General features: G+C 42.8%; 2 protein-coding genes and 1 long non-coding RNA gene across 3 annotated transcripts; 2 read left to right on the forward strand and 1 right to left on the reverse strand.

The window, feature by feature from the left end:
* LOC110408358 lies at positions 12,199–25,183 on the forward strand. Its single transcript, XR_002444295.1, has 4 exons — positions 12,199–12,241; positions 12,317–12,422; positions 22,710–22,782; positions 23,479–25,183. It is a non-coding gene; the product is annotated as an uncharacterized LOC110408358 (long non-coding RNA).
* Positions 15,144–21,854, reverse strand: MC3R (melanocortin 3 receptor). Its single transcript, XM_021416984.1, has one exon. The coding sequence runs from the start codon at positions 17,165–17,167 to the stop codon at positions 16,190–16,192; it is 978 nt and encodes a 325-aa protein (XP_021272659.1). The 5' UTR covers positions 17,168–21,854; the 3' UTR covers positions 15,144–16,189.
* Positions 31,298–60,398, forward strand: LOC110408217 (formin-I-like). The gene is made up of 17 exons (XM_021416785.1): positions 31,298–31,793; positions 39,096–39,200; positions 40,187–40,273; positions 42,305–42,478; positions 43,739–43,887; positions 44,991–45,167; positions 45,768–46,194; positions 46,397–46,559; positions 49,796–49,907; positions 50,420–50,510; positions 50,882–50,968; positions 51,753–51,905; positions 53,233–53,362; positions 53,483–53,515; positions 55,280–55,383; positions 56,210–56,293; positions 58,306–60,398. The coding sequence occupies exons 1-17, from the start codon at positions 31,758–31,760 to the stop codon at positions 58,408–58,410; spliced, it is 2,217 nt and encodes a 738-aa protein (XP_021272460.1). The 5' UTR covers positions 31,298–31,757; the 3' UTR covers positions 58,411–60,398.

Consider the following 69,830-nt stretch of genomic DNA (forward strand, 5'->3'; position numbering starts at 1 on the left):
TTAATTTTAACATATTTTGCCATTTCCTCTCAAAATTCATTAACAAGAATAAAACCATTATATTTGCATAAATCAATGACTAAGCACTTATGTTAGCTAGATTGTTAGAAACATCAGTATTATTTGAAAGCAGATCTAATTACACACTGCTTCACATATTGGTTACTATTTCTGTCGGAACTGCAATGTGGCTAAATTATTATTTTGATTAAGCTGAGTTCATTCTCATTTATCTGCCTTTATCTCCTTCATTCACACTTACTTCGTTCAGAAAAAAATAGAAACGTGCATCGCTGTCCTGCTCTGAGCAGGGGTGAGACAATACTGTTCTTCATGAGGGCAGAATTATGGCGAGCAGGGAGGAGGAGGGGAATGGGACAGAATATTTTCATATTTTAAATTTTGATATTTTAATTATTAATTCCCAGATTTGGGAATTACCGAAGAAGCCTATGTTAAGGCAAATCAATGCAATTTAGTTCAGCTTTGCACCTAGAAGCCCAATGGATGGGTTGAACTGGCAGGCTTCATCTTGTTTGTGCTAACCATCGCTCTGATGGGCTGCATCTTCCTGCAGGTCCTCAGCAAGCCAGATATTTTTTTTTTCCCAAGGATTTTTATTTTGCAATATGTGTCATTTCCTGGGGCTGATGTTCTGCTAGTCGATAAGCCCTCTGTCTCCTGAAGGAGGCCCCTGACATATCAACTAGACGTTGCCTAAATGATGGGAAAGATTACACGAGATCTTTCAGAATTAACTCCAGTTCTCAGGGTGGACTCCTGTTACACACAGCAGCAGCAGCGAGGCTAGCAAGGCACTCCAGCTGGTTCTTGTCCTTTCTCTGTCACGTAAGCAGGGGCTTCACGTGGAGGCAGGGAGCAGGGAGTGCAGCTGGGAGCCAGGAGGTTCTCCAATCTGACACGCAGAGCGCGTATCTTGTCAAAGGAAGTGACTCAGCCCTTCATTTCCAGATCCATCTGTAAAGCTTATTAACGCTTTGCCGACTAAGTCATAATAAAAATAAAAGTTCAGCAATCAAAACAACAAATTAGGATTCATGGCAATTGGGGCTGAGCTACAGAACTCATTTTTGTTGCTTGCTTGGACTGTACCCAGTCACCTCCTCATGCTGCACACCTAGTTAGCCTGGAGGGACTATGATTGTGCTAATTAACATGAAGCTTTGCAGACCTTCTCACAGGTAAAGGACAGCTCATGTACTTAATTGCTGTTTGGGCCATATAGAGCTTCCTATACTATACTTCCTATGCTGTGCTGTAGCTGGGTGAGGTTAACAGAGATGGTGCTGGTGGGTTACCTGGGACAGTACTGTGGATTTAAAGGATGCTGGCTCTTCATGATACCGATTTTGTGCTGAGTTGGTGCTGCTCTGCATAGCTGTGCTTTGTAACACCAACAAAATGCCTCAAACATTAATTGCCTCTGAGCTTTGCCAAAGCTTGCTTCTTTCTGGGTGTCTTGTCCAGAGCACCCACTAGGAAGATAGCACAGGGAAGTGGGATGGCTGCCCCGACCTGCCCTTCCTCACTGCACCTCTGACCTTTCCACAACTGATAGGAAAAAAGGAGGGGAAATATGTTCAGTAATTAACTTCTCTGTTTGACATTTGCTGCTATCTTGATGGCTAGATACCAGCAACAATCACAGGTTAAAAAAACCAATAAACAGATTAAAGATGGCATTTCCCTTATGTGAAAACAAAACAAAACAAAACCCTCTGGATAAGCGATGAGCCTTTTGGTTTTGGCTGGTTATCTTGAGCCCAGTCCTGCTCCCAGCATTGTCTGGCTGGTTACAGCCAGGTGCTCTGCTCTTGGAATCTTTCTTTTCCCACAGGAAAACCCGTATGGGGGTTGCACTGTTGTCCAGCCAGTCTTTGTTTCTGGCTTCCTCTCTGCTTGGATGCAAGCTGTGTGCTAGTTCTAGTTCTCCATCCCTTTGCAGTTTGAATACAATACAGAGTAATTAAATTAAGGATGCTCTGTGGGGAAAAAGGTTGAAAAGAGAAGGCTGTGGCAGCTAGGGGACAGTGCATGAAAGCAGAGCATTAGCTGCAGCAAAATGATCAATTCAGTTGCAAAAAGAATAACGAACACTGTAGAAAGCTGATGCAATGCCAGCTTATACAAACGTGCATGGGTGCTGTGCAGTGCTCAGAATCAAGGCACCTCAAGGGAACCTCACACAGGGTCCCCAAAAGACGTGCACATGCATTCTGCCTTGACACGTATTAATCTCTTTTCTTGAGACTTTTATGTATGTGTGTGGCACAGAATAGTGTGTCAGAAGATCACCAAGTCACCACTTCTTTGCATCACTTCTCTAGTAAAGCTTTGTCATCTGCAGGGATGGGGCTTATAGGGCGAGAAAGGGCCTCATAATGACCTTGGTTTCATAAAAGGCAGAAAATCAAAATCCCCGTTTTTCTCCCCACACTTTCTTGGCAACATCAGGGCAACAATCATTGCAACAATGCCGGTGGCAACAAGTCTGCTTCAGACCTTCCTCATTGCAATGGGAATCTGGAGACGATTGTAAGGCTTAAACTACTGTAAAAGGGAACTGCTACACGCTGCTTCAAGAGCTGCCTTAAAAAACTATAATCCAAACTCATTCTAATGTCAATTGCACTGAACTACATACTCGGCTAATTGCAAAGCTTTTACCTATGTTGGTTGTCCATGTACTCCTTACTTCTCTGCCCAGGAGTCCTAAATTACATATAATGGAAAAAATTAAAGCATTAAATGGTTACTGCAAGTGGCTGAGATTGCAGCCTGCCATAGCATCTCTTACGTCACCTGCACAGGAAACAAAAAACATTATTGTCTGGAACGTTTCCATTCACCTATAAGATATCAGGAAGGCCTACCACTTGACTTTTACATGAGAAATTGCTTATCTTTGAATGCTACAAAACAGAAAAGAGGTGTTTTTTTCCTCAGAATTCTTTTGTGGTTCTGAAAGACCTCTGAAACCTATACTGAAGCATTGTGCAGATCAGTGAGTAAAAAGAGGGAGAAAAATAACAGACAACTCAGTTTTGGTGGCTAACTTTTTAAGTACCATGCTTTGTAATGCAGCTTAGGAAAGTATCACTTGGGGGTGAAAGATCTTGTCACTGGAAGGGAACGAAGACAAGGGCTCTTCCGTGCTCCTGGGCTCTTCTCAAAGGAGGGGATCCTTGAAGGGACAGGGCCACAGAGCTGTTTCCAGCTGAGGGAAGGCCTCTGTTGGTGCAAGTGAAGCCGAAAGGTTGTGCAATAGAACAAAATGGCTGCAAACATTTCCCCATCTGTAGTTTTCATAGTTACTGATGTAGTGTTTGACCTGAAGGTGCCATAAGGAATCTTGTTTTCACCACAGTGACGTGACCTGTCTGAAACTCTTTTGGAAAATGGAGTAATCAAATCAGGCTTGTCTTAAACTGATCTCTTGCAGTACATTCAGCATGACATATTCACCTCTTATTACATAGGTCTTTCTCTTTTACCTTACCCATGTCCTGAAGGTGACATCCTGCACAGTCACTTGGTGGTACTGCTGGACTCCCCGTTCTGTGCTGCTCTCAGATGTTGCTGTTTGGTAGCAGTAATCCCAAAGTCCTCCCGCTCCTCCTTGTTAATGAAATGTCATACAGTTCAGGAGACAGTGTAGGAAGGCTGCTCTCATTTGCAGAAATGGCAGTTATCTTCCTTGTCTTTCTTCTTTTAGTTACCTGGAGAAAAACAGAACAAAACAAAACATTTCAAGTGCATCACGGCATACCTCATGTGACAGCAGCTCTGAGACGAGCCTGTTAGCAGGTTGGCACAGTGTAAGAAAATCGGAGCGAGCTTGGATGACCTCCTTCTGCTGTTCAGAAACAACACTGTGAGCCTCACAGCATCTGTTTGGGTTTTTTTTTTGCTTTGTAGGAGCATCCCGGAGAGAAGATGATCATCTGTTGTCAAAAAGTAACACCTTTTCTAACAAGAAGAGTGGAATTAGAAGCACGAACCCGGAATTATGGCAGCATGTTATAAATGAGAGCAGCTGGAGAACAACCAACACACAGATCTTTGCTTCATGAAGAAAGCATGGGAAAGGTACAGCTGATAACTGCCAACACAGTAAAAGCTGAGCAGAAAGAAATTACCGATGAGTATAAGAAATCCTGATGCGTTAAAAATGTCTTTGCTTTCATCCATTCCTCAAGGATCTCTCTCTTAAGGTACTTGGCAATCAGCTGCAGGCAGTTTCATTTGTTTCTGAACGAGTTTTCAGAAATTTGTTGTTGAAGAGCAACAAGGTTTTTTGGCAGTGGGATGGAGAGGCCGTTGGCAGGGAGGTACAAGAGCCCTGACCGCAACTTTTCAGGAGGGGATTTTTAGTGAATAGGACCTTCACTGCTATTAATAACTATTCCTTTTGGGATTAAGTGATGTTCTCTGGCATTTTTGTTACTGTTATTGGGATTATTTGAAAGTCTGAAGCTAGCCACTCTAATGGAGGGCTTGAAGGATCTATTCACACAGCGTATGAGAAAGCCCTGTCAGTCTTTCACAGTATGGTGCCAAGAAACCCTTAATTTTCATGTGCTTGACTGTAAGAGGTAATTGATTTGTATTTTTTTTAATAAGAAATGTCTCTAATTGTCATTTAACGTACAGTGTGGTATCCAATGATTATTACCCTATTCACTCAAGTGTCTCTCTCATGGTGGATTCTGCCTGAACCTGAGCTTTTTGTCACATCTAGGTTCAGGATGGCTCCATAGCCTTCCTGCCTTGAAAGGAAGTAATTATTCAACCAAAACATATACACTTTGGTTATTATGCCAAAATACCCACTTCCTGCTGAGTATTAAATGGTCTTATTTCTGGACTATGCACCAGAAATACGACTAATAACAGGCTCTGATACAGACGATAGCAAATGAAGGCAAAGTAATAGTAATTTTTCATTTAAATTGCAGCCAAATTGGCTGTTTTGCAGTACACGTCTATGGCAATTATATGTTGTTTTGCTTCCTAATGCTGATTTGCTTCCAGAGTTTATTAGCATGAATGACAGGGAAACACTAGCACAATGTTTTTGTCTCTGAGCGCTCCTGGACAGGTGGAGAAGGCAATCTGCCTGAACTGCTGATTAGACCAGCTCAAACGCAGCCCTTCTGCAAGGTGATGCTTTTCCTGAGTGCCCCTGGCCCTGCCGTGGTGCTCATGGCATCACTGCAGTGTGGTGGCTGCGCGTGGCCGAGCTGCGGGAAACTGTGCAAGCCTAAAGATGCAGTGTATAGTGAAAGCTGTTATCCTTGCCAGGCATGCACAAGCAGCACTGGGAGCTCAAACTGCAGGTTTATGCTCTGCTGTGCAGCTGTGCCAAGCTGCTTGAAAGGCCTTTCACCGCTTTTGTTATTGCAAAATAGGATGTTAAGCTCTTCAGAACTGCTGACCTGCTGGGTTAGCTTTGCAATCAAACTGCTGCCGGGGTTTGCCTGGGGGATGCTCAGCAGGTCCAGATTGGTGCTGCTCGCGGTCAAGTTCCTCCACTCTTTCAGGACTCAAGGTTCCCAGCAATCTGAAGAAATTTTGCCCCTGCATGCCTTTAAATACACAGAGATACTCAAACGGAGAAAAATCAAAGAAGGAATTGCTTTGATATTCTGATCTCTCCACTAGAACTGTAGTATTTTGTAGCTCCACAAAATAAGATGATAAAAATTGAATCCGCAGTTGGATTAACAGAGGCTCTAGAAAAGAACGGTTGAAATTTAAGCTTCCCATGAAAGCTAGGTAGTACTAATCTAAGTACATTGTGGTTTGTAGTTAGTACACATTCCATAACTCATGATGGCAGGAAAGTTCCTACCAATGTATTCCCTTTTTTCTTCGGGTGAGAAGCTGATTTCAGCTGCTGAAACACTCGGAATGTCCTCCCTCCTAATGTAGGCCTGGCTTCATTGGGACTGGCACAAAGAGACTGTGGGATTCACAGTGTGGACAAAAAGATTTCTGAAAATGACTTTATTGCAATATTACCCCAGTCGTATAATTATGCTAAACAATATTTTTCAGAAAAACCACCTATTTCTTAATGACAGTGTCTCGTTAATATAAGGCTTGTTCAAATCCCACTCCCTGCCAAAGAAATGACTTCTTATTTTTAAACACATGCTTCCTAATTATGCAGATGGATTAATGGCCTGATATTCTCTGCTGTATAAATGCAGAAACCGTATTCTTCGTTATGTCAGCTCCATCTTCTCCTTTATTCAGAAGTCTGATGGCTCACCGTCCTTTGTAGTGGTGGTTTTGATCATGAAAAGATTCCACGCGCTGTTTACAGAGCTCCCTCGGTGTACTCATCTCCTCAGGAAGAGAAGTGTTACAACCTCCGCTGCCATGTGCCCTTACCAGATTCCAGCAAGACAAAAAAAGTGAGTGGGATATTAGTGAAGTAATCTTCTAAATAGCAATATTTGTGTAGGTGCCTCGGGAACTATTTGCCTTTCCTGATGAGCAATTATATGGCAAGCTGGGAGTAATTGTCACATTAGAAGTAAAGTATTACTTCGCTATATAGGAATAATTTTTAATTAAGGAGAACTACCACAGGGACTGTATTTAAGAAAACAAAACACAACTGTCACACAGCTCCAGCTATCCTAGGAAATGCTTTTCCCACAGAGTCTCTGGGCTGTTCGTATCTCGAAAATACAATTCCTGAGCTAAAATCCTCCCTGCCAGCTCTGCTACCTTCACAATTTCACATTAATTAAGATTTTTTTCCCCATCTCTCCTGAGCCTTACAGAACCTTCAAAGATGGGAACTTCTGGTCGGTATGTTTTGGTGCTTAGATAAGAAATCGTGTTTATTTAGGAGAGGGCAACAGCAGGGAAGTACTCAAAAGATTCTTCTGCCCACGGTACCAATTAAGCATTCTTCTGGTCTGCAAGCCAAAAAGGAGGAAAACAAAGCCTCATCTTCAGGTTTGCATTCCTTAAGCAAACCAAAAGTGTTGAGTAAAACTGACTGCCTCTTCACAGATTGTTTTTCAGATAATTGAGCTGGCTCTGAACATCTCTCATTGGGACTGTCAGTACTTTCACTGCCTTAGGCTCCAGAAGCTGCGTCTAGGTCAAAACGTGGTATTTAAAATCCTTCATATCTGAGATAATTAGTTTCTTTTTGATTACTTTTTTATTAAGAGAGAGTGCATTGATTTCCACTGTACACGCATTATTGTACAGAATTGGGACGGTGGACATTTCTCCCTAAGTAACATCATTATTTGGTCTTTGTTACCTTAAGGATTGAAGTTTTAAGGATATTTTGGGCTTAATTTTCATGTAACCCTTTCAAGTGCAGTGTGTTCTAACTCATACAAAGTAAGGATGCCTAAATATAGAGACCAAAGCCTCAGGGCAGACCTTCCAGATATGCCGTGGGGCTTTTCCCTTCCTGCCCCACTGAGCCAGCTGGGAGCCCTCTCCTGCACAACGCGATGCAGCAGCTTCTCCTTGGAGCAGGTGGGACACGTGCATTCCCTTCTCTCCCAGCACCATTGCCTTTGCAAGAGCACGAGCCTTCCAGCTGCATCCAGCCAGCAAAGAAAGCTTAATGCAAAAAAAGGTCTTTACATTGTGAAGTCCTGGTGCGCAATAATCAGAAGTAGTAGAAACGTACCTAAAACTGTTTACATGAATATTATACGAGATGAGAGAAGAAAGCGATGACTTGAAACTCTGAGAACATCACGTTTTTCCATTGGCTGAATTCATTTTTAATAAGAATATTTAGCAACATGTGTGTGCGCTGATTCCATGCATGAGTGATTTCATTTCACAGGATTTTATAACTATTTACTACCTGCCCTTAGAAATTTAGGAGAAGAGAAAAGACAACAACAAGAGAAGTAGTTATTTTTCTCTTAAGAACATGTTCTCACCTTATGGAAATTACCTTTTCTTTCCAGTATCATTCCATTTCTCCTAATTTTTGACTTAAAATTTAGATTTTCACAGTTATTAATTTTGTAACAGAATTTATGACATACCTGGTTTGTAACTTTCAGGTACCTTTTATAACAACAAAAGAATGAACGCATTTTGGATAATAACAGTGTGATAGAATTGCTAAATCAAATGCCAGGTCATCCGTAATAAAGCGAAATTACACAAATCAGTTACAGAAACAATGTTCACATTGTTATTACTCCCACAAGTCAACTGCTTGTATTTGCTCTCAGTTTCAACAGCTCGCTTAACAGAAAGAAAAGGGCCCATGCTTTCCCATAGGAAGGAAGTTATCACAAGAGAGCAACTCTTCCTTAGTAAAAAGCTTTTTACTGCAGAAATATGCAACCAGCACTTTGTGCACAAATAGACTCATGCTTCCAAAGGCAGCGTTCTCTGTGCACATTCTCTTTCTCTTTTGTCTGTTCCTTTTAGCCCAGTTTTGATCAGCGGGAACTTCTTTGGTTTCATAAATAACTCAGTCTGGTGTCTTACAAATTGCATTTACCTAAGTTGTTTTTAAATACTTGTTCTGTACGCCCTGAAGTACACCGGTCTCTTTGAAGTCCTGCTCCTCTCTCCTGGAATGGGATGTTCAGGTCTTTACATGACATGGAAAAGCATTCTCCTTTGTTGTGGTGCGGTAAGTTAGACCTGCTTCCATGATTTTAATGCTGAGAAGCCTCGTGTGCCTTTCAGAAAATACAGGCTGGGCTCCTTTTCGAAATGGCAATACCTGGTCTCATTGCCAAGATGATCTGCATGGTGTACTCCAGCTCCTGAATGAAAAATACAAGGACAGCTGTGGTGGCAAAAGGTCTTTTTCCTGAAACCTCCAGTCTCGTCCTAATCTAAACAGTTTCCACTTATCAATCAAAATGTAAAACAAACAACAAGAAATTCAGTCCGTCCAATCAATGTCTCCAATCTGTTTGGACACCTCAAAGCTTCTGCTAAACCTACCCAGATTTCCTTCTTTGCCTCCCCCCTCTCCAAACATTTGCCATTTATGTGGCTCATCACCATAAATCAAATCATGCATTGATTTACTTTTCCTTTGACCTCTTAGAAAATCGGGATGATTAATATTCTGTAAAGCTTGTTTAAGCATTAGACTTACATTAACTGTATGCAAATGCCCTTCATTACTGGAATTGTTATTGCAGATTTCTCCAATGAGGGTTATGAAGGTGGTTAATGGAGCTGCGATAGCTTTTGTGGAACACAGGATCACAGTCACTGATTACACATCCATGGCTCAGTAGGAAATAAAAAGCTGTGTAGTCATGAAGTGGGAAAATGAAGCAGCCTTCCCCCTGCTCATCCATGCTGCACTGCAAACCTGGAAACGCAGTAACAGTGTCTATGTTCTTTTGCATTTTGGAGCATCTTTTGAATGCCAGAGAAGCAACCTTTTGTTATGTGATAAGCCTTTCAGATTGAAAACATGATAAAATGTAATACAATATACTTTATTATGAGAGTAGTAAGATATTCTGTTGGATTTTTGTATGTCAAGTTTTATAAGCAAGCCCATGAAACTCTTTTGTACATAGGAGGAGAAGCGTACTGCATGCTTCGTGTTTGGTCTTGCTTCCTAAAATATATGTATATACTTTTTCTCACCAGAAGGTTTGAATTCTCAACTCCCCTTAGGCTGATTTTGTACAGGGAAATCTAAAAAAGATGGAATATCTTTGTTTACTGTTCATAAACCACTCAAGAGCTTCAAATGCTGAATCCTTGATTTAGAGCTCTTCTTCAAGTACATGCCTGTGCGATTTTATGGCGACTAAAGTCAACTAGTTCATAGCTATCAGGTAATTGCAGTGGAGAGGTAAGCAATAAAAGGCTGTAAGGAGTGCTCTGGTATTCTGCCCAAATGAAGAATGTGTTCAGCACCAATCTGAGAGTCAAGGATGTCGTGAAGAGCTGCTTTGCTCTTACAGGCTGAAGACGGGAGTAGCACTGGGGCTTTGTGAAATAAAGCAGTTAACGACGATTCAAAGTCTGCACCAATTAGCTGCAGATGCTTGGATTTCACAGATAATAGTTGTTGTCTGCTTATGAGCACCTAAGATATCCATTCTCAAATCTTTTCTTCTCCCCGTGAAAATGGGCAGAGCTCACGCACGTTAGGACAGCTGTGTGCTGGCAGCGCTGGAGCTCTGGGGCCAGATTTCTCTGTGATCTCAGAGGTGATAGCACGACCAGAAGAGATGGAGATGCCTCTGCCCGACCCTTTCCATTCCACAGCTTTTTAAGGGAAAAAAACCCACAAAATCCCACAAAAAAAAAACCCACAAACAACTTTGGAATTTTATTCACTACTGAACTTCTAATTTGGAAAGGTCAATATCTGCAGAGCTGTATGCAGATTCATTTTACTTACTTGGGGTAGAGATCAAAAGCAAGTTATTTCCAAGCACTTTGCTCTGGTTTTTTTTCTGCTCCCTGAACATAGAAGTGTGAAAACACTCACCTCAACAGAACCAGCAATTAGATGACAGCCTTCCAGTGCTGGCTCCTAGCAGGCCCTGCCAGCTCCCTCTGAAGCCAAAGAGCAGAGCAGCTCCTGGCATGTCCATGATGAATCATAGAATCATAGAATCATAGAATTGCTCAGGTTGGAAAGGACCTTCAAGATCATCAAGTCCAACCGCAACCTAACCATACTGCTCTAGCAACCCACAGCTAAATCATATCCCCGGCAGTGTTCTAACTGGAATTTTCTAGAAAATGTGCGGAAGTCTTCTTCCGAAGTGCCCAGACTGAAACCTTCATCAGTGGCTGTGGAAGACACTAAAATAACTGCCATTATCTTTTGGGAACAGCCGCCATGACACAATAAGATATTACAAAAGGAGCAGAGGAGTTAAATGCAGCTGCAGCTAACGAGGCTGCAGGGATGCTGCTGGGGATGGGAGTGCATGCCGCGGCAGGGAAGCGCTCTGTTTCTTAATGCTTCGATTCCGAATCACACTTGGATGCTTTTCTCAGCGTGCACTCCGGCTGCTTTAAGCCACGTGCACTGACACTCATGCAGAACTCAGTTAAGGTATAATACGAACCCCTAACGAAGTGAGTGCTAACAGACCCTCACTGCCTTTCCTCATCACTGGAAACAACTGTTCAGACCGATGCTCCCAGCTGCACCTTTCCACTGCTTGGATCAGCTACTTGCTCACTCAGTGTAATGGCCCCTTTGGGTACATGGTTTCAGCAGTGCAACTTTTGAAGGTAGAGAGACACTGAAATTGCTGCCAAACTGCCTGTGTGAATGGGGCTGTGCTGAGTGAGTTAGCGTGGATGGGGAAGTGTAACAGCAGGTGCACGAGGCTGAAGGTCTGCAATGGTTTGGCCTTACCTGCAGCTCTTGGTACCTTTGAGAAGTTGCAAGTCTAAAGAAATGTTTATTCCTTATGACATATGAGCATTTGCCCACATTTAAATCAAGTTAATATGTGAGTGCAGCCTCGAGTCCATTAAGCTTGGCCTCTGGCTTTGCGATTCCCTTGCAGCTTACCCCCAGAGTACATCCTCACAATTGTGGTAATTATATCAGTAATGGGTTGAAAGTGTCATGCTGCTTATTATACCCATTACAGTGAAAGAGGACTGCTCTATATGTTTTACTTTTCCTAGAATATTTATTTCTGACATTGACTCAATAGAAGAGTATAGAGCAACGGCTGCAGTTAATGCTTGAAGATGAATACTGACTGTTTATGACTTATAGAGACAGCTGAAACAGACGAGTCATGGATTTAAGGCTCTTCTGAGTAAATCTCACTTCACAAATGCCTTCTTTGCTTGTGCTCACAAGAGAAAGAAATACCTTCAAACAAAATTTATTTGTTTGTCATAGACAGAGAGACGAAATAGAATGTCTTCTACGTGGTTTGTTTTAAATTTTGTAGTTAAAAAACCCTCAGAAATTCAGAACTGTTCGCAGCTCTGGCATGATAAGCATCATATCAGCATAACAGAAAATATTAAATACACTTTGATCACCTGTAGCAGAAATGCTGAGTCAGGGCCTGAAGCAGTGATGGAGCAGCTGGTGGGCAGGCAGGGCCAGCCCAGGGGAGCTCAGGTGCATGCAATGACCAGAAGGGCTGGAGCCAGGATCCACCCCTTCCCAGGCCTCATTTAAGGGTTGGCAGTGGAGGTGAGGGGATCTTGTTGGAGTTCCCTGCATATCTGAGGCCTTTTGAAGGTAAGTAGTGTTTTTCCTTTCTTTTCATGCTCTTGGTTGTTGCATTTGAGCAAACCCTCACTTGCTGCAATCCAGGACCTTGCTGCTTTGCTGTTGTTGCTGCGCTTTCCATTGTGTTGCATCACTGTCCCAGAATGTGGAGGTGTGCTCTCTTCTGGTGCAAGCAAAGCCATGTGAATGAGTGAGTAATGAGTAGATCTATTTTTGTCATCAGTGTTTTCAGAATGCTGTGAATATTATAGGAATCTGCCTTAATCCTTCAAAGCCCTTGTCTCAAGTCATCCTGATAACATATGTATTTTTGGGCTTGTGTTCTGCTCTATTGACTAATATGGTGTTGCACAAATGCTAAATCCATCATGTTCTGTTCTTTATGGCTTTTGTGTAAGAGATGCTTTTAACCCACTAGCAAGATACAAACTTCCATGTGTCATGGAAGTTCAGGTCTACTTTGCACATTGCAGGATCAATGAATGTGATGGAAATGCACATTCTGCTCAAATGCTGGTGCTAGGAGGAAGGTTCTGTGTTGGCAACCTGCTTGGGACTGACTCTAAAACCACTGTATCCTATGAGAGTACAATTAAGCACAGTCCCGAGTTACAACTTAAATTGCAAATGAAATGTATAACGACTATGAAGATGTAGTGGATGATTATGAAAATGGGATTTGCAGCAAGTTTTCCTATGCTTGTTTATTCTGGGGGGGGGGGGAGGAAAACAAACATTTTAAGCAAGTAGGAAGAATAAAAATTGCTTGTCTTCCAAGCAGAATGAAAGCATTGAAGTTTTTGTCTTTGGAGGAAATTCAGTACAACTTATTTTTGTCCATCCTTTGAAGTCTGACCTGAGCTGTGACATCATTCCAGCCCAGCCAAAAACCACAGTGACACATGCAGCTGTGATGCTGCACTGCTCTGTGTAATGAGCTTACTCTGTGCAAAAGGGGCTTCACTTGCAGCTCTAGCATGGGGAACCTGCTTTATCTTCCTTGCTCCATGCCTCTGGTCATTTAATGTCCTTTATGAAAACTTAAAAAACAGGGCTCTATTTTAATGCCTTAACTCTGACAGTCAAGATATTTGTACCAGTGGGCCAAGCAGTGACCTTGGCTTACTGCAGAATTTTGTGTCTGGACTTTGGTATTTAGTCATTAGGACAAATACTTTCAGTGGTAAAATATTTAGACACTTATTGATGGGAAAAATTGCATGTTCAGTGTTAATATTATATCAAAGAGGCAAGGCTGGCTGTAATTTGTAGAACGTGCTGTGTTGGGTTGACTTAGTGAATTACTGGTGCTCCTGAGAATTCAGATATTTGTCGGAATATGAGTTTTCTCAAATCTTTGAGCAAATAACAGTCCAAAAGGAAAGCACAGTGCTCATGAACCGATTTCTGTGCACAGAAATGAAATCAATAAATCCATACTAACGGCATCTTTAAATGGAGATGATACTACCTCTGCTATTTCTTGCTCTACTCAAAGGGAAACAGCAAACATCTTGTGAACCCCCCCCCCCCCCAACCACCCCTGTGTGGCTCCTGCAGGGAGGAGCTGCACCTTTGGTGCCCAGTGCTGGGAGCCATGGGAGAGGTGCTGGAGGGGTTTGCAGGCTCTTTGTAGCATGTCCCCATGTGGGGTGGAGGAGCTCCCTCTCTCATTCATTTCTCAGTGGCCAGTACACGTGGTGAGGAGGCTTTTCCAGCGTTAAACTCAAGGTCTAGCTTTGTGAACCAGACTACATGGACTGTGGTTGGAGATGGGGATGTGGTGTGGTAATCCAAGAAAAGCAAACAGGATTCTGAGTGATGCCTTCAGATTGTTTAATTCAACGGATCTTTTATTTCGCTTAAATGTGCAGCACAGTATGAATCGAAGTCTCATCTAAAATTGTGTTTAAAATGAGAAATAAGACATGAGGTACAATAAGAGCTAAATACACAATAACCTGAGGCTGAATATCATGGCAAACCATGCTCTGCAGAATTAAGGTACGTAATGCAACAGTGGGTAGGGATTTTTACAGGTAGGTACAGTTTTGCACAGCAAGAAAAGGTCTGTTGAGACGTCCCGTGCTGATTTCAGCTCATCTTAATGTACCACATCTGCTATTGCAAAAGACAGAGCCAACAAAACAGATCTTACTACTGCCCAGCTGTGATTTGTGAGATGCAGACATGAGCTGAGAGCACTCAGCTTGAGCTTCCTGGCTGGTTGTTGGGATTTTCTCTGGTCACTACCTGAACCGTGGCAGAAATGCCACCCGTGCCTGTTCTGCTATGTGCCCAAAGGACCTTGGTGTGGTGGTTTTTTTAAAATTCTTTTATTTTTAAGTTTATTCATGAAGTTAGGTGCACGGTGGAACAGTGGGTATGTTGGGGAGGTGGAAGACTGGGGAATGGGTTTATGGGAGGAGATGGGAACTTTGGGTGCAATCAGAGTGCAAGGGAAATGGTGAACATGAGGTTGGTTTGGGCTGATGAGCAGAATGGGGTCAGAGTAAAGGGAGAGATGGTTCTTGACCCTATGAAAATGACACACTCAACAGGATTAGGATGTTAGCATGCTCCCTGCATATGTTGTAGGATTCTCAGAATAAAATACATTCAAACAAATGCCCTAGGACAGTGTTTGGAAACAGTGGGACGTCTTTCCTGTGGACAGTGAGAGCTGGGGTCTGGAGCCAGCAGGAAAATCCCATCAGCCAGGGGCTGGGCTGGACCGTGTTGTGTGAATGCAGAACTGGAGGCAGGAAGGACTGGGAGGCTCTGGTCTGCAAGACTGACAAGGAGAGCCCCAGAAATATCAACTTAGCAATTCCACCAAAAGGAAGCAATGAAAGAAAGACTTCAATCAAATGAAAGCTTTTAGCTGTTTGAAAGCAATTGACTTTGTTTTCCTGAGGGTTTCAGGCAACTGCCCTTACTAGAAGCAAGAGATCAGAAAGCTGCTAAGCAGACTTTAACATGGCTTAGAGTTCTCTTAGTGTGGCACTGCGATGACAGTGATACAGCCTGTACATTGTGTTACACACCAATCATGTCTGCTTTTGCTCAGTTACAGTATGCTACTTGACTGCCTCTTACATGGTTTCTTCCTATAAGAAGCAGGGGAAAACACTAAACTATTGTAGCTGAAGTTGCGTGCTTTGCATGCCACCAACTTGCACATGTAAATGACTGCAAAGAACACGTTGCTTACTTGATTTCAATGCAGGAGTTTTGCTCCACTGATGTCAGGTTAAAGCTCTTTAAAAACAGACTGACCCAGGACATACACATCTCAGTGCATAGGAGCCACAGCTGCCTGTCAGCAGGTACCTCACTTAGCTACATGCCTGCTTCCAAAGAGCCCGTGTAGCTTTAACACCAATACTTTGGTGCTGGGGACTGTTTGCTTTCATCCTTTTAAGGCTTTTCTTGGTTTGCTTTATAGCATGCAGCACAAATATCAGTCTGTTCCTTTATTAAAAGGTGGAGACATCAGAGCAAAGCAGTTCCCTATCGGTGTTTTGATTCGTCTTGCACGGGAACAGCTTTCTGGAGAGGTTACTAATGGAATCTTTTAGGGAACACTGACTTCACTAATAGAGGCACAGAGATAAAGCAACAGGTGCAAATGGAGGAGAGAGACAGAATGTTATTCCTTTCTCTGTAGGGTAACGCTCACTTTCAGGATTCTTTTTTCCTCATTTCACACTTTTTCATCTACTTAGCAAGCTGCTTTGGATTTCATTTTGTTACAGCCATTTCAATAGCTTCAATTATTTAGCTGAATCTTTTTCATCTTGAAGTATAAATCAAGGCATTAAACAGAAGTTATTTATTTTCCTGTGCCCTTTCTTCAAGCAGGGCTTCTAAAATGAAGCTGCTGTGTATCCACATCCACGTACGCATTCATCACCTACTGTATGCATCCTCTGCTCCCCACACAAAGCCAGGTGTTCACAGCACACACTGCCCCACGCTCATGCCATAGCAGCAACACACAATTTCTTTGAAAGTCTTTCTCATCTCCAGGCTCCGGAAAGCGTAAATGAGCGGATCGATTACCGAGTTGCACATTATCAAGACCAGATAAGTATTAAAGTGTGAAGTGTAGCAGACGCAGTATGGATTCATCGGGCAAGAAATGATGAGAATGAGGTGAAGGAAGAAAGGTGCCCAGCACACGATGAAGACGCCCAGCAGGATGGTGATGGTGACTGCGCCCTTCATGCAGGTCCGCTGGGAGGGCACCCCGTCCACCGGGAGGGCTGCGATCCGCTTCACGTGCAGGCGTGCGAACAAGAACATGTGAACGTAAAGGGAGGCCATGAGAAACAGCATGGTAAAGAACATGGTGATGAGACAGACAATGACAGTTTTGCTTTCCGAGTAGGCAATGAATATGATGCCGCAGATGATGCAGGCAATCCAAATGAGCACAATGAGGGTTAAAGCTTTCTTCACAGTCATGATACTGTGGTAACGGAGAGCGTAGAAAATAGTTATGTACCTGTCAATGGCTATGACCAAGAGGTTGCAAATGGAGGCTACCAAAGAAATGCATATCATTGAGTCAAAAACATTGTCCATGTGCTGAATGAAGTGGTCATCAATGATCAGATAGCCGCTGCTCAGGATCGCGATCATGACGGTCTCCAAGGCGTTCGACATGCTCACTAACATGTCTGCCACAGCCAAGCTACAGAGGAAGAAGTACATGGGAGAATGTAGGTTTCCGTTCTTCAGCACTGCGAGAATGACGAGGATGTTTTCCAGCAGGCTGACGATCCCTAAAGTCAAGAAGACCTCAGCCTTTATGAAGACCTGCTCGCAGAATCCATCACTGCTCCTGTTGTTGAGAATTGAGTCGTTGAAGTCCTCAGTGACATTAAGCAGCACAGGCTGAAATGAAAAGGCAAAGCGTGTGGTGTTCATCGTCAGCTGAGTTTGCAAGAGATAGCAGAGCCGGCAGAGCAAAGGTTAAAAAATGAAGAAAAGAAAAAGGGGGGGAGAAGACAGGGAAAGAAAAAAGCAAAAGGAAAAACAATTCCTTCCGAGTTGTTGCAATGCACGTGGGGTGGAATCGAGCAGGGGCTTTTGTTAGACACTTCTGCAAGTAGAAACTTTAAAAAGAAAAACCTTCATTTACAGTGAGCTTCGTGCCAGTCACGGGCTGCTCCTCTGCCTCGGGAGGAAGCGAGCTTGAAATCGAGCAGCGAGCCGCTTCCTCCGGAGGGAGAAGCCCCGCAGCACGCTGCCGGATCCGCGGCTGCCGGCCGGGCTGCTGCAGCTCGGGGCTTCGATGGCAAGAAAGGTAAAACAACCACGAAAAAAAAAAACAACAAACAACTCCGAGGGATTTATACACGTGTGAGAAGAAAACCAACTCCTACTCGAGCCTCCGCGCGGAGCTGCGGCCACTGGCGAGCGGGCAGCCCGCTGAGTGACAGCGCGGCTCGGGGCGGTGCAGCCCGCCTGGCGCCCCCTGCTGGCCAACGCCGCGCTGCGCGTTCCCGTCCGTCCCCCACACTCGAGGGGCATCGCCGCCCGGCGCAGCTCGGTGCCCGCTCTCGGCAGCCGGGGGCGAGCAGGGCAGCTGGGTGCTGTGCTCTGCTCCTGCCCCGGAGCCCGAAGCGGGTGCGGGCAGCGTGTCCCCCGGGGATGTTCTGGTCTCCCCCGGCTCTGCTCCTCAGCGTTACGGACAGCCAGCTGAAGGCGGGCTGCGTTGCTGGGGTGCGGGTAGAAACAGTTTGCCTGTGGTAGAGCTGCTGAGATGCTCTGCGGGCTGTCATTAGCTACACGTGTTGGTTGCGGCAGAGGCAAGCTCTCCGGGAGGTAATTTCTTGCCTCCAGATGGTTTGGATTCGGGGTTGGTTTGTTTATTTTGGTTCCTAGATTTGCTCACAAATCAAGCAAAGCGCAGATGTGTGTCTCTGGCTCTTGCTAGTTGAATCTGTGGGGCTTTTCTCTTCCCCCCCCTCCTCAGCTTCAGAAGCATACTATGTTATATAGGCAGCAAGGGGTTATTCCAGGTGGGCCGGAGCTCAAGCTGCTCACTGAACAAGTTATCTGGAAGTTAATTTGTAGCTGAATTCACTTCTCAAACAATCTCTGGTAGTCCTATCTTCAAGGACAGGGTTCTTCAAGTTCAATTGCCTCTTTTATTCTTCTATATTAACCTATTGTTCCGTTCATGAGAACGGAAATGTAATGTTGGTCTGGTTTCCTTGGAAGCATGTCCAGCGGCGTGAAGTATGCCTGTCTTCTGACTTCTTTGCACTGGAGCTTTGTCATCATCCCCTAAATCTCCGCGAAGTCCTTTTTTTTTTCTTTTTAAACTCAGAGTACGTGGCTATGTGGGACTGCTCTGATATCAGGCCTCTTTAAACAAAGATTCTTCTAGTAATGCTCGTGGGCAGTTCAGCTGAGCTCAGAGCTATGGGATGGATTGGTCTGAGCTAGCACAGTGCTCTGTTTGCCTCCAGTCCTTCAGCCCTTGCACCCTTGGGCACCTGTGCCAGATGAGCTCCCCAGCTCGGTACATCTACTGGAGAAAGAAATTCCATTTCCATGTGTCCTGTCAAAGTATCTCCCTAAATTCACAGAGAGATGTTTCAAAGGAAATAATTTAAAACAAGAAAATATCTCTCCTAATCCTCTAATCCCTCGGTAGGGGAAAAATATTCCCTCTGTAGAGTACAGCAGTTACAGGTTTATGCCTACAGCAGCTGTTTTTATTTTGTGCAGTCAAACTCAGGTGTTTCTCTCTTGAACTGATGGATTAGGCTGAAGACAGCGGTTTCAAGATACAGTGACTCTCACTGCAAAGCAGGACAGGACATAACCAAGGACAGAACTTGAAATGAAGTAGGGTCTCGTGCAGTGGCAGTTGGAGGCTGTATGCTCCTGGGGTGAGGGCAGGATGGGAGGCACAGCTCCCATTTGTGGGGAAAAGCACCCACCACTGGGGCAGAGTCCTCCTGGGCTTGGCTCTGGGTCGCCCGCTGGTGTAAGGGCACTTATGTTGTAGGTACCCACGAGCAAACCAATTCCCAGCAGTGTTTTGCAATCTGAACTCCAGTCCTGTCTTCCCCATCTGGTTGGACGCAGCGATGGACTGCACTGCTATTGGTAGAAATTCAAAATTAAAAAAAAGTCGTCACTTCATTTAAAATGCAAAACCAGATTTGAGTCATGATTAGTATAAAGCACGTGTGAATCATCGTATACGATGTATTGTTTTGAGTATCATGGTTTGATCCATAAACAGCCACATAAACAGCCACTAGCTGGAGAAATGACTCAAGGGCAGGAAAAAAGCAGTGGAGCTTGCAGCTGGATTTTCTTCAAGGGAAACCTTGCAGGCATTGTTGACAGTGACTTCTTTCTTCTAGAAACACCTATTGCTTTGTTTAATAATAAAGCAAACACAAAAAAACCAACAGAACAAAACTTTTGATTAAAAGGAGTTCAATTACATCCAGGAGAAGGAATACAGGAATTGTGAAAGGAAGCAGAAGAGCAAAGGAGGCTTTGCTAAATCCAGTCCTGAGAGCCTGACCAGGGGCAGAGGTGCACAGGGAGTATCCAGACTGACTGAGCATGACCTATAATGCATGTCTCTCTTCTTTGTTTCATAGTGCTTCAGCCTAGGCCAAACATTTATTTTTCAGGTTTTGCTCTGTAAATATCAGCTCCAAAATGCCCCATCACCCCGTTTCAAAAGGCTGCTGCAGATTTCCCCATCTTTCAGCTGAACCTGACAATAGGAAGTCACTAAATATATTTCATCATGATTTTGTGAATTCGTCTGACAGCGGGAATCAAGCTGCCATTTGCACTGAGATGCAATTTAAAGGGGAAATTGGATGTTATATATCAAAATGGATTAATGGCACTATTAGCTTTACCATAAACACTAAAAAGTGGGGGCTTGAGCATCATGGATCTGTTTGCAGGCTCAAACCGACTCTAAGGCCTTTGCAAAAATTGGCAGAAGCTGCATTTGCACAAGGCAGAGACATCTTAGGCCTTGTCTTCAGAAGGTGTGAGGGGGCTGTTCTGCTCAGCTGTCCAATTCTACTGCTTTTGCAGAGATAATTATTGGTCATGTCCGTTGCAGTGCAAAATAGGCTAATATTCACCACTGTGTTGCAGTGGATTTGCATCCTGGCAATCACCACGTTATTTCTGAGCAGAGGCAACTTATTACAATGTACTAAAATGGTGGTAATCTTTTGTATTTTTGGTCCTCTAGATAGCAAAGTCTAGTTGTCTTGGCTAAAGAAACACATCCACAGCAATAGCTGCAACTCGAGACATACAGATTGGAATGGCATTTGGTTTAGCTCCTTTCCCTCCACAAAACACACTGGATGAGATCTGTGTGGGTGGGTCCAGTGGGAAGTAATGCAGGTTGTGTGGGGCTGCTCAGGATTTTGGATCTTTGGACGTTGCTGGGTCGAGTTGAGCCATGGGACAGCAGGATGCTTCACTGCAATGCTGTGAATGCACAGAAAGTGTCACCTCCTATTTGACATCAGTGAATGAAGTACCCTTCATGCCTTTAGTCCTGGGCTCTGCAGCCCATGAGGAGCGTTATATTTCTTGGCCTTGTCTCCAAGCGCGGTGAGAGTACGTAGATTTGGCACCCAGGGAGCAGTGTCATGGTTCTGCTGCGTTCTTGTCTCCTCCCTGAACTTGAACAACGATATTTTTGAATCTCCTGGTGTGCTGAAGGAGAGAAGCCCTGGTTCTCCATCCCCTTAGTTGCTATGCAACTGTCATCTGCACTCTGCTTTGGCTGTGATTCCACCTTCCATCAGGTGGCAGCTGGGGCTGCAGGTCAGAGAATGGCTGCGTGGGAATGGAGAGCACCTCGAGCAGCACCAAGCTCAGCTCTCCACTCGGTCAGCTGTCAGTGATTATTTTTTCATCTTTCTCATACCTCATTCTCTCAACATGCAGCCCCAAACACTCCAATTGTACTGTTCCTTGCAGATGGAAAGTAATTTGTGTTTCACCAATGGCTTTGGTTTGGGTAGGTTGTGCTATTAGTAATGATCAGGTATGTGGTCAGAAATCTCTGGTTTTGACATCTAGAACTACACTTCTCCTTTTCTGATGAAAGTCCATATTTGTTAATATTTCTCATGGCAAACGTTTACACAAAGAGAAGTTACAGAGGGAAGGGTGGTTTTTGTATTTGACCTTGTGTTTTAACCAGTAGGGCTGAACCTCCTATACCCTGATTCTGAATACTGCAGCATTCCTCAATCTCCAGTGAGATTTGCTGAAGGTGGATTTTGTGTATGGGATTTGTGGTCTCGGTCAGCTGGACATGGGATTCCTTAGGAGGGTCCGTGTGCATCCTCCCTCAGATGTCAGGGTACATCCCCCAGGCCCACAGAAACGTGGACATCAGATGGACGGGGATGTTTCTTACAGAGGAGGCTTTCCCTCCAGCCCCTTATCTCATCATTTGACCCTAACATAACTCCCTTTCTTGGACAGAAGGCTGTAAATAAGGTGATGTCAGCACAATTAATGGAATGTTGGCTGTGATGAAGCTGATGAGAGAGGTTTGGTTGTTCAAACCATAGGCAGAAACAAACTGCTCTCTTCGGAAGAAACCTCAGCCATGTTTTATAAAGCAGTTGATATTTAAGGTTTCTTTTTTGTTGTATGCTGTTATTACCCAACTGTTCATTAGCTAAACTATTTAATCCTCAGAGAAACATAAAGAGAAGGTGATATTTACTGCTAAGGAGGGATAATGGAATTTTCCAAACAAATTTCCCTTGTGAGGTTGTGCAAGTGAAAAACCTCATTTAACGCTTGCTGTGACATTCATGCTGATCAGTGTGTTTAATTTTGCTTAATTTTCCCTCGCTTTCCATACCAGTTTGTGACAGACCAAACTGGAAATGTTAAAGGGAATTACAAAATAATGCACAGACATATGCCCTTCTGCAGCAGGTAATGACTCCTTCCCTGCTGCCCCGAGCAGCCACAAGAATGAGGATGACTGAAATTCTCTTAAAGACCTCTCCTCACTTCTACTCTATATAGAAAGGACTTGGATAAAAATATTTTATCTTAGCAAAACAGAGGCGGTGTACACCGGTTTTGAATTCTGCGCACGTTTCTGGAGTCCCCGTTGTGTTACAGGCTTCCATTTGGAGATATCTGTGTTCACGTGCCTGAAGTCGCTGCCTGGGCACTTCACGGTGGTTGCCCAGCTCTGCAGTGCCATACAGTGATTCTCTGCTGAACTGCTGCCTCAGTAGAGGTTTAGCTGTTGGTAACAGAACACGTGACAAATGCATTGCACTGAACTTCTGATCTTGTTCACCTGTTGCATGGTGACCTTGGTTCAAGAAAAAAAAAAAGCAGTTTAATATTTTCACTGAAGCCATGAAGGTATCACTGGTTACTATAAATAGCAGAAATTTGGTTTGGGGTCTCTTGCTTTCAGGTGATCAGACTCCAACAAAGCTGGAAATAGGGGCCTTGCAGAATCTGGCAAAGTGACATTCAGTGACTGCACTGTCAGTACTCAGATGATTGCTTTCCACTAAAATTCTGGATTTTTTTCATGAATGTCGTAGAGTAACAGCTTTGAAAAAACATCCTCGGTACTGTCATTCACAGACTGCTGAATCAGATGTAGAGTTGGAAGGATATCACTTTTGTTCTTCCAAGAAGTTGTAGTTTCTTCATTTTTTCAGTCAAGTTCATCGCTCTTAGTTGCTTTACAGCCTGGGGCTTGCTGTTGTCTGTGATGAGGGTGAGTCTGAGCTGAGCTGTGTGTATCACATTACTGAAGAGATTTTCAAATTGCAAGAGCATCCTCACCTGATCCCACCCATGGAGACCCTGCTACAGGAGAGTGTTTGCATCTGTTTGGAGTGGGCTCACTCTGTTTCCATTCAGCCCTGGCTGGAGCAAGGAGCAGGCTGCCAGCCTTTGTGGTTAGTGAGGAAAAGAGACAGCTAGTAGTGATTGCAATGAAGTGGCTTTCAGATGATTATTTTATCATTTCGGCCAATTAGCAGGTTAATTTAACCAGACTCAACTTTTGGACATTATACACGATTTTCCTTCTCATCCGCGTACAAAAGGAGACAAAGCAGACCTGATTGCGAAACACTTAGCAGCACCTGCGGGTGCTTTGTCGTGTTCAATGGACTTTAAGTGCTTCAGATTAATAGTACTGAGCATCAGTTTTGTCCTCTCTTGTACAGGTTGAAAGACAAGCAGGCGTGATTGAGCCAGCTGCATTCTGCTATTCAGCTCCATCGGTGCCAAGAGTCCCTGGAGTATTTCCGTTGTCTCTCTGGAAAACATTGCAGCCTTTGTCTTCATCAATCTCCTTGTCCCGCTGTGCTGGGGCTGAGCAGTATGGTACCTTTGGCTGCCCAAACCCTGATCAGCTAATGCAGCTGGCTGCCCTCTCTCCAGGCCCTGCAGGTGACCGTAGGGCTTTGGATACAGACAGGGTTCAACGAGGATTTTACTGAGATGTCAGGTGCTGTGGATGGGTGATACTGGGAGAGATGCGGAGAATGCCTCCATCTGTTGCTGTGCTTGGAGCCCTGCGTTGCTTCCTTCTAGATTAAATACACATATAAGGACAGAAAAAAAAAAAATAGATCAGAAAACCAACAGTTTTTTTTCTGCTACTATTACTGGTTGAGTGCTAGGGATGCACTGCGTGCTGGACCTGCTCTCAGCCACTCCCAGGCCTGCTGAAATACCAGCTGTGGGCTGCTGAAAATCATCTGTACTTGTGCAGCTGCCTGTCTGAAGACTGCAAAAGAAACATCATTGGCAGAGAAAAAGGAAAAAAAAAAGAGGAAAAAGAAACTCTGGGGTAAAAAAAAGTCCCAACAAAAAATTGTTGACATGGTTTTTCATTAAGTTCTCATTTCAGAGTACGGGACTTCCCTGAAATCAGTGAGCATGCCCATGAGCTGGGTAGTTTCCTCTTTCTGGCTCTGGATGAGAGTTCCCAAACTGTTTCTCGCACAAAGAACACATCCCTTAATTTTAATTACCAGTTAAACCTAACTTTTACCTTGTTAATTTGGTCCGAATCTCTTTTGTTCTGTTCTTTTGGTCTTCGGCAGATGTGACCTTAATACCATCCTATGGCTGTAAATAGAAACTCATCTTCAATGTATTTATCCACATTGCTCTTTGGAAATCATTTCCAGAACAGAGTGAGACGACCTTTAGTTAGTACTTATGATTTAGCTGTAACTAGGACTAGTAAAATCCTATGTGCCCATTTATTAAACCACCTCCGCAGGTACAATCATACTGGTGCCCTTCACCCTTCAAAAAATAAAATGAGATTGAAATGAGGGAGTTAGAACATCTCCCTCCTCCAGGTTCTGAAATCTGCAGTATAAGCTGCATGTTGCTAGTCAGACCTTGCTGTGTAAGTGTGGAATATTTGCTGTTAGAAACAGAATCTTCTTGATTTGGAAAGCCAAGCAGAGTTCGAAAGCAAATATGATTTGTGAAACCTGGTGTCCATCTGTCATTGAAGGCAGGAGTGATGCCTCGTTAGGCTCACAGCATTTCTTGTTCTTCCTTTTTCTTCCCAAGGTTATTTGCACGTCTTTCTTTGTATTTATTGACGTATAGCGAGGTGTTTCTGAACAGTGCATTTTCCCACTTAGCACAAGAAAATAAGCTGACATTTAAGTTTTCGTTTGTACCGAATGTTGTTTTGATAAGAAAGGTACCGTCGTGGAAAGGTTACATCCCTCTCCCATTCCCTTTCCCATCTTACTTAACTTCTGATGGCAGAAATAATGAGATTTCCTCGGAATTCACCAAGGACGCTTTTGTGGACAGATTAGAATCTCCTGAAGATGCTCTGCAACTTTGCTGTTCTGGGCTCGGGGAATGGAGGGGACATAACCCCAGGTGAAGGCTGACCCTGGCTTTATATATATAAATAATATGTATATATTGTGTATATATATACATATATATATGTATATATATATAGTATATGTATATATATATTAACATGTATAGGCATACAATATATAATCTAGATACTATAATACACAATAATGTATTCAATATATTACATAGTAAACATTACATATATAATTATAACTACGTGTGTAAGTACTAGAGATGAACAATACATATATCTGCTTTTACTAAGGATTTTTTTTAATGTGTACGGGTGATGCCTTTCTTCCTCCAAACAATCCTGGCCTGGGAGATTTTGTGGGCTGTCTGGGGGCACCATGTGTGGACAGGGCCCAGGGATCTGTCACTGCTATAGATGCATGGAGGTTTATTACGCCCATACCCGGTGAGTTATCATTCCTTTTTGGTTAATTAGATACCGAAGCAGGAGGGGGAATGAAATACTTCCAGCATTCTGCAGTGGATATAATGAGATTATGTGACTGTCTCAAATCTAGGATGCCTAATTCCTGTATATTAAACACAGGATAGTTCATTGCAAATTTAATTCTTCTTTCCCACTCTCTGAGGTCTCGCTCCACAAAAAGAACAGAATGAATCACGCTGAGGCTGCCAGCCCCAGCTTCCAGTTCTGTTCTCTGTAGGCCCCATCCGTGGACAGCTGGACAAGTGTCTTTCTTGGAATCTGTTTCTTAATTTTGATGTCTGAATACCTCCAAGTTCTTCCCCTTGCTCTTTCTGCCACCCAGGAAATAGTCTGATGATAAATAACTCAGTGACACTGAGGTTGAAATTTCAAAAAGCTCTTAGCAATAACCTGTGTCACAGGCAAACATGGGCAGCTAAGGTTTCTAAATAACAGCTATGGCTGAAAATACAGAAAAGAGAGTAGCTGAGTGCTCCTCACATTGTAAAGTATAGGATAATAGCAAATGCTTCCTGCAGGGAAAATCAGCAGGGCAGAATCTGGACTTAGCCAGGTTTGGTTTTCTGTTGGTGCTGCACAAGACCGTGCCTGCAGGCCAGCTTGCCTGAGGATTTTGTTTCAAAGGCAGAGCCAAAAGAAGCTTCTTTCTTCTCAAGAAGAAACATTTAAATTAAATTCCTCGTTTGAACATCAACTTTGTTTACAGTTTTTAAAAGCCAGGGTCTAGGCACGTGGCTTGTGTTTGCTGAGGTGAGTGGTGTGCCCACTGTTCAGAAAATCTGTGCTTGCAACTGCACTTGCTAAAGTTCACATGATTCACTGCAGTGTATACCTGTATATCATCGAATATACTTGCACGTATGGACTGGGGCATAGTCTTTAATGAGAGCTTGGTTTTTGCAGCCTCCCAGTCTAAAGCCTGCAGCAGGATTGTGTGTATGATGGTCAGCCATGTGTGCAGCTTCAGCACTTGTCCCTCCTGTGCCCCCCAAACCCCCCTTCCCACCAGCTGCTGGGTGTTCTGCACGCAGCCAGTTCGGAGTTTACAGCTCGGGACAATTAAACCCAGCTTTAGAGCTTTTTGTTTTAAACTTTGTTGCTAGTCCACTTTTCTTGCCAGCCTGAGATTAGGGTAGTGTCTGGTGCCACCTTGTGTCATAGAGGAGTAATAGAGAGCAGGATTTAAACGATTTCTTAATTTGGAATCCAGTGTTTTTTTTAGCTTACTTAGCTTTAGGATTTATCACCCAGCATTAACAAGGCAAGGCAAACTGACATTGAGGATTTAGCACAAAGTACACTGTAGGCAGATGAAAAATGCGGTACAGTGGGGATGTGAGTAGTGTCACTAAGGTCAGCCAAGCAAGCAGGCGTGGGCAGCAGCACGGCCCGATGGGACCCACCAACACGAGACGGGGAACCAACACTGGGTGGCAGCGGGGAGCCCCGCTCGGGCATTGCCAGTGTTACTGCTCCTTGCACGCCCTGTGGTGATGGCAGAAAATGGCTCGAGACAAAGATCTGTTATTTTCAGAAATGCGTGGGTTATGTCTTTTTCTTTCCCCCTTCCCTCTCCTTGTGGTGACAGTGGACTGCTATCGGAGGCAAGAGTGACAAACAAAGAGAATATTTGCTTTTACAAAACAGGCAAATGACCCCACGAAACAAACCCCAAAGGCCCCCTTTGGGCAGCAGGTGTGTGCCTCTTCATTTCAATGAACAGATACATCACCTCTGTCTCCCTGTTCCTGGGTTTCTTCCACCACTGATGCAAAGAGCAAGAAGAAGAGCACAGAAAAGTTGCGGAGCTTGCTGTGCTCATAATCCAATTAACTTCTCCAAGAACACCTGTCTCTTGGGTTTGGTTTCCAAGTCACAGTGATGAGGTGAGCAGCAGCCAGCTGCCCTGTTCTGGCAGACCTGCTCACACAGTGCACAGCTCACAGCCTGCTCCCACTGCCCCCAGGAGGGTGCCACACCAGCTGTTCATTTTTCCGTATGGAAAGATGTCGTTTCAACTTCCAGCTTAAGGAATGTACACGGACCCAGGAGAAACGAAGCAGTATTTTATAACATTGTGCCCCTGGCTGGAGGTTTGATGGGGGAGAATAGAGCAGAGCCAACGTTTGTGTGCGGGCTGTGTGCTGAGCATCACTAGATGTCACTCTCGAGTTGAATTTAGCTTCACGGACTTGCACGCCTGTCAGTTTTCATTTAAAATTATTAATCTTCCATTCATCTCCCCACCTCCTTTATTTTCTTGCATTTAATGCACAGGGGATCTCGGTTCAGGGCAGCATCATCTGTTGTGCATAAATATTTTCCTTGCTTTAAAGCAGGATCAGAATCGGGTCAAATAGAAATACCTGAAACTTGCAGCGCCATCAGTTTCTGCGCTAGGTTCTCACTGGGGAAGGAAGAAAGGATAAAAACCAAAACAAAAAAACACTCAAAAAAGGGTTTCCTCCTAAAATGATAGTTAGTTTTCCAGTTTTATCCAGTACTTCCTGGTACAGTCACTCCGTCCATTACGTCAAATGAAGAGGAGAATGTACTCCCACTATCATGCCAGACGGGTTCCTTACTCTGTATCTCATGCAGTTCCTTGCTGCACCCATTAACCTAGTCCATGAAATGAGATCTGTAACTGCAGTATGCTTCCTTTGGAGCAGACACTCTACTGGTTCTGGCACTTGCAGCCTTTTCTTCCATTCTTCTGATTTCCTTTCGGAAATGGAATTCTTCTCTATTCAATTACTTGTATTTTCCCCCAATTCGTTTTTTGCAGTTTACCACTGACACTTCTCCTCACCTCACTGCCTTCCCATTAACATCCCTGGTGCACTCGCTGTTGTTTGAGGTCAAACCCCACTTTACATCATGCAGGCATCAGAAGCTGCAGTTTCCTCTTTTTCCAACACCATTCCAAAGAAAAAGAAAGAACAAATCTCTTTATAGAAGGTAGGTTTGGGCAGTGATTTTGAGGTGAAACAATTTCCAGGGAAGGGCTTTGTTTCTCAGCTCTATTTTGTGAGGGCATTCCAGCTTTGCTGAAACATTTCTGCTTAAGAGAGAAGCAAAAATGTTTCTATAAATTCATGCTTTTTTATCAGAAAAAAAATCTTTAAAAAAAAGAAATCATTTCAATATATTGAAGGCGGAGTAATTTTTCAGCACGAGATGACTTATTTCATGATGTCCTTTTGTATTTACAAATGTTAAAGAAAATCCTTTAATGAGACAAAAAATGGACACAGGCAGTTTTGGACTTCTGCCTTTTAAAGGAATGTTCTGAGTTGACCAAAGCGCATTTGTCTCAGAATTAATTTTGCAGTTCCACGAAGCCACAGAATGAGCTCAGATGGTGTTATGCCCAGTGTGCTACTGGAAAACTCATGGGGATGTTTCAGAAGGTGGGAAGGAGCTATCTGATTTTTGGCATGCGAAGTCGTGCCCAGGGCTACGGGGTCCCACTGACCCTGAGAAGGTCATCACCCTCAGTGAGAGCTGAGCTGATGCAAACCCGGAGCTGACAAGGAGGTTCACACCTCGAGCTTGGGGGGGGAAGCTAAGGAAGCACAGAAAAAAATGCTCAGAGCATCTCTAAATCTGAGATAAGTGAGCTGTGTTTGTAGATGAAAAGCCCAAAGAACGCACTGGAGGAGGGGGAGCAGCCTCAGGGGTCGCGGCCGAAGTTGCTCCTGCTTGGCGGCCAACACGCAGCAAAGTACCAAAAAAGAGGGAAAGGGGATACAAAAGCATCTTTGACATCGGCTTTTTTCCTATTGCCAGATATGTTCATGTGGCTCTGAAGTAGCACAGGCGCTGCTGGTGCAACGTGTGAGCTCGGCGCCTTGGTCAGGCAGCACGCAGCTGCATTGCTCTTCCCTGTTGGTTCAAGACCCTTTTCTGCACTTCATTCCTCCTCACTGGAGAGCGGTTTGTTTAAGGAAAGGATTTTCCCCCGTGTTTGCTGCAAAACTCCATCCTGGCATATGTTTGAATCAATTAACTTAGAAGAAAGAAAGAAAATTACACCGGAGCCTTTATTAAAGAAAGGTGTAATTAATGACTTCAGATTAATTGAAAATGTTTGCTCTGAAAGCAGCAGTTGAGCTCTGTTCTGATTAACTGCTCGCTTGGGCACTTTGTAACCTCGCAGAAAGCGCTGTTCAGCAGAGAGCAGAGGGAGAAAGACCACCTGGTACCTCTGCAGAAGCTTTAGGAAAGAATCGTGTCATTTCCCCATCCTACAATGTCCTACACTGCCATAATCCCATCATATAAAACAAGTTCCTCGATTCTTTCATTGCAAAAGAAAATGATGGTTCCTCAAGGGCTGAGGACTCAGAGGGGGAATAGGCCGATATCACCGATTTCATTCTGGGCGAATTAGTTGCTATTTTATTTTAACCAAATGACTTCAGATAGCTGTCAAAGAATCATGCTTCCCATGATTTCACTTCCCAGTTTAGTGGAAAATTTTGAATCTGTCACGCATGGCATAAAACAGTCAGAAATGAAAGCACTAGAGGAACAGACAGTCCTTTACGAAATGTTTCTGTAGAAGATCTGGACGTAGCCCTGCTACATTCTTGCCCTTTGTTAAGCTAACGTTCTTTCAGAGGATAGGACATATTTTTTTAATTAGTTCAAATGTTTAAAAATGGTTTCCATTACCATATATTGACCTTTCTTTTCATTTGCATTTCTTTAAGTAATTGTGGGAAAATCGATTCCTAATCCCTTCCCTCCCACACATTCACTGCTGTGGTCTCTCTGGGTCCATCTACAGCTGACAGAACACGTGAGCTTGCAGGACCTCCCTCTCTGTGCAGGTGATGCTGTGTGGCTGCCAAACCCTGCTCTTAGGCACAAGTCTCTGGCTCGCTGGGTGCCTGCCTACAAGTCCAACGCGCTGTCAGCAGCTCGCTTCTGGCTGCAGCCCCGCTTCGTGCTGCCCGCCCTTGCCTCCTTGGCAGCGCTGCCTCCTGGGTGAGCTCTGATAAAAGAGATGCAAAGGGTCTGTCCCTGTCAGCTGGAAGAGCACGCGGGCCGTGCGCTGGCGGGGCGGTGCTGGGAGCAGCCTTGGCTCCATGAGCGGCCTCTTGGCGGCCTCTTCTGAACGGAGCATCTCAACTTCCTCTCCTCCTACTTGCAAAATTATTTCTAGCACGGTGCAGAAAAGCTGAAATGAGACCCGTCATTAAAACAAAACTTCTTTTTTCAGTTCCTTACACAATTCTCAGCGTAGAATTTGCAAGAAATGTATGTATATACATATGATTTTCCTTTTTGCCTACCTTTGGAGCAGAAGGAATTCTGAACTGTGGGGAATCTCTCTCTCAGCTGTACTGAGTCAGAGTTTTTAATCTCTGAATTAATTTTCCTGTTTCTTGTGTCTGGATAGAAGTCACCACGTACAGGTGGGGAAACAATGTGCATTTTGTCTGTACCTGCTAACCAACATCTGTCAGATGTGCGGTGAGATTTCAGGAACACCTTGCTGATAATTCACTCTTGCAATCACTAGATTTTCTCCTCCAATACAGATTACAAAGGCAGAGTTTAAAATGCTGCTGATTTTTTACGGCAATCTTGTAAGAGAATGTGCAGGTGTGTTTGTGCTTTGATCCAACGTGCACGTACTCGTGCTGGAGTGTGAAGACGTACTCTAACGGTGGCTGCTGTGCGCAGAGATATGGCTGTGAAGATTGAGCTTTGTATTTGCAGTTCCTCAGGCAAACTCTTTTACACTGAGCGTGGAATTTGTTTTGGTAACGAACGTGTTGGTTTGTTCAGATGGATCCAACTTGCAGCAATGGATCATAACGTTAGCGTTCATGGCTCAGCGACTTCAGGAAGTCTCTGGAACATAAATATCGGTTCAAGAAAAGCAAACAACTTCTACTTTTTTGTCTTTTCACAGAGCTGCCACGAGGAAGCAAAGCATCGTTATTGTTTCTTTCAGTTCTCAGCATAAAAGGAAGTAAGGCTTAATAAAAACTCTGGGCTGCAAGATTTCATGAGAGAGGCAGAGAAAAAAGAGGAGGAGAGCAGTGCTGGGGAAAAGCAGGTGCGATTAATGAATAGTTTGTAGCCCAATGGGATGCTGGTGAAACAAACAGAATTTTCACAGCCATGGATAACACCAGAACACAAGATGCTTTTTCACAGGTAAAGGCAGAAACGGTGATGGCTCGTGTGGAAGTGCTCTTTGTTGTGCGTAAGGGGTGAGATGGAGACTGAGAATGTCTTTGTATTTTGTTGCAGTAGATTGTTTAATGTAACTGGTTATGATGTGGTATGAGCTTAGACAGGTTTAATAGATCAGAAAGTGTTTGCAGATGGTGGCTACAAAACAATGTGTTTTTGGACTGGGCACGTTTGCAGTGTGCAAGGCTTTTCTTCTATGAAAAGGGGACAAAGGGAGAAAACCAGTCTTTCTACAGCTGTTAGAGAGGATTTATTAATACTATATATTATCTGCACTAAGAATTTCCATAAGATAATTGGAGATGGAAAAAAAGTGTTTTGTATTGTAGGCAAATGCAGTTCTTGATAAGCATACCTGTATTTTATAAGATCAATATGCTAGAACTGAATATATATCCGCTTGCAGCACTGCTGAATTTGTCTGAGTGTTCCTGCAAGATTTATTGCCTTTGTAGCATTCTGCTAGGAAAGTCTGATACCTGGAGAAATAAATGGTGGAAAATTCCCTTTTCACTGGGAAAGCTGATAGCATGTACTGGCAGAGAGTCCCTGGAGTAAAGAGCAATTGGTGGAAGGAATGGGTGTGTTGTGTGTAGGCTGAAGGTGTGATGGAGTGCTTGGTTCTGAGCAAGTACCCAGCGTGGCTTGGCTTGCAGTTCCTGCATGCTTTGAGCAGAATGGGAGAGCTGAGAATCCTGTCCTGTTTGCATGATCCCACTTTTCACGGAGAAGTGTGAGATGTTCACGGAAAGATTTGTGAGGTGAGGCTCTAGGCAAAGCCAGGGCGACTGCATAAATGAGAACAAAGCCTTTTTATTGCTCCTGGGGTTCTCACAGAGGAAAAAGGGCACAGGCTGCATTTCTGCATTTGGTTCCCTCCCTGTACTATCAACATTTATGGCTTTTGAAAATTTTGTAGAGAACAGTGTAATAGGTCATACAAAAACTGAGTCATCCGGCTTGACAGATATTAGTGGTTTCACCTGAAGTAATATCAACTGAAATGTAATAAAATTGCATGTCCCAGCTGGCACTGTTCATTATACTGACATGCAGAGGGACGAGGGTCTGTTTGGAGAAGCTGTTGGTGACAGTGGGGCTGAAAGGACACAGGTCCAGTCCCAAAGTGTTTTCTCTTTCCTCACTATCTATGCACCCACGTGTTTACTGCTTAGCACTCATATGCACAGCCTGAGGTGCAGCTTACAAATCATTGCTCTTATTTCTTACTTTAGGTACTGCTAGGGAGGTCGGGGCAGGAAATGGCCAAATATTTGCTACCAGAAAGGGCTTACATGAGTGAGAATCAGAGAACAGGAAACCATAACCAGGTGGTGCTACTTTTTCCTTTCCTTCCCTCCCCACTGCTCACAATAAAGCACATGTGCAAAGCTGAGGTTGTACATTCACCAAAATATTTGCAAAGCTGAACTGAGCCTGAGAAAAATGTCTGAAGATTTTTTGTGAAATCTTTTTAAAATTGGATTATATGTCTTCCTGAGACTTCTCGTCTAAGTCTTCTGAGGGCTCATAGTACCATGGAACAGTTGTCTGCCCTTCAGCTTTTCCACTCCACTTTGCTTAATCAACCACTTTAAAGTGCTCCATCCCCACGGTTTTCCCATCCAATTCTTGTTAGACTTTTAGTTAAGGGCCACTTCTCTTAGATGATCTTTTCTTTTTCAGGTCTTTTCCAAGGTAGCTTAAAGCAGATTTTCACTGGAGATATATGTATATACATCAAAGGATCAATTCCATTTAGATAAGGATTCCATAGCTTCTGAATTAGTTCATAGATGTGTACCCAGGCTCAGGAGGTGCTCCTGTAGTTTTGGAGATGAGCTATTTTCATTGGATGACAAAAATGAAATCTGATTTTCTCCGGACCTTGTAGGGCTTCAAAACACTTCTCTGCCCCACTGGGTGCTCAGTCCCACTGGGCTGTGGGTCGGGAGCAATCTGCTCCCTGCTGTGGCAGTGTCGGTCGGAGCAGAGGACTTGTGAGGGAGCTCAGCTTCCTTGGTTCCACTGTTGTTTTGAACTGAATGTTTGTAGGTTCTGCAGAACTACCAGATGACATGTGCTGCATAGGTGCATCCTTCGTTGAGGCTGCATTTATACTTAAAAACAGAATCTAAAACACCTGTGTGGAAATCAGAGTTCACTATTCCTTCACCCATCTAAAATCCCCTCAGAACTCAGGAATGTCTGCCTCTCGTGTCAGGCAAGATCAGCAGGCCCAGTCTGAGTGCCCATTGAGACCCACTGCAACTCTTCTCACCTTCATGTCCAAGTCTGCGTATTGAACAAACAGGACCTCTAGTCTATCACCAGGTCATTAGTGAGAACATCAAGCAGCACAAAATGAAGTCAGCCTCCTGCTCACCACTCAATATGTGCTGTGTTGTTCCACAGTGAAACTCTGGTAATTACTTTCTGAGCGTGGTTTCCTGACAGGTTCCAAGTGCTGCTGGAGCAGGAGGGCCCTGCGGACAACGTGCAGGCCTGGTTGGTGGGGAATGAGCGGGATTCACCAGAGGGATTGCTTTGTCAGACCTATAAAATATCAGATTTTCTGAGGGGACCTGAAGAAATGTTTACGCATTGGGATTCTTTGATATAGTGAAATCTTTTGGAAGAAGGCAGAACAGTTAGTTTGTATTGCACGCTGTGCTGCGCATGTTTCACTAGGCTCTGGTTCATATTCTAGATTCCTACATATTTTTGAGGCTAGCTCTTTAGGATTTTTTTTTTTTTACGATACTTAATCACTATGTAATATGCATAATATAATAAATAGAATCAAAATATGTTTGAGCTCCTTCAGCTCCTACTGGAAGTGGCAGAATTTCCAGTGTTTCCAGGGAAATCAAGCTACTATTTGATTAATACCTTCCTTGAATAAATGTTGACAGATATTATTCAGGCAGCTCTAGATCCGAACAAATAATGCAAAAGATTATTACAGATGCATAATTTATTTGATGAATAGCAGCACTGTTTGACAAATAACATTAGTCTGTTGCTATGACTGGCTACAAAAGAGGGTATTGCCACATAAGAATATCACATCTGTCATCTTTATTGATATTTCATGGAAATTACAAGTGAGGGTTTTTCAGATGTCCTCACTTGTAGGAGACAGCCACTCCCCCGCAAACATATGGGACCACATGGTACGTTTTGGGCCAAGTTTGAACGTGGTGAAAGTGAATCTGTTAGGAGGTGAAAGTTGATAACACCAGACTGAAACTCTTAAGGCAACCCAGATTATGTCTGCTGTCTTTAAAATCATGTAAATGACACTTTCAACATGCAGGCAGTGCTCTACGTGAGATTGTGAAGGAGGCAAATGTCCACAGTAAATTAAACCAGTGCCTTTGATTTAAAAAGGAAAAAAAAACAACCCATTTTCTTCAGAGTCACAGCTCAGAGAAGGAAGCTGCTACTTGAAATTTCATAAGAGGTCCATCACTGCATCGTATCCTGGCACTTACTAAGTTTCTCCACTGTATTTGGTTTGCAAAAGTGATGTGTACTGTAGCTGGAAGGCACTGAGAGAGCAGAAGGCCCCCAGAAGGCTTTACCTCTAAGCCTCTTCAACCTGCTTTTGTAGATGAAAACCCAATTCTGTTATTAAATTCTATGTTTAAAAACCTGAACTTCATAATGAACGGAAATATTACTCTATGCTGGATTAAAAAAAAACCTCACGCATGTGTGTTGAAGCTGCACATTTCTTGTGTGGACAGATGGCTTTCAGTCAGATGCACGCCAAGAAATTCATGAGACCTCTGTAAAGAAATACGTAGTCACAACTTGGTTGTTCCCCCCTTGGTCTGAGTGCCCTTGGCTCTTGGAGGGCTGATCCTGGTGGTGCTGAAGGAGTGCTGCTTCTGTGCAGTGCAGTGGAGGGGCACGTGGCACAGCAGGAGCCACAGCTGGTTTGGCTCCTACTCCTAGTAACAAGCAGAACAGAATGTTTAACACTGTTAATGTTTAATAAGGACAAGTGTAACGAATGCTTAGCAATAGCAATGAAAAGCTTGCCTGGATTTGAATGGAAATATCTCCTCGTTTGTACACAGAGCAGGATTTCTGCATGACTTGGCTTTGCTGTCATGGGAAGTGATAGATCTCGGTGCATGTTAGCTATGATCTTCACCTAAGTAAGCCCAAAATAAGGTCTCACTGAGTCGTGTTGCTATTTGCAATAATTGCGATCCTACGTGCATGTAGCTGACTGACAGTTGTATTTCTCGCTCTGCATGTCCGTGGGTGTTTGGGCACACATTCCAGGAGACTTTCTACATTAGATCATGACTGTCATATTATTATGATTCAGGAAGGATGGCCCACAGAATAAGAATAAGCTGAGTAAAAGTCACGTAGCTCACATTGCTCTGTAGGTAATGGAGAAAAAGAGGCAGGTCTTACGTGTGCTGAGTTGCCACCTAGAGGTGCCCAGGGGTCTGTGCTGAGTGCAGAGGAGTCACAGTGACCCCCTGGTCAGCTGGGGGAGGTGAGCTGGTGTGTGTATGAGAGTGAGCGTAGGAACAGGCATGGGAGGATATCAACTTGTCCTATGCCTGAGCGGTTTCCCACGCTCTGCATGACTTCTGCAGATCTGCTCAATCAGCTGTAAACGACTCCTCGCAGTATGGCTTTAACCCCACCTTCTTGGCTGGTGCTTGGAAGATATGGAGACCTTTCTCAAGTCTTTACCGAAATATTTGCCATGGGATTCAGACTACGTGAAGCACCGTACCTCTTAGGGCCTCTGTGAGGTGAGGAATGGCAGGAAGCCCTGGAAGGGGTCAATTAAGTACTGCAAGGGCAGCTGCCCAAGAATAAGCCAGAAATCTCTTATCTTGCCACTAAACACATTTTATGCTGTATTTGGGCCAACAAATGAACACTTGACCCTGCAGAGTAATGGATGTGCAAAGAATTCCTGGAGCCCCACACTTTTCCTTCAATTGTGGGCACTGATTTTTCTCTTGAACCAGCTGAGTGGCCATACTGAATTTTGGGTGGGTGATGAAAATTTAATCTGTTTAAAACAAAATTCTTTAACCTGGCAGGCAAATGAACATAGTGTTAATGCAAGCTCATGTATTTCCTTAACGTGAATGTTTTATAACAAAGTAATTTTCCTTTTCCAAGTCTTATTTTTACCTAACCTTGTATAAAAATGTTCTGTTTGGTTGCACCAGTCACATTCTATTAGGCGATACAGCACGATCTGACTTAGTGGCATTTCGGTGGATAATTTGACAAAACTTATTTCTTTTCAACAAAAAAAAATATCGAAAATAAGCACAAAAATGAGCATTACAAAAATTGTGACGTGCTGAAAGAAAAGCCCTGCAGACACAGAGCGATAAAGGTCAGGATCTGTTACTCAAGGCTCTCCGCAAGTAAAATACCGCGCTAACACGTGGCTGCCAAAACCCGAGCAAGCCCGACAGATTTCTGACAAGCAATTCTGACTGATCTCATAAGCTGGAAAGTGCCTTTATTTTTGCCTCTGTCGTCTTTTGAAGTGTCCCCCCCCTTCCCCCCGTCGCTTACAGATGTGCAGAGAGAGCTAACAGACGAACAGAGACAGCAAAACAACAAGGTCCTGTTAAAAATAACCTGTACCAAACACTGCGTTTTGTGCGCTCTCTGGGGAGTGCATTAACTGCCAGCAGTCACATTCACCAACCCACCTTCCTGAGTCTGCAATGCACAGAAGGATTTACTTCTCTTTTGCAAACATTTCTCTTCATGTGTTATTAGGAAAATTAAGAAACGTTCCCTGTTGTTTCCAAGTCTTAAGCAGAACTTCATTCTAGTGTGAAGGAGACTTCGGTGAATGTCAGCACAAAGAAGAATTGAGTAGAGCTAAGAATGCACTAATTTCTGCAAAAAATACCACCCAACTTTATACCAGGAATTGCAATCCTGTATAAATTGGATCTTGCACTTTAAAGCTGGCAAAATTTAGCCCTAAGGAAACTTTAGTTTCCAACTCAGATATATCCATATTCTTGCTTGATTACATAGAGCCTGTTCAGTGGGGAATTATCTTGTTAAGATCTAATCACTTACAGTGTAGGTGTGGGGTAAATATATGGCCTTTTAAAATTCAAATACAGAATGTGGAGGCCATTGTAGGAACCTTGTGTGCCTCAGCACGTACAAAGGAATCACCAGACAGCTTCTGGGGATGCTGTTCATATGGGAGACCCCATTTGGAAGAGTTTTAAGAGGTTGATTTGAAATAAAGCTTTTACTGTAGTAGCTTATCTTCTGGTGCCAAGGCCACTCTCCAGAGAGGTAGGAAACATCATATGTTGTAGGTAATTGAGTATTGTAGATAACCCACAGGATAAAAGAACCACAGGTGTCTGGGCTGAACCTGAGGGCATCTTCTGGAATAAGCAATAGCTGCAAGGATTTAGGCCATGGGGCGGTGCATGACTTTCTGCGTTTTCAGAAGCTCCTGCACCAGCCTGGCATACGCACCTTCCAGGATCCCTGTTCTGCTCCTGTTCAGGAACAGACATAGCAGTGGGGAACATTTTGGTCTGTGGTATTCCTTCTGAAAATGGCTGTGAAAGAGCTTTCACAGTGCGAGTGACTGCAATCCTGGGCACCTGGTTAGTCTGCTGTCCATTTCTCAGCTCTGGTTTGGCATAACTGTCTCCACCCAGTTCATTTTAGAGTAACATAGAGTAGTATGCGTAAGCCTATTGAAAGTGCAACGTCTATTTTTTGAGCAAAAGAAAGGGGAATTGTAATGTCTGCTTGTTAACATATTTAGGTAAGTTCATGTCACGGCTGTACCTGGTAGCAGATACCAATTTCTCCCCTTTTCATCTTGGAAATTTCGAATGGTCTGATTTTGCTTTCATGTTCTTTGTATGCAGTTCTTTACGCTAAGGGTAAGACACTGGCAAGCATGCAGAATTGATGTTTTCACTTCTTCCCTGATTTTCTATCTCAAAAGATTTCCTCCTGGCAATTCTGTCTCCAGATATTACCACCCATCCTCTAAAATTGTAAAGGCCCCTGTGTATTTGATATTTTGTGGACTCTCACCAGGTTTCAAAGGGAGATTATTTTTACTGGGTAGGTTGTGGATAGAATATAAAATACGAATGAAATTGTAATTTTATGGACAACAGTGCAGCTGTGTCTATTACAAGCAGTCTGTATCCTCAATAGCCAGATGAAAAAGCGGACTCTAAAAACATCTGATTGACTTTTCTCCAGTTAAGCCAGGAAAAAATCCTCAAAATTATGAACATGGTGAAAAATAAGGAAGTGAGCATTGAAGGAGCTTTGCATCTGGCACAGAAAGAAGCGTATACCGATAAGGTAAGGTCACTCTTTGATTCATTTTGCAAGACATTCAAATGTACAAGCATGTTCTGCAAAGCCTGGTTGAATGTTATGAGCATGTCTGTCCTGCTCTCAAGGCTGCAGTTGCCATTTGTGCAAGCACTCCAGTTTATGACCAAATGTGTCTGGCTAAAATCTGCTGCCACAGTCAGGTTACCTGTGCCCTACCCCATGGACGTCTTGTATAGATGCTGTGGTTACTTTCATGGCATTACCTGGATGAAGTAGTTTTAATCTACACCAGACGTGTCCACAGGAGCTTTATTATCCCCTGAATAGTAGTTCTGTACATTAATAAGTCAGCCTTGTATTCCTTTATTTATTCTCAGTCCAGTGTTTCTCTCGTTGTAATCTCCCTCCACCATCACCACAGATGGGTGATAAGAACTAAGTGAAATTTAATGTGTCTGACTCATGACCTTCTCTTCACTGTGTTTTTCTGAAGATTAGAAAATAGCCCCCATCCAAGCAAACCATACAGCTAGTGGAAGACATAGGATAACAAATCGGGTACCCGCACACAACAGCAAGGAACAAAGATCTGCCATTTCAATGCACCACATCTGAGGGCATATAAATGTCTTTCTTTAAATCACAAGCAGCCTTTGTTTGTTAGTTAGTGCATCTGATAAATGGCTCATAGTCATGTATTTGGAAATGTACCTAGTACAGCCGCATGCATTCTGTTCTTTTCTTCTTCTTCTTCCTCTTCTCTGCTCTCCCTTTCATTTTCCACCCAAATCTGTGATCTCTTCATTAGTTCAGCAGGAGCTGTGGGTATTTTGTGTTTGCGAAAATCAGACCAGGAGGGTGCTTCTGCTGGTCTCCGCATGGAGCGCTTCTACAAAGCCTGGTTTGAGTAATGCTCACTGAGGGAGATTTCACCTGACAACATGATTGTATTTGAGTGGACAAAAATAATAGAGTGGGCCTCGTGCTGATTTCTGTTCTGTTTTTTTCAGGACTCACAGGATTTGCTAACTGGCTCGCTATTTAACTACAGTATCTACAAATACAAACACTATCGGTGGCAGAAACGAATTTTGCAGGTAATTCAAATAGTTCTTATTTTTGAAGAAATATCTCCAAAAGAGATGCCATCCATCTTATGTTCCATTTCCTGGACCAAGGCCTCAGCACGTGGGAAATGGAGAGAGTTCATCGACTCCAGTGCAGTCATTCCACTTAACTTCATTCCAGTTGAGAATGCGAAGCACTGTGTAAAGGATTTAATTTAAAAATAGCACTTAATTTGGTGTGGATACTTGTTCATCACAGATTGCATATTGCATGTACTTCACACATTATACCTTTCTCTTCTGGCAGAGCTCTGTGACAGGACTGGCAAAAGGGGGACCTTCGGGTCTGTATTTAAAGGTTCTGAGAGTGATTTTGAGGAAATGTGCAGTTTTGATCCTAAAACTGTGTCTCTCCAGTGTATAAAGAGAGGACTGCAGCTTTCAGAGCTGACAAGTCGGGATGTGTGGGGAGTGCTGCATTCCCTGGTCTGGCTGTTTGCTCAAATGCAAACACAGCTGGGAAGGTAAATACCTTATTGACTGGCTCTGCTCACGAGGTTTTTTGGTTTTGCGGTGCTGATGACTATCTTCCCATGGTTCTGACAAGCAGACTTTCTGTTTTATTGCTTCACTGAGGCTCTGTGAAGCATGGTAAGACATTTTTGCAGGGAAAGTTTCGTTTGGCAGACTGTGCATTTCATCTCTGGTTACTCTGTTCTGTCAACTCCATTCTTCTTTTCTTTTTTGACATTGTGCACCAGCTTGAATGTACTAAAGGGTGGGTTTTCTTTACTACGTCTCAGCTTTGAAAGCATAATGTTATTTCCTGCAATATCCACAAATGTTTGGAGTTAAAAGATGGCTTGGTTAGATGTAAAGCTGATGGAAAACTGGAGAAAGCTATAACAGTTGTGGAATGTGTCATTTTGGAAACACAGAGTGGTTAAACTGCAGCCCTCTAGTTACCTGCAGCCTTCAAAAGTCAGAGATAACAATGAGCATGGTGCTGCTTTGGAGATTTCCAGTGATAAGCAGAAAGGTGGATGTGGCCATGGCACTAGCATTGGGTTAGCGTGGTCTGCACGATGTGAATGAAAGGTACTGGAAATTATTCGTGATCACAGGTAAATGAGAGACATGGTTTAGTGGGGTTATTGGTGGTAGGTGGATGGTTGGACTGGATGATCTTGTAGGTCTTTTCCAACCTTGCTAATTCTATGATTCTAAATGCCTAACTTGAGCAAGATCCAAATTTCTCCTCTGTGGGCCACATGTGCTGATGCAAAGCACAGAGATCTTGTTCACATCTTATTGGTGGACAAAGCTGTTTCTGCTCATCAGGGATGAACACACACAAAAGATACTGGGATCTGTATCAACAACACTGTGCAGTGGAGCGATGATAATCTTATTTCAGAACAGCCTATTTTTGATTGTTATAGCTGTGGCGGCAAAAAATAACTTTATTGGCTAATAATATTGTTACAACTCTGTATGCATGTGTATGTCTATGCAGAAGTGCAGGCAAAAAATCTTGTTAGATCAGATCTCAGAACAATACTGCTTGTTTCAGAAGGTAATCTCCCAGGAGTGCCCTCTTTTACTGACACAGAAAGTGCAGGTACAAAAATAAGCACCTTCACATCATTGTAATGCTGGGGATAGGTTGAACTGGTCAGTAAGTCAGTCTATGCTGAGATGGTCGTGTCATCAGTTCGTGTGACCACTGCTGCTGAACGGGAAAGTTTTGCACTGGGTTTCATGAGACAAGGAGAATTTAAAAATAAATAATATTTCAGGGTGATAAATTGATGCATATTCATCAAAAGAGATAGGGAAACACTGTTACAATGAGTATCTGCTTCTTTTGTAAATAAAACAAATACAGTACTTTGTCTTGATGGGGGAATGACATTTTTTATTCTAACCATTGGCAAAACAGATATGAATGCTGGCTAGCCCATGGTTTGCATGCTCTTGCATGGTAATATTTGGGACAATATCTTTTCTTTCCAATGAAGAGAAGCAATGGAAGCAAGTAATGAGAACTTTCTATTCCAGATTGATTTCAACACAAAGACAATTTTTAACATTGAAAAAGGAATTATTAAGAAACAGTTCCCTTTCTCACAAGTCAAATCCTGTGAAGATTCTGAAAGAAGACGCTTCAGCATTGTGTTTCATGGGCGACAAGATTATGAGCTGGAGGCAGTGTCTCTTGATGATAAAAGGAAGGTAAGGTTTTTACACTGCCAGAGGTAGATTGCTATAAATAACAGCTAAGATTATGCTAGCTCCTAGCAGGTTCCAGACATAAATGGGAATTGTTATGTTGTGCATTGTACAATCAAAGAAGTGGTATGTCTTTATTCTATAGATGTTGGTACATAGAACAAAGGAAATGTGAGTTCAGGATAAAGTTTGGCCACTGTAACGGCAGATGTACAGCCAGCTCAGGATGTGGGATGAAAATGGATGCCTTTTTTCATCAATACCTTGGATGCAATGGGTTTGAGACTGTATTAAATCAAGGAAACAAAACTGATGCCATGCACAGTTGAATTTTAATTGACGTTTTCTGAGAAGTAATTTTATATGAACTGTTTCACTCTGAGGTTTCAACTCCTTCAAATATTCCAAGTGGTTACTGTAATTAAGCTAAACTGAGACTGCAGAAGCTGAAGGTGTGACATGAGCATGAGCCTTCTGCACGAGTGCAGGTGCTGCCTGTGCTCAAGGGTGGGCAACTCTTGGGACCCATCTCATCCCACTGCTGAAGCACTGAAGTCAGCTGCACAATTCAGGTCGAGACTCTTAAAAATCATGGAAGAGTTTGTGCCCAAGTTGCTGATGTAACCCACTTGTAAGATGCTTTTTGCTGAGGGCTTTGTCCTTTGGGAAGCTCAGAGCTCACAACATGGGCAGAAACTTGTATTCCAGATGGCACCTTGTGGTCGATTAGTTTAATTTTCAAAATAGATTACATCTAGCAGAAGGACTTAAAAAGGTGCACTTGTTCCATAGTAATAGCACTCAGATAAGGCATTGTATAACGAGAGTGCTTTAAATTCACACTCACCATAATCCATGTAACTTTCAAATACAGGCAAGCTTTCATTTTTCTGCTGGGTTCGTTCCAGATTTCACAGTAAATCAATCAGGTACTCCTTGGGCTGGAACTGAGCTCAACAGACTAGATTGTCTTAGACTGTTTTGTACACAAATTCAAAAAGTAAAACTGCATTTCACAGTAACCTCTCCAGTGCAAGCTGTGTTCTCCATGCACTGACAGAGCTGTGGGCATAACAACAAATTGCAGTTAAGTACTTCAGCATCATAGAAAGAACCTGTTTATTCCACATAAATTAATTTTACCTATCTGGGTGCTTGTTATAGTGCTGTCTATCATTTTTATAGTAGAAAAATCCACCTGTTAATGTCTGATTCGAGGGAATTAATATGGAAAATAAACTCTCTCTGCTACCTGTTGTACAGATAATGTACCTGTTGAGCAGAGTGATGCAGAGTAACTCATACAAGAGGCTGGGGGAGCCCTGCTTGGGGAGAGCTGCAGAGTGTGATGTCGTGCACGAAGGAGTGCTGGATTTGCAGCAGAACACTTTTATGTCCACTGAATGGGTGAAGTATGAACCATATCTTCTTCTGAGCCACCTCCTAAAACACCTGCTCTTTTTGTCTGTGGTCCCACATGGCTCATACTATCAAGTGAGAGGGAAAAGAGTACATCTAGCAAAAGCTAATGAAAAAGAATTAACATTGTAATTATCTGCACAGGGCAATTACCGCAAAAGATTTCGCAGTTCGCATAAAATGGTTTTAATTGTTTTTAAAAGGCTACCACTCTATGTCTTGTAAGCACTATCCCCAAGTGCAGGATGGGATTTGTTACCTTTCAATGTTTAACAAGTTCGTTAGCAAAGAAAAATTGATTTTTGTTTATCTCGCGAAGCAAAGCCCTTGTTGTTTTCCGCTTGATATTAATCCTCTCTTTTTTTTTTGGCTAAGTAAATAATGGTGGAAACATCTGGAGGCCCATGTAAACTGTAAGTCCTTGCTTCCAAGAAAGGAGGGGTAGATAGAACTGCCAGCTCCGTTAACAGCTCTTATCACTTTGACTGTTTATGTGGGAGTAGCTGCAAGTCATATTTTATGTTTAATTGTTCTGGTGCTGCAAAACTTATTTAGATTCCTCATGTAAATCCTTAAACAACTACCACACCTTAGAGAGAGCAGAGGAAAAGGCCGGCCTGATGGAACCACCAGAGTGATAAAGAAACGCAGTAACCCTCAGGAAAAAAGAGAATGCAAATTCTGAAATAAGAATAAAATACATACATGCTAAAGCCCCACACTTGTTGAATGTGAGGCCTTTGTCATAAACAGCAGAGCTGAATCTTAGAAGAGACCAAAGCAGGAGATTCTGCTGCGAAAGAAACTGTGTACGGGTTGGTAATTTCTGCAGGGAATAATCTAGCATTAGAATAGATAATGCCCACACTTGGGCACCATGACTTCTAATGGAAACCCTTCAGTGGAGAGCATTGTGCCCGCTTTCTCCTTGGTGAGCTGTGGGAATGAGGGGGAGCAGGATCAGTCCTTGTGGAGGAATAGGATGGAAAAATGTGGAGACTTACTGATAATAGAAAATGCCTTAACAAAGACAAGGATTGTATGAATTTAAGCAGACAGTAACGAATGAACTGTATCTTCATTCCCTGCCCTTCAGGTACTTCGTACAACTGCGTGAGGGAGAACTGACTTTATATTGCATAGGTCTGGGAGGAGAGAGCAAGAATGCATGCCCTGCAATGAATGCAATTCATTTGTCAAGTGGTAATGTGAGTGTCAGCAAGGAGAATGAATGCGGTACCTTTTCGGTCCAGACCAAAGGACACAATTATTTGTAAGTACAGTTGGTAATTAATACTTGGATAAAGCAGAACAATTGAAAACAAGGTCAGGAAACAGAGAATCTCAGTGCACTAGATCAAAACAAAGCAGGGGAGAAAGAAGACCATCAAATTTATGTAGGTGACCCCTCCCACAGCCTTGCAGTGATTTGATGAGTATTTTAAGGAGGAATCACAAGTACTACATTGTAGAATTGAGCAGATGCGTTGAAGCAGTGTCCACACAGACTTGTCTAGTCATCATGTCAGGAGCCAATGAAGAGCCATATCAATCAAATTATTAGACAGATGTGTGAGCAGGTTCTGAACAGCTTGGGCACTGAGCTCGGTAAGAGTGCACTGTTCACCTTCCCCCAAAGAGGAGAAGAGGAATTAAAAGGTAATTGCACTGCAAAGTCAATATATAGCAAAACTTCAGCTCTGTAACCTTAGACATGTAAGCAATTAACTCTGAAAAGGTCAGAGTCAGCAGCACTGGGCTTCTTTGGCAAGTAAAGGTGCTGAACATCATTCTGCTTAAATAACTGCAGTTGTATTAGTCAGCATGTTATTTACACTTCCTTATGTTTCCATATGATGTTCTTAAATTTCAGGTTTCGGATACCCTTTACTGTCCAAAATAACAGGACAGAGGATGTTAGCAAGCTCCAGAATGAATGGGTGTCTCTCATAGAAAGGTACTGTCAGCTGTGCAGGAGTGGTTCTCTGTCCCAGGAGGAATCTCAAGGAGACACCTCCTCTGAAGCTGATTATGAGAATGTTACTGTAGCTCTGAATGAACAGAAAGAGGAGGCCCTTGGTTTTGGTGTGAGCACTGCAACAACCAATCTGAACAGGCCTTCAAGCTCCCAGACAGAGCCTGCAAAGGGGGACGTAGCCCCAGCATCAGCATCTACTCCAGTTCCCACAAGTAAGGCGGAGGTGCCACCAGCCCCACCTGCACTCTCCCAGTCCTGCAGCCCTTCTCCCTTGGCAAAGAGAACCAAAGCCTTTCACTGGGATGTTGTTCCTTGTGATAAGGTGAGGATGAAACTGACAGTAACTGCTAAATAATAATGATATTAATATAATAATGATAAAGAAGCCTGGATTACACATGTAGTTACTGTAAAAATTCAGCTGTGCCAGAAAATGACCTGGATGCCCTTTGTATGTTCGGAATGGGACAAAGTGACCCTGTTCTTCTGGCTTTTTCTTTTCCCTGTCACTCCTATGTTTTTAGATTCAAAAATCCATGTGGGGGTCTTGTGACCTAGGCAAGAAAAAGATAGACACATCCAGACTCTGCGAGCAGTTCCAGATCCAGGACGTGGCAGTGTTTTCAGGCAATGAACCATCAGTGAATCAGCACATCATGTTAGATCGAAAAGTTGCACATAACTTCAGTAAGTTTAATGGTAGAACTGCGTACTCCCATTTGAATGCCTGGGGTGAGAACTGTGTGCATATTCTATTCATAATTTCTACCATTTGGTGGGTCAAAAAGGCAATCTTGTGTCTAAATCACTGTTAACACAGTGCCAGCTACTCATTTGTGAACATAGACCTCCTGGTTCAGTTCTGTAAACGTGGTCCTTCATGATGCAGAGTGAAAGTACCGTGTTTCTCTTCCTGTGTGAAACATCCGAGTGTGCCCTCCAGCTGTGATGCTGTTATCTTAGGGCAGATGTTTATATCACCATGTAGGATACCGGTGAAATCAGTGTTAAAACTGGGACTTGAAAGGCTTTCCAAAAGTTGTGAGCTGGCCAGGAACAAGTCAGCAGTCACCAGCTTCATACCTGGCACTTTGAATGCCGTGCTCAGTCTCCTACGCTGATTTCAAGAAAATTCAGGTAGGTTGAAGTGGGTTGGTGTTAGAAGCCCTGAGCCAGCTTGTAGGAACTCTGCTGGCCTTCATCAGGCTGACTCAGATAGCTTAGACTGTGACTGTCTTGAATGATCAGGAACTGGATTCTTCCCTCTCGTAACCTGGGTATGATTCTGCCAAAGGCCTGACCTAGAACAGGCCTTCACAGCTAATAAAAGGTTTCAGCATGTAGTTCTGCTCTTACTGATGATATGATGTAAAGTTCTTTCAGTGACCGTAATGAGAAGTAATAGATATTAAATAAACAAGGGTAGAATCATAGAATAATAGAATGATAGATATAGCTTGGGTTGGAAGGGACCCCAGGGATCATCGAGTTCCAACTCCCCTGCCACAGGCAGGGCCACCAACCTCCAGAAATTGGTAACTGGTCTTCAAAGACTGCTCTGATTTTTGCAGAGACGGCTTTCAAAAAAAAATTCTATAAGCTAGCGGTGTTTTAAGAAATGTTACATGTGTAAAGAATTCAGGGCTGTTCATTTTGAAGTTGTAATGATTTTGACTTTTTGAATATTGATAAGAAGGAATATACTTTGGAGATTGTGTAAAGTTTTAACTGGGAACTCTAAATGGAAATAACTTGTTGGAATTATTGCAATCACAGACTGCTAATTTGAAGGATTAAAAGAAAGTGAGGCACAGAAGTCCTGTTTTAAATAAAAAGAATCCTGTAATAGCACTTTCATCTGCTAAATTATTCCAGTTTCTTTTAGGAAATTTCTTTCATTTGGTTTGCAAATAGCACCATTCTTCCTTTTGATCCTATTCCTCTTACAACTTCTTTCGCTGAGACATTCTATGTCCATTTCTTAATCTTATCCTTAAAGTCCCATCAATGAGATTTTTGACATATACTTATTACAATGGACAGTCCTCAGATCAAAAGTTATTCCGATCCTCAGAATTCTGATTAATCTTCTGGCAAGAGCTGCAAGCCTCAGTTCTTAAATTAATGAATAAAAAGATGAAGCTCCAAAATGCCAGTAGGCGAAAATTTCTTGAGAATTCAAGTGGATGTCCAAACTCAAGAGAAAGATTAGAGTTCTGAGCAAAGATCTACACACTAAGTTCAAACTCAGTGTAGAAGAAAATGCAAATAAAAGCCAAGTTATTGTTCAGCTTCTTCTTGTCACGGTGAACTTCTGCCACACAGAGAACAATGTACCAGAATGAAAGAAATAAGAAAAACACGTTCCCTTTAACAAAGGAAAAGATTTGGGGAGGTGGACATTAATCCAAAACAGTGGAACCTTGTGGGTGAAAAACTGACTTAGGAGTCAAAATGTCAGCTCCTGTGACTTGGTGTGTGCTTGTTTCTCTGTATGACAACCAGTATTCCGTATGCCAAATCTTTATTTTGCCTAAGAAAATACTTTGAAACTTAAGATGACATGGTAATTTTGAGGAAAAAGTTCAATATATAGGTAGAAATTGAGCAGGAGTTACTTTAATATTAAGTTTAATTTTGATGAAAAAAATGTTGATTGCTTTTTGGAATGAAGGAAAATTTAGAAAGTAGGCATGGATTTGCTTGCTTCAAAAGAGGTGTGAATGCTGTAGAAGAATAGGACTTGGATTTGGTTTGAAGATGAATCACCATATTCAGATAAATCACTATTCATCCACTTTGTGCAGGTTTTCACAAGTACTGTGGAAAATGAGATCAACAGCTGTAACACTGACAGATACAATGACTTACGAATGTGAGACTAGGAACTAATTTGGAATTGGTGCCACAAATATTTTCATTAGAAATCTGGTTCTTGGCACTAAGGGAGACAAGGAGCTGAAGCATCCCCGTGTGACCTCTTCGTGACAGAACACTTTAATTAGCAATTGATTACTTTTGTAAACTCTGATGACTAGAAATTATTCAGTGACTCATTTCAAATACTGAAAATGTTCAAGAAAATCTTAACACTTTTTGTGGGCGGTTTGTGGAAAGGAAGCAGTTATTGTAAAACTCAACCTTTTGCTGTGGATTATTCCCTCTGTTACTGGCCTTAGATTTCATCCTACCTGAAGAGATACAGGATTTAAAAGGCACAGGGAGGTGGAAGTTATAAGTCATAAAAAGCATGAGAGGAAAAGGAGAAGGTTCTGCCAGGCTTAGTGTTAAAGCTAGATCTACTAAGAGAGTTCAAGGGGTGGAAAGTGTGTCAGAGGAAGAACAAGAGGTATATACTCCATTGGCCAACAGTCTCCTGAGCCATTATTAGCTGATCCAGGCCACAGCAAGCTCTTATAACCTGAAAAACTCTGTGCTCTTTTAGGATTGGAGAAAGAAATGTGGTAAATCATAGACATCCCTCCTGACTTCTCCTTCCCAACCCCTTGTAGGGCTCAGGAGTTTCCAGGGCCTCTAGGACAACTTTCACACCAGCACTGAGAAGCAGTTAAAGCTTCTTACTTTCTCTATTGATCCCTTCTGTTCGCTCCCCTGTGCTTTCTTTTTCACTTCTTCATCCTTTGGTGGTAACGATGGAAATGGGCAGTAATTAATTTTTGTTGCGCAATCTCCAATCACTTTCTTTGGAACCTCAGACTGTGTTCTGATGAATGCATTTTTGCTCATCTACTGCTATGTGTATTTAAAGGAAAGACGAAGGCTGAGTTTTGCTTTAGCATTAGCAGCAATCCTTTGTTTTTGTTTTATTTTAAATAGGAAGGGTAAATATGAAATACCTGGAGGATTTTTCCTTCCCTGGAGCATTTTCTTCCATGTAATCTAAGGAACATTTTTTTCCCCAGGCATTTTTCTTAAAAGTTTCCGTATAAAACCAAGTGAGCTGAAAGAAAAACTATACATTATACATGAGGAGAGTGGTGGACTTACAGATGAACAGATTACAGCGCTACGAAGGTAATTTTTAGGATTCAGTTGTTTGTATATGACAAATGCTATGTTTTGGAGAAATTTTCTGCAAATAACAGGAAATTCAGGAAAGATGCTATTGAGACATCGGATCTATTCTGACCATAGATAAAATATGATGGTTGTACACAGAAGGAGGCCCGATGAGTGTTAGAGGCTTCACTGAGAGTGTCAGTGTTTTTGAGTGACAGAGGCTTGAGGGTTGAAAACCAAATGCCAATTTTGGAAACTTTAAATTGAAAAACTCACCACAACCACTGCCAAAATAGTAATTATATGGAAAGAAATACATTTCGGGGGCATGTGAAATTTGGATTGCATCTCTTTGAATAGTTAAGAAGGGAGCGGCTGCTGGAGAGGTTTCCATTGCACTTTCAAGTCCCCATGCAAGGCATGCAAAGAAACTGGAAGAAATTCTGATGTATGGAGTGGAACGACTGTTTGACATTATGGCAGTCTTCAATGAAGAGGAGATCTGATTCTCGTTTGCTGTTTTGCAGATACATGCTAACACCGAAGGATGCAGAGAAGTACCAGACGTTCCGGGGGTGCCCCTCAGAGCTACATATAGTCGATCAGTTTATGTTGGAGGTAAGAAGGCAAAGGATTTAAACACACTACATGCTATTTCTAGGACACCCTCTTGTTGATAAAATCGCTACAAAGAAGTGTTATTGGGAACTTAAATTTACAGTCTTAACAAGAATAATTACAAGAAGGTTTATCTGAGAAAGAGTCGAGACAGTAAAAATTTATGAAGAGATCTATAAAATCCATTTTGCATCTCCAACTAACATGCCTTCCCCTTCCCCCAAAACAAGAATCAGTTATTCTGAACTAGATTTCCAAAATCTCTAGACATAAAACTGCCTGCATTTAACAGCTCTTGTTTGTGAGAAATGGATGTTGCTGACTTTAATGGTGTTTGGCCCTACAAGCCTTTTCTATTCAATTCTACGCAGATGTGTAAAATCCCTCACTTAGGCCAGAGGTTGGATCTCCTGCTTGCCATACGTGAACTCCCTGTGAGCATGGGAGATTTGGAGCCTGTAAGTAATGACTGCTTCATCATTTGTTACCAAAATCTGCCAGTGAAACATTAGAGGCCTTGGTGCACCTTTCAAAGCTGTGTGACTGGGGATCTTTCTTTCACTATAGCAAGATATTTCTTTGTTCATAAGGTGAGTAACTAATAGTGTAATGACCCAGGCAGCTTGATGTATAAAATACCATTTCATGATACTGTACAGATGTAAAAAGCAAAAAGGTTTTTTAAAAAAAATAATCATAGACGTTTTAAAAAAAGATGATGTCTTTGATGGAAACAAATCCACCTCCTGTGTCCATTGCTCCAGAAGGGAGGTGCATCCCTGGGAAAGCAAAAGTTGATACTGAATTTGATTGCAGGGAAGCTGTACCAAGAATTTTGATAAGTCTTCAGCTGTTGTAAACAAGAGAGAGGTGAAGGACAGAGAACCTTACACTGCGCTTCGGGCTATCTGCTTCCCCCGATGCTTGGCATTTGGAGCAATCTGGTGCATTCAAACAACAAAACATTTTCTTCAGAAGCATTTTAAGAGATGAGGTTGAAGTTCTCTTGGCAGGGCTAGTTTGGTAGCCAGAGAGGATCTGACCTCCATCTCAGGCAACTGTGCCAACACCAGCTTTGTCTTGCTGGGGAACGGAGCTGCTCCCCCCTGACAACCCCTGGCCTTTCCCCAGAGGAAGCTGGGTCAGAAGACAGCAGTGTGTCTTGCTTCAGGTGGGGACACGAGGTGTGGCAGAGGACAGGTATGGGCATTGTTGTTCTACTTGCACATTTGTGTGTTTCAGCTAATAAACCAGAAGATCCAAGCAAGTAAGCAGCTGCATTCCAGCCAGAAGTTTATTGCTGTCTTGGAGTACATTTTAGCCATTGGAAACCATTTAAATGAGAATGCCGGAAAAGAAAAGGCAAAAGGATTTCGATTGTCATCTTTGACCAAAGTGAGTAAATATTTTTCTTTTCATTAAGTCGTCATATTATAATGTATGTTAGCCATTAGCATTACCTTGGTTTTGCCCTGAGTGTGGAGAAAGGCAATCATTTTTAATGAGAAGCTAACATTTTAACATCTGCTCTTGGTTACACCAGAAACAAACTCCTGTTTAATAATGTATTCTGTAATGTGCAGTTTAACAAGATGCATTTCCCCATTTCAGACAGCGGCGCTGGGTGGGTGGGGGCATTGCTGTGTTGAATGCGCTGTTTCTAATGAGGGAGAACATCAGAATGCTGATGGCCCTGATAGTAAGATCCCTTGGCTAGAAGAGACATCTGGACTGCAGGCCTCTGACTTAAAGAGTGTTTTGCAGCTTTGTTCAGAGCTGTAATACAGACTGTTTTCATTTCACTGTTCACAGGCTGTAGCCGCAGCATTCCTTCTGCGGTAGAGTAATTCCTTAGTGCTTCTTTTTGCCCTAATGCAATGCTCTTCTGCAACAAGTGGGCCTGTGTAATTTTAAGTTCCAAAAGTAGAGTATAAACAAATGAATAAATGCAAAGGGAGGGAACTTTGCTTGCTTTAATGGCTCTAACACCCCCAGCCCACCAGCACTCTGCTGGATGAATGGATAGGGGAAGGAAGTGGCTGCTGTGAACTTTAGTCTCTCCTGACAGAGATATGGTCTATGAAGAAACGTCATCTATACCTGGTCTGTAAGTAGGAGAGAGGAGGATTTTATTTATTTGTTTGTTTGTTTGTTTATTTTAAAAAAATATATATATAGTAAGATATCTTTTCCATCTGGAGACTTTAATATATGAGTGAGTGAGTGATTTATAAGTCCAGTGGCAATTCTGAGATACAGCTTTTATTTTTTTTTTAATAACAGTTGTAATACTGTATCGATCATAATGAAAAATGCCAACAAAATCATTTTCAGTGCATCTTCCCAGATTCAATTAAGGAACTTTACTGCCTTCACGAGCACAGCCCTCTGCTTTTAAGTGGAAAGGAATGATGACTCTGTTTGGAGGACCAAAATGAGTTCCAATCACTTAGGATACCTTAAGTTATTAGGAGTGTGTGAATAAGAAAACACAGAAGAACACAGTGAAGGTGAACGGATATGAAAGCGTGAAGTTTGATCTTAATCGAGAATGTCTGAGAAGCGGCAGATTGAAAAGGAGAAGTTTAATTTCATTGTGTTTTCTACTCTTGTCAGATTTACCCAGGAGCTGTCAACATCTCTGCTGCTCCTATTTTTTTTTTTTTTTTTTGTAAAAGTGTAACAGCTCGGTCTGTCAGTTACTGCTCCATTCTATTTGCAGTTATCTCTGCTGCGGGGCAAGGAGAGGACGTTCACCTTGCTTCACGCCCTTGTGGAACAGATCTCCTTACATGAGCCTGATCTGGTGAAATTTTCTCAGGAACTGACAGAATTTGAAGCTGTTCCTGACGGTAAAGGAGGGAGGGGACATAAAGCCACCCAAATAATGGAATCCCTCAACTTCTGATCCTAAACTTCCATCCTATAGTACAAATGATATTTAGTGGCACGTTTTTCCATTTCCTTTCCAGCTTCCATGAAGGGCCTAAGTGCTGAAGTTGATGGTATGTAAATGTGGTTTCTAAATTCAGAGAGACATTTTCATACTTTGTGCAGTCATTTGGAAAAGGTTTTCATTGTACTTCTGTACTTTGTAAAGAGAGGTAAATATACAAATATTGAGGTAAGGTGTTGCTATGGTGATATTTAGCCTGTCGTTTTATTGTGAAGAATTTTTAAAAAGAAATAATAAAGCAGGCCCAGGTGGTTCAGAAATATAAAAAATATATACTGCTCATGGTAAATAGAGTTTATTTTAAGCTACAGATGTTAGCGATACGAGCACTCTGTCCCAGTTACTGCAGTAAGATTGTCTCAGAGCAGGCAGTGCAGCAGGAGGAACCTTTGCATGGTTCAAAGTGAAGTTCAAGAATGTCTTTGAACCAAACTGGAGTCCACCTCTAGAAAGGAATCCTACACCAGGGAAGTCACTAGGAGAGGACAGAATAAAGTCACTCAAATCTAAGACAGATTTTGGGAGACATTTACAACTTTGAACAGTACAGTAAAGCGACTGGCAAAGCCAATGGATTTTAGAGTGAGCTCTTTGAGAGCTGATAGAGAAGGTACCTATGTGGATAAAAATAACTTACATTGTGTTGAGAATTTATAAAAATGTAACTTTTGAAAATGTGGCGTAGACACTGACGAAATGTCACCACAGACTAGTAAATCCCATTTCAGCTTTTTGTAACATACCTTAATAACCATTGCTCTCAGCTTTTGGCTTGAAAAACCCTTGTCCCCATTTTGCTGGGCTCAAGGAATCAGCCAGGCATCTAACTCAACACTACCAAAGGCAGTTTTTATTTTGTTCCAAGAAATGCCAATCAAGTTTTTAGGAATGTATAGGTAGCTAGATATATGTACATACCATCACTGTTTACCTTCAGTCACTCGTGTTCTCCAGAGGCAATGTTGGTAGCAACTCAAAACCACTAAATATTTTAAGTCAGATGTGTCCAGTTAAGCAGTACAATGGGCATAGGAGCTATGGTACAACTCCTGGGAGCTATCAAAGGAGAAGAGTTAGGAGACCTGGAGGAGACTGACTGGCCTCTTCCCTCCTAATATCTAATGGGACCACTATAGATCACTCTCTTATCTTCCAAGTACTGTTCTCCAGAGCAGACAGGGAAAGAGATGGATGAAACGCCTTTGAACCAGGCTTTCACACCAGGTCATTCAAGGCATGTCCTGGGGCTCACGCACTGTGCGTAGCTCATGAGCAAGAGAGGAGAAGGATGCAGCTACAGCCTGAGCCAGCTCAGGACCGAGTCGCTGCATCCAAGGCTGCGTCCCCTTCTCCTATTCCGTACAGCCAAAGCTCTCACAGTGGCGATCTGGTGTAGGACTTTCTGCCAACTGACAAGATTTCTTACTGTTACAAAGAGGAGAATTTTTGTTCTTTTATCTTTAACAGAAGCCTGAATTTTCTATACAAAAAGGTAGGTTGGAAGAGTATTATTTTCATAGCTAATTCCTAAAGCTAGGGAACTTCAGATTTACAGCTGCTGCATAACCGCACTATTGACCTCTTCATTACTCTGCAGTTGCTTGTGGGGTGATCACATACTATTTCTTTCCCATAAGATCCATGCTTCCTTTAGGATTTCTATTTTAAAACAGAAATTAAATATTTCTAGATGAACATATTAAAGACCCATAATCTCCTACTTTTTATGTCTCTTACAAATTAGACATTTGCATTCCTTTGGACACAACTGCATGCTCATGAAAATTTTCTCATTTTCTATCTCCTTTGTTAGTTCTAAAAAAGGAATTGGAAAACGTTACTCAATGCAGGCGGCTTATCAAACCCAGGGCAACCAAGGCAACACCCCAGGAGTCACAGTTCTGCAGAGAACTGAAGGTAACATCCCAACCTTATCGTGGGCTGGAGATAAAAGATAAGTAACCTCCTTGGTTTGTGCTGAATCCTGCCCTGACAAGTGGATCGGAAGCACCTAAGGAAAACCACCCTTTTGTTTCTCTCTGATAGCATTTGATGCCACAAGCTATGGCATGGGAACGCCTTTTCAGAGCTTCAGTATCTCTTGCTTTGCTTCACAGGCAAATGGGCTGGAGCAGCTGAGGAGCAGATAGCTTCACAGTCAGCCACAATAAGTGCTTTGGAATAACAGCAATCTCCAAGCGTGTATGAATTTCTAGCATCTCCCTCTGCCCTCAGACAGCAGGGAAAATAGCATGGAGAAACAGCATCCAGGAGCTAGACTGAATTGTGATTATAGGTTGGCCTAAGATGATTCTGCCCATGCTAATGGCAGAACGATGTAGGCTGGGGAACACTGCGGAAACAGCAGCTGAGGACGTGCTAGTCGCCCTGTATGCTTCTTGAATAAATATTGTCATCTAAAATGTATACGTTACAAAGGAACAATGATTAAGAAATTTTGTTTCAGAAGTTAAAGGCTTTGTTTTTTGCTCAGTGAGAACTAGTAACTGAGAGTGGTTGCTTTGCACACAAAAAGGCTGGACAGTGCCTAATTTTTTTTTTGTTGTTCCCTTTTTCTCTTTGATGCCATAATGTTTGCAAGGAAATAGATGTGCTTGATTCTGTGAAATGTGAAATTTTTGTGATGTGAACATTTTGACTTGAATTCTCTTGTTTTCAGTATTTAATATCTGCTCTAACATTATGCTCCTATGCCAAGTTAAGAAATTTTACTTTATTACAGGACTTAATTCAGAAATACGAAGGGGATCTATCCCAGCTGTCAAAAAGATGTGAAGAAATGAAGAAGCTGTATAGCAGTGTACTGGTACGCCTCATATTAAAATGCAATAAAAGAAATCTAAATTTCTTAAGAAAAAAAGAAAAATGCAGAAGTTCCCATGCTTCCACGTGCCTTATAGTAATACTGTCCCCAGGAACTCGAAAATAGAATCACGTCTAACATGGATGGAATGTTTTGAAAGAAAATCTGTTTTTTTTATGCTTGAGGATGTATAGTTCACTTTTTAATGTGTTTTACGGTCCCAAAGTACATATGTAAGAAAGTGGGTGTTCAGAACCTCAAGTTTCATCCCAGTTGCTTTTTCTGTTGCTTCCCCTTATTTTCTAAAGGTAGGCATTTTATGTATTTCTCTCACTTACAATGGATTTATTTCTTCTAAATAATGTTCTTGCTGGGCAGATCCTTTTGTATATTTATAAAGCAGTAAAAATGTAAAGCAAATATAAAACAGGATGGGTGATCAAAGCCCAGGCCGTCAGCAGAACAGCACCGGGAAGGAGCAGCCTGGCTCACCTGGGGGACTATCTGATGTGGAAATGGGCTGCAGGTAGCCATGGCAATCACGTTGCTCATGAAATGAAAATCCACAGGCCTACCTTTGTGATTTTATATTCTGCTTATAAAATCAATAATGACCTTGGCATGTGACGCTTCTATGGAATTAACAATAAATTGGAGGTAACTGCCTGTGGAATAGCCGTGGGCTATCAGCTTCTCGCAGATGGTCATTAGCTCCAGGAAACGCCTCTCTCATCGATGTTTAATTGATAGTACACTATAGGTGAGTGGTGAGGTGTGCCAAAGATCAAGGGCTTGGAGCACCCAGGAGGTGCAATTAGGAACACAACAGGCCAAACTATTAATCAGGTATCGCTGGTTAACGTGAAAGTTTTGTGGCTGGATTATATGTGAGCTTCCAAGTTCCAGGCAGAGGGTTTGCTCCTAAGAGCATCTCAGGTGTGCAGGTAATGATGGATAGCTGTCCAAACCTGCCCATCTACGTTCAGCTGCTATTTGTGATACAGAAATACAACTGCACTGCCGCTCAGCCTTGGGAGAGTTGTACCTCCTGGTTATGTGGTGGCTCTCTATTACAGGCAAGACAAGAACTTGTAGCAATGCAAGATGCCTTTTTAAACCTTTCATGGCAACCTTCAGAATATGTTCTCTGTATGTCTTCCGTCCAATTAGAAAACCATTTTAAACCCTGTCTATTCTTTAACTCACTGATACCGTAAAGGAGGATCTTTGAAAATGACAACAAACCTCTGGAATTAAACTTCAGCAACAAATTTAAGACTAAAAATACTTTTCTGTCCTAGAACTGGAAAATACACATGGAAGTTATTTTAATTAATGCAGAAATCCTTCTTCTAGCAATTAACTTTGTAGTATGACTGCCTTTCACCTCTTGTTTCGCAGTAGAGCAAACATGATGCCAATATTCAGGTTGCTTTTGAAAATCTTCCAAGCTGTTCAGCTTTTCCAGGTGAAAAGAAGAGAACGGGGAAAGGTGTCTCCTTGATGGATTAGCTTTTCTTCCAAAATATCCACATAAACATGGAATTTTTTGTTTGCAAAACAAAATGCTGAAGAATTAAAACATTTTGGCTCAAATCTGCTGCTACCATGTCCACCGTGATTCTGTGGTGGACGTAAACAGTTTCTCTAATGTACTCATTTTCTTTTATGGACGGGTTCATCTGAAAACCAGCAAAACCAGGGACCTTCACAGTGTACTGGTTTTCTCCTCTTTGGTGGTAGGTCTGCAGTCCATCCAGAGAAGCTGCTTTGTGCTGAAAACCAGGAAGCAGGTTACTGTGGTAATTTAGTGACAGCTCCCAGGGCCGCTTTTGCTTCAGATATTTTGGATCTCAGTTTAATGGACATTTTAGCTAGTTCTAAGTTTTCTGCTTAATAATGATAATGAAAGTATTCAACCTTTCTCTTGCTCTTCATTACATTATGGTCTTGGACACAGAGTAAAGTATTTGGATAATATTAACGTTAAATATTATTCTCTTTTAAATTTACAGGTAAAATTTGGGGAACCACAAGACCTGGACTCTCAGGAGCTATTTGGATGGATATCTTCATTCATTAGAGAGTTTAGGAAGGCCTGTGCTGAAGTCATGCAGTAAGGACAACACTACTCGTGAAGTAGGGAGGGAAAGAGAGGTGAAGGAAACTATGTTTAAGTTAATTGTTTTGAAAGTTGCCCTACCAAGAAGGTGCAAGTACCATATAGTTTGTACAGCAGCATATTTCAATTTAAAGATATGTTCAATTTGTAATGTGTAGTTTTGCAAGTGATATTAGACTTGTGGCCCTGCAGGCTGCTCATGAAACTGCTTCACTTTTTACTATGTATGTACCTAGAGATGCCTGTGAAGTTAGAAAGAAGACACTCTTGATATTTTGTAATTTCTCTTTCTATTTTTGTCTTTGACATCCAGTCTTCTGACTGAGCTTTAGCTGTTACTTTCAGTGAATAAATTTGTGTATGGTGATCTAATTTTTAATTTTTTTTCTGTAGTTTTCTAAAAAAAATACCTCACAACTTTTGTAATGAAATGGGGAGCCATTCTCCCCTGTAGGTAACATTAGCAAGAAGTCTTGGTTGTCTTCAGCTATCAAAGCATTGCAGCGTTAGTATTTAATGGAGAAAGTGCCTGGTAAGTGTTTCCCCCCCCCCAGAGTAGTACAATAAGGCAGTGCTTTTTTTTGGATAAAATACTGTAGAAATCAATCAGTGCATTGGTAGGAAGAGAACAATATCAAAGAAGTGAAATAAAGACATGTCATGAGGCATCTAAGTAACGTATAGCAAAAGTAGTTATTGACGGTTTTCAAAAGTGAAATTACTTCTGTTGCATTTGTTGGCTTTTCCATATTTTAATGAGAATAATTACTTGCAGCTAAAAAAGAAGAAGAAAAGGAAGACTGTAAATGCAAAGACAAAAAGGTTGAACACTGAAAGCAGAAAATAGTCCTATGAAGCCATTGATAAAACATTGCATTTTCTCTATCAGTTTTACAGCATAGTTTGATAAAATGTGTATTCCGTGACTTACTATAGATCTGCCTGCCCAAGTCTCACAATATTTCAGCTTTGATAGAAAGTCCAACAGATAGAAATGCTGAACGCTCCCCTTGGCTTCAATACTGAAAGAAATTACAACTGACCCCTCTGAAAGGTTTAGATGCTCTTACATCTGTAATTGCCTTATTAGAATACTCTCTCCAGTGCCATGTGAGATTTCTCTCCATCCAGGTGCCAGGCATTATGCAGGTGTGCTGATGAGCAAAGATTCAGCTGCTCTTCCAGCTGTGTTTGGTTAAGAGACAAACCTGGAGCCTCCTATGAATGCCAGTGGGCCTCACTGCTTAATTTTTCTGCTTTAAATCCACCCCTCATCTCAGGGGAATTAAAAAAAAATTGAGGAAGAAGCTCAATAGACTCAATAGACACCCCCAAACCAACCTACCAACAAAAAAAAAATTAAAGAAGCAAATGGAGGGATTTTGTTTTAGAGAAAATGTACTTGTTTTCTACAATGGCTATGTTTGACTCAAGTCAGCATCAGAATAGTGACACCTGGCTGACACTGAATCAGTAGTGTCTGTATATCAGGATCTATAGCATCTATCTGTGTCAGGAGCTACAGCTGAAGATCTTTTTTTGGCCAGAAGAGGAAAAATAAATTCCTCTTTAATATCTTGCGTCTCTGTATCATAATGCACGATCCAGAGCGCATACGTACATCGTAAACCACACTTGCAGTTTTTGATGTGTGTTGTTACTGCTCCAAAATCGGAACCATCTTCATTTATATGTGAATCATGTAAGATAACCCTGAATACAAGTGCCATTTCCATGGTATCCGGATCCCTGCATCCCTGAACAGCATTCGTGATGGTCATGATAAGTTTCATGGTATTCTGCCATTGCCTTAGCTCAGGAGTCCTGGGAAGTCTCTTCTAACTAAATAGTTTTCTCTTTTTTTTTTTTTCCTGATTCACTTTTCCCCCCGGCCCCTTTTCTCTTTTATTATACCTAACAGCTTGTACTTGTTTTACAGCTCAACTGGCATGTCTTCTTCCAATTAAAAATATATTCTACACAGTAGTTGATATCTGTGTCTTTGCGTGAATATCCTGGAGCATTTGTTTAAAAAATTAATGACCAAATGCCTTCTTGGCAACAAGCTCTGCTCCTCCAGAGGACATGAAGCTTTCCCAAGGAGTGGGAGCTTACAGAAGAGACATGTTTCCATTTTCTCAAACAAGTTATTTCTTCCGTGTCTGTGAGTGTCAGAGCTCATCTGATTTATATGTAAAAAGAAACAAATAAGGCTCATTCCCTTCCACGTTCTTTTTCCCCCACAAATAATATTTTGCATAATTTTCGTGTTTTTATTTCCAGGTCTCTTTGGGCTAACTCTCTTATGTTTTAATGGTATTTGTTTTTAAAGAATAAGAAATGCTACACCTCAATGCTTGTATAGACAACTTCTAAATGTCTCTGCAGACAATTTCTGTGGAACCCTTCCTTAGCAGCTGACAGCAGTGCCCTACCAACCTGCAGCCATGAACGCCCAGGTGTGCGGTGAGGCTCCTGCCTGTGGGAGTGAACCCATTTGGGAGCACTCCTACAAGCAGCCACCTTCCAGATCTGTAGTGTTTGCAAGTCTGAGCTAACTATTGCCCTACAAAAGGCACCAAGCTTACTTTTGACACATTATGAAATGTGAAAGCTTAATGCTTGGTAAAATTGGTCTCAATATTCAGTGGAGTGAAACAAGATTGCAGGTCTGATGCTGTATGGATTTTTGTTTCAGCCCAGCTGCATAAGAACTGCTGTGTACAGAAGGAAAGAGATCTGTTGTGATAGGTTGTTTCTTTGAAGTGCAGAGAATGTATGGCACTTCAGCAAGAACAGGAAGGATAATTTCTGGATTTTGTATTAGACACTAATTATACCAGCAAGAACATGGCAGAAGGAAGTGCTGAGGCCTGGGATCAGAGCTTTACACACATAGAAATCTCTGACTTTTTCCAACTGCCCAATGTGTCAGTGTAATCAAATCTGCCCCGAGAAAAACGAAGAGCTGGAGCTCATACAGGCACCGGCTGCTGATTTGAGTTGAGCTCCCAAAGGGAGTTGTGTGTGTGTACCAGCTCTCACAAGGGCTTCCCAAGAAGTCAGTTTGCAATACAAATATTTCTGCCCCAGAGGCAGAGATTTCCCAGTTTCCACAAACTGAAAAGAGAGGCAAAGAACTGAGATTACCCAACTAGGTAGAGTTGGATAGAGCTAGATTCAGTGGAAAAGTTAATTTCTGTAGCTGGGCAATTATATCCTAGGACAATGGCTGAACTTTGCTTTCCAGCTTTCCCATTTCTTTCCTATTTGCGCTGCCAGATGACAGGGTGGCAGGCCAAGTGCTCCTGCACCTAGATATAACTGAATGGTACAGCCAAAACAAAAGCTATGGTCGTTTGGAAGGGGTTTTATGCATCAAAACTTGGAAGTCCCTTCTGTCTGCTGGTGTTTGAGCTTATGTTAATGTTTTTCAACCGCAAACTCCAATTGTAGGAGAAGAAAAAGACTGTGTTAGGCAAAGAGTAAAAACACGGGGTCTATAGAAGGAGCCTGTAGGGCACTAGCTGTAGAAGAACTAAAGCAAATCCTCCCTCCGGTGCTGAAGAAGTTGCTGAGAATGATGACTCAGAAGAACCGCAAACAAATTTCAACAGAAGATGACAAAGCAGGTAAATACTGCCCTCAGCTCATTTTAAGCCATTCCAGACAAAAGGTTCCAGATGCAGATTTTAAGTCTATGAACACAACATAAAAATGCTGCGATGTGTTTTGAAGCGTAAGAATCTGATATTCTTTCGCTTACACAAGATGAAATGTCTGGTGGTGTGTGCTTTGGTGATGTCATTTGTCATAAGCACTGCACTAAAAAAAAAAAAAAAAAAAAAAAGCCCCCTAAGGTTATTGTCCATAAAGTTCGAATACTGATGAACATATTTATGCTGAAACTCATGGCTCACAGAAATTTTCCTGAACAAGGAATTGGCCTGGAACAATGTAATTATAGATAGAAATTTGCTTGACTCATTTTCAGAGCAGAAACTTCTCTCAGGCAATACTTTCCAGATAATATCCCAAGTTGCTGTCAGTACTGCTTACACTGATCTTTGATCTTTGTTATTGGGAATCTTGCCATTGAAAACAATCTGACGTCTTCCTTTGTTGTTAGGAATTAAGCTGATTAAGGAAATTAAAAGCAAAATCATTTTGATTCTGGATTTACTGGACGTACTGCCCTACACAAGCACAGCAGTGCCATACCTCCTGTACTCTCCAAGCTGAAGTGCAGCTGTTGATGGAACAGCCCTGCAGATCCGCAGTGTGCTGGGCCAACTGATGCTTCTCTGTACTGTGCCAGAGTGAGTGTGCTGGGCAGAACACACATTTCGGGGAATGAAATTTAGAAATCTGGAAAAGTTTGTTTTGTTTTGTTTTGTTTTGTTTTGTTTTGTTTTGTTTTGTTTTCTTCAGTCTCTCCCCTTGCAGCTGTGCAAAATCAGTCAAGTGCTGCTGAGCTGCATGTGGAACGTGATGGTTGGAGGGAGGAGATGTAGGTGCCAGTCGCTATTTCAAGATATGTCTGTATATTTTTATATTAAAAGCTCACTGGCTTATATAAAGAGAGGCCATTGATACAGAGGGCAAAGCTCACACTGCTTCTCTTCAGGACAGAGCTGTGGGCTGAGGAGCCGGAACCCACAGGGCCTCATTCCTAGGGAGAAGAGGGCTGCTCGTGGCTTTTCATAGCCCTTAGGGCATTTCACTTCCCCAGAACAACGCTAGGAAGAGTTTCCTGGGATTATCAGCTGAGGACAAAAAGAAACATAGAATGTGAGCTCGGGAGCCTCGTTTCCTCAGAAAAAGAATTAAAAAAAAGGACAGCGGTGGCCTGGGAAAGACACCTACCAGACCAGGGAGAGAAACTGGTGAGTTCAATGGATTTGATTCCTTTGCAGTTAAATCAACATATTGCTTTGTTCCTAGCATCTTTTTAAAACATTCACCGCCACAAAGACAGATACTTATTGTTCTTGACAGCTTTTTCTCTTCTGTTAGAGTTGGCACATTTCAATAGATGGCACTAAAAATCCTAATGCTGAGCCCTTCTCTGTGACTTCCACTCCGAGTATCATCACGAGGCTTCCAGTAAATTCTCTCCCTTCTGAACATCAAACAGGCAGTGCAGCCAATGGACAATCTCCTAACGCCCTCTCTTAGGCACGTCCTTTAAGGCAAACTATTCCTTTAGCAGTGCTATTTGTTTTTCACTGGCTTTTGCTATGAAAGCCACTCCGTGAGCAATTTCTCTGGGACAAATTCTCCGGAGGGGAGGTAATCTGTGTGCCCCCGTTGATGTCAAAGGAGATGCACTAAATTACACTACTTCACAATCTCATTTTCTGTGGTTTTCTTGACATCACACTAGCAAACTGTATCTACAAAATGTGTTCAGCAGTGTAAGCTAAATTGAGCGCCAGCAGATCACTGAAGCCTTTGCAAACTCCATCCTGTGTGTTCTGCACCCACATTGCTTGGGGGAACAGGTTCTGAAGATCAGAGCAGGCAGCAAACTGAGTTCCTTCCTCTTCCCACCCACTGAAAGGGAACAATTTTCATGCTAGGCTATTTCTTTCCCCTTCTTTTCTGACCCTATCTGATTTTATTCCACTTTGGCAAAATGCACACTTCTTGTTTCATTCAAACACAATTGAAAATCTAAGACCATTGCACAGGTCAATGCAGTGCCTCAAAAGTTGTTTATTTCCTAAAACTGCACAAAATGTATCAGGTAACTTAGATAAAAACACTGAAGGGAGGTTTTTTTTTTTTTTTTCTTTCTAGACGTGAGCTGAAATGCAATAATAAAACAAGGATTTAATTTACTTCGCTACAAGTTATAGAGCTTTGAGTACCTGCCATAAAGTTGTCAATGTATGTATGAGCATGAGGTGATTTTTTGGTCTTAGTCCACAAAAGCTCTCTTTATGAATGTGTTGGACACACATATAGTTTAACAAGAGATTTTCTGGATAGATTTTGAATAAAACTTCACACAAGAAAGGCCAAGCTCTTTGTAGGCTGTCGGCAGGGTCTTAGTTTTACACTCATGTAAACCTGGACTGAGTGCATTGGACTCGGTATAACTGAGCATGACATCCAGCCCTGATGTGCAGCCCATGCTCAGTTCTGCTGTGTACTCCAATCTGCAGCACTGGGCAAAAAGAAGGTTTGGCTGGGTGAGAAATGCTGAATCAAACCTGAAATGCCAACTCTGTCAGCAGAGCTGAACGTTTGTACCCTCACACACAGGCTGACATCCTGCTGACTTCATTATTTACATCACCTTTAAAATTCACACAGAATTTCAGAATTCAATTTCCACAACACAGTCATCAAAGCGCTTTTTTTTCTGGTAACAGAATGCCAGGGAAATTAAACAAGTTCCAAAAATGTGAGCAGACAGTATTTTTTCATTGGATCCTTTATTCTGCTCCTGCAGAAACTTAAAAAAAAAATACTCCAAGATGGAATGGTGTGATGAGAGCTACGTTCAGAATAGACAAACAGAGGGAAAGAGCTTAGCAGGCAGAGCAAGGTGCCAGAGATGAAGCACGCACACACATATAGATCTGTGAAATAGACTAAAATGAAGCAAGGAAAATGTAGGCTTGGTTCTGCATCTGTCTGACTTCATGGGCAAAAACTTTTGTTTATTTTAGCCATTCCAGCCATTTGCATATATATACTTCCATAGAGTTTATGTCTAAACAAGTGAAGGGGAACTTACTTTATGAAATATATACTGAATCTTCTTAAGACCCACTGACTCATTAGCCAGGTGAGCTGGTTTTGCATTCAGCCAGCAAACCCATTAGCTGGCTGCAGGTCCCTGGGCCAGCTGTGCAGGAGAGCAGTTAGCCTGTAGCACGGCCAGCAGGCAGATGGACAAGAATGGCAAAAGGCAGCAAAAAGTGCAATCCTGCACCGCCGAGCCCCAGCAGCACAGCAGTGTGGTCAGAGCCGGTGCCTGCCTTTGCTTGCAGCCCTACTGCTCCCTTTCCCCAGTGGGATGGGCCAGCAGGGCAGCTGGGGCTGTGTAGATGTTCGGCCCTGCACGGGGCTGCAGGGAGCCAAGCTGTGCTCTGTGTTCAGCAAACAGAGAGTTCAGCTTAGCAGGAGGGAAATAGAATTAGGATAAAGAAAACAGGGACGGGAGGAATGAGGGTGCTTTTTACCAGGGGTTTGTGGGTTCTGGACACGCATGGAGAAAAGCAAGCAGCTCCAAAGCAGGAGAGGAGGTCTGAGGGAGATGATTTCTCCCTTCATTTGGCAAAAGAGTAATTATACAAAGCAGCGTGCTTCTTTTCAAAAGAAATTTGAAAGGTATAATGCAACAATGGTAGAGAAACTGTGTTTAATGCAGGCTTACAAGCCAAGAGTAGAAGAAAATGCAAACACGGTGTTTTCTCCTTATTCTCCCTGCGGCAATTTGTCAGGAGCTGCCTCACACCTTCTGTGGTGCAGAAAGTTCCCCGGGAGGGGCAGAACACTTCTGCTGGAGACGGCTGTGCACCACAGTGTGTGTCCAGGCAGAAGGAAACCGTGAGCTAAATCTCACCGCGTTCCCATTCTTGAACATTGCTGCCATTTATTTTGCTCATTTTTCTTTTAAAGGAAGAAAGAAATCCCAGTTGGAGGGAGAGGATCAATACTAAGAAATTATTTGTCAGATAAAATAAGAATGATCATTAACCTCGCTGCTTGTGAATTAAATCCAAAGCTCACGTTGCCACTTGCCTTTCCCACAGCATCCCCAGCAAACTCCTCTCATTTCCATCAGCAATTAGCTGACAGCTGGCCACCCAGCCACTGCTACCACTAATTACCTTTCAGCTGGGTGGGAAAAAATGAAGGAGGTGTTTCATGGTACAGTTTGGATATTTTTTGGATGGAGCTTCTTGTTCTGTTTGTTTGGGGGTGGATTTGGGCTGGATTCCCTGGCTCTGCTCTGCCTGGTTGCTCTGCAGTGGTTGGTGCATGTGCTGCTGGGGTCAGCCCTGCCCTCACACAGCAGAGCAGCCAGCAGCCCTGCTGGATGCCTGGAAGGATTGGCAGTGGCTGTGTTCTCCATTTCAGTGCTTGATCCGTTGCCTCCAAGAGGTTACCTGCCACTGTTACTTTTGGAATTGTGATTTGGTGCTGTGTCTGAGCACTCAAAAAAGACACTGTCTACAGTATTATTCGGTGTGATGCTTCTGGTTCTGAATGCCAAGAGTAATTTGTTTCCAGAAATAATTCAATCTTTGCTCCCATTTCAGCTCAAAATGCACCTTACCTGTTGGCTGCTAATTTCGTTTTCTTTTCCCAGAGCAGAAGACGTTTATTTGACATAGAACTTCCTCTGCGCTGGTAGGACTTGGCTGTTACTTTGGGATTGCTGTGTCAAATTGACTTGTCCCTCTGCCTTCCCTCCATCCTGCAAAGCACTTATTGCTGAAGGGCAGTTTTAATAGCCTTATTCATCCCTTGAGTTTGCATAGTTAATAAATGCCATCTGAAACCTCAACACCAGTTACCCTTTGGGGAAAGGAGTTCTGAAATGCGGCGCCAGGCATGGAATACCATTTCTGATGGAGCTGCTGCAGCTTCCCACGAGGGAGGAAATCTGCAGTCCCCCATGTGTGCCTGTGTGTGCCAGCACTGCAGATCACGGCTGGCACAGCTGCACCAGAGCCTCTCCCAGTCCTGTTCCTTTACCCCCATAACACATCCAGGTTTGTTTTCCTGAGCAACAATGGACACAGCAGAGCCGGTACTACTGCGCAGTGTGTTTCAGTCATGGAGAAGAAAATGATTGATAAAGCAACAAAGAGTTTATCCACATCCCTTTGTAAAGCAGAAAAAAACAAAGTGACGCTTCCTAAGTCCAAGGGGGGAATAGTTTTTGAGGTTCCCCCCTCTCCAATGCTGCAATTCAAAGCATCTTTCTCTTAGACAACACAGGAGGCCGAGACCAGAACCATCAACAAGAACCCGGTCCCTTCATGCTACCTAATTCTTCTCTTTATTAGCAGTCCCATTTAATTGGATGCCAGTCAGGCTGGGGTGCCACTGACACCAAAACAAAATGCCGACTGCCAAAACATTTTCAGATCTTTTGGACGTCTCTGAAATGCGGTGCAGGACAGAGCCCATGTCAGTCTCCTGCTCATAGATGATAAGAAGTGTGATGTGAATCAGAATGTGTCTCACGCCATCCGTGCAAGCTGACAGTTCTGAGAGACTTTTTGTTGTATTTTCTGATGTTTCCACACCGGGTTGTACACGATGAGGAGCACTGAGCCTTTGCAGACCATGGTCTCAAAGCAGGATTATAACTGCATGCAAAACCCATGCACAAATTTGTTCCTAACTTGAATTTCTCACAACTGAGCTCTGAAATTCAGTAGCTGTGTTCAGGAGTGGCTGTAATTAATTAGCTGTATACTTAATTACTAATTAATTAGTAGTTAATTTGCACAGGGCTGCCCTGTGCAATCCACCCTGTGGCATGTGAGGGAGTGGGATGGGGTGGCAAGTGGGCTTAGCACATGCAGCTGCAGCCAGGGAGATGGGGAAGTCAGCTTCTGAACGTCTGATTCAGCTTGCACCTATTCCACAATAGGGATGATGTCACTGTCCACAGCAAAAAGACACTGAAACAAATCTGTCTGAAACTACCAAGTGTCGGACAAATGAAGGAACTTTCAACACTGTCAAAAGTTTCAAACTTCGATCAGAACGTGTATCAATGTCATACGGATATTAGCTGTAATTGGTGCACAGCTGAAAGGCTACGGAGCAGCATGAGGTACAGATGAGATTTTAAGGGGGAGATGTTGAAATAGTGTGGAATTGTTTCTACATATGTATTTATTTACAAAACAGTGTGGAGCAGAACCTTGCTGTTTTCATACAGTTCTGCTTTGCAAGGGTTCTCCAGGCAGGTGCTCCTATGCGTTGGCATAAATCCTTTTATCTGCAGATCCAATTTCTCCAAAAGAAGCAATGTTATGATGCAAATCTTTGCTTCCTTTCTTGTTTCCTTTCCTTGCTTACAGCAAGTGGCCCTTCTCAGCTTGACTTTTTGTCAGTGGCACTGGAAGAAGAGGATACCAATGCATTCCTAGAAAACAGCACGATTTCTTTTTTAACTCTTGTCTGAGCAAAGGGTTTCCTTACAATTTGCACCTGGCTTTCTGAATTTTACAGAAGACTGCATTTATTGCAAGCTAAGGGGACTTTGTGGCTGCTCTATGACTTCTTGAAGATGGCAGGTGGTGCTGGTGGCTGTGGCTCCAGCAGCTCTAGATGGGTCTGGCAGCTCCAGGCAGGGTTGGCTGTGGACAAGAAGTGAATGAAGTCTGCTCGTAGTGGTTGACACGTGGGTTGTTGCAAAACTGTTATATGCAAGAATACTGGTTGTAATGGAGCGTATCTACCTAAACATCGTGCTGCCCATTTTGTAGAAACTACGGGCACATTGCCGTTGCTGTGGATGAAAATTTATTGAGCTGATTCCGCTTCTGGGAGCGTGGTGCCATTTCTACCAGTCCCTAGAGGTGGCCAGGCTTCACCATGAGGTGATCTCAGGGGGTCATTGGATCAGAAAGATCTGCTCCAGAAGCCAATGGCAGCACCAAACCAGTCACATCCTTGAGAATCATGAACTACGTGGGAATATGAAGCAAAGGTGCCTGACCATTCTTGCAATCCTTCTGGCATATGTCAAAACAAGAAACTGTTACTAGGCAGAGGTCGACTGAGACCATTCCCAGAAGCAGCCATTCAGCTGCACCACGAGGTGACACCTGGCAGCACTCACATTCCAAGGGAGGTCCAGACGGTCCTTGCAGCACTGCCGGGGGCTGGGGGATGGGCTCTGAGGCTGCGTGCCCCAGCTGGGCAGTGGAGCAGCGCGGAGTTGGTGCACGGTGCCAAAACAAAGCCACAAAGCAATACACGGGTCTGTGCACCGGGAGACTCCTCCAGGTTGAGACGCTGCCTCCCAGCCAGGCTGCAACTCTTACCCCCGCCTCCTTTTGAAAACAAGGGACGTTGCGCTGATTTGTTGCTTTCCCTTTGGCTTTGCAGCTGCTGTAAAAGTTGCCTGGGAAGATGAGCGTGCGTGTCTATAGGGGGCAATTCCGAGAGGAAGGTCTCTCCTAACGGAGCCCAGCTAGGTGAGCGATGGGCAGGCTCGTTGTGACATAACTCTTTGGGGACTGGGGCAGACAGAGAGAGGCAGCCGGAGCCCGTGGCAGTACTGGACCGGGATCTGGCAGCGGACTGAGTGCCCGCATCTCCAGCTCAAAGCAGGAATGCAGCCAGCAGCAGCAATCATGGCAATGTTGCATGGTTTTATTTCTTCGTCGCCTGTCTCTCATCAATAATTCACCTGAGGGCTTTTTTTTTTTT

The sequence above is a fragment of the Numida meleagris genome, chromosome 19, assembly GCF_002078875.1.
Source record: "Numida meleagris isolate 19003 breed g44 Domestic line chromosome 19, NumMel1.0, whole genome shotgun sequence".
Classification (NCBI taxonomy): Eukaryota; Metazoa; Chordata; class Aves; order Galliformes; family Numididae; genus Numida; species Numida meleagris.

What these genes read in the sequence shown, in the direction of transcription:
- MC3R (XM_021416984.1), bottom strand. Translation starts at nt 17,167, where the DNA reads ATGAACACCACACGCTTTGCCTTTTCATTTCAGCCTGTGCTGCTTAAT.
- LOC110408217 (XM_021416785.1), top strand. Translation starts at nt 31,758, where the DNA reads ATGGATAACACCAGAACACAAGATGCTTTTTCACAG. An exon ending in TCGATCAGTTTATGTTGGAG is followed by an intron (nt 50,511 to 50,881) that starts GTAAGAAGGCAA and finishes AATTCTACGCAG; the next exon opens with ATGTGTAAAATCCCTCACTT. An exon ending in GATTGTCATCTTTGACCAAA is followed by an intron (nt 51,906 to 53,232) that starts GTGAGTAAATAT and finishes TTCTATTTGCAG; the next exon opens with TTATCTCTGCTGCGGGGCAA.